Genomic DNA, 66,882 nt, shown 5'->3' on the forward strand with positions numbered 1-66,882 from the left:
TTACAAAGATAACAATTTCAGGGCTCTAAAAATTGATTAAAGGTTAATAATAATTTGTGAAATATTTACATTGGAAATAATCCTAGATATTCCAAGTAAGCAGAAGCACATTTGTCCTCTTGTTGGCGAGGACAACTCCCATGTCTCCCACCATTCATCCTAGCTCAGTGATCAAGAAGAATTGTAGTTTTTACAACTGGAGAAGATGCAAAAAACAATGGTGCTGTTGCCATAAGGAAGACATGATTAGCAGTAGGGAAGGGGGTGAAATAGCTCATTCACTCAGCTCAAATTGCTGATTTTGCTTGGCAATGAATGAGAAAAACCCTTATGTTGACAAGTCAGAAGTTGTGGTGCTTGTATCAAGCTCTGTGACTTCCATAAATAAAATGGGAAGATACTGTAATGGAAAGAATGAACAAAAAATTGACATGAGTTCTCTACATGCTCTTGGCTGACGGAAAAAAAAAATACTTGTGCATAGAGAGACGAGACCAAGAAGAAACCAATAGAAAGTGAAAGCAGAAGGAGGCTTGAGAACTGCTAGTGAAATTATAAGCATTCCCCTCCTACACTCACACACTCACACACACAGAGATATACATACATATTCATCACAGGCAAAGGGTAGAAGCTCTACTGAACTGCAATATTTAAATGCAATATTTTGAAAAAAAAATAGGAGTTGACATCTAAGCTACAAAACCACAAGGGCAATCAATAGGAATGTATAGGCCAAAAAATAAAAAATAAACAATAAGAGTTTTGGAATAACTGGGCATACAGATCAGCAGGTAGACTTAGAATATTCTGCAGCAAAATTTATGAAAATTTCAAAAATAGTAAATCAAAGAAAAATGAAATAGTGTTCATGCTTACTAAACTGTATTATCAAAAATTCTACCTAAAAAAATTAAGAAAAAACATGAAAAGGAACTGGAAGGGGCTCCTGGGTGGCTTAGTCCATTCAGTGCCTGATTCCTGGTTTTGGCTAGGATCATGATCTTATAGTTGTGGAATGAGCCACTCTTGGGCTTCAGATTCTTTTTCCCTCCACTTCTGCCCATACCTGCTCACAGGCACTCACTCATGCTTTCACTTTCTAAATAGTTAAACAAAACCCTAAAAAAAAATTGCAATGGAACTGAACAATGTTTTAGTATGGAAATGTCTTCCATACTAAGGGAAAATATGGTCTATAGAAACTATTACAGTGGTAAGATTTTTTTGAAAAAAATATTTTAAAGTAATACTTAAAAAATCAATGTAAATTGTAAATAAAACCACATTCAAATAATTAAATGAAAACATTATGGTAGCAATAGATCAAATAGGAATTATCAATGGAGAAATAAAATTATGCAAATAGACCACAGAAATTCTGAGTTTATAACTACATAGCTCAAATGAAAAATTCACTCTATTGGTACTACAGAAAACTTGTGATGCAGTAGGAAAAATTGATGAAATTGCCAAAGGATTTACAGAATTTATTCATTCCATAGAATGAGAGAGAAAAGAGAAAAATTACCAATGTTCAGAGACATTCGAAACAGTATTAAGGAAAACCAGTATAGGTCTAAATACAAACTTAGAAGAACAGCAGAGGTGGGAAAAACAAACAAACAAACAAAAAACAGAAAAACAATCCTAAGGTACAATGAATGAATGGTTTCTTAACATTCCTTTAAAATATATTTACAGACCCCAGAGGCTTAGCAAACTACTAATAGAGCACATAGAAATCCACAACAAAGACATCGTAATGAAATGACTGAAGAACACTTCCAAACACAGACAAAAATTACTTCTGAGAGAACAAGGTGGATCATAAGGTGACCTAAATCAGTTTGAACATCAAGGAATTGGTGATAATATCATCCACCTTCAGCAGCCTTAGACCATTATCTACCACAGAATCCACATCTGCCCTGGACACTATTTCAGATTGTAGGGGGTGGGTAATATGAGCAAGATGAAGACATAGGAATCCCTGGGGCCCTCAATCCTCCATGGAAACAATAACTGAAAAATGCATCCAGACACAAGCCCATGTAAATTTGGTCTAATCATTTTTGATGAGCGTGCCAAGACCATTCAATAGGGAAGGGACAGTACCTTTCACAAACAGTGTTGGGAAACTGACTATCCATATACAAAATAATGTAATTGGATGCCAATATTTACACTATATATTAATGTTAACAAAATTCCTTGAAGAAAACATGGGGGAAAGTAAAAAACATTGTATTTGGCAATGATTTCTTGGAATTGACACCAAAAACAAAGAACACAAAGGAAGAGCCCCTTGTAGATAAATGGGCCACATCAAACTAAAATGTTTCTGATGCTCAAAAGGCATGATCAGCAGAATGAAATGACAGAGTAGGAAGAAACACTTGAAATTATATATGAAACAAAACTTCATATCCAAAATATATAGGAGTCCTATGAGTTAGTAACAACAACAACAAAAACCAAATAACCCTCTTTAAAAATGGGCAAAAGGGTGAAATGGAGATTTTTCCCAAGAAAATATACAAATGGTCAAAAGCATATGAAAGGACTAATCCTTCAATATCACTAATTATCGGAGAGATTCAAATCAAAAACACTATGAGATATCACCTCAAGCTCCTTGAGATGGATAAAAACAAAAGTGTTGCCGAGGGGTAGGAAACAGGGGATACGTGTATGCTGTTTTTGGGATGTGAATTAGTCAACCATCATGAAAATATGAGGTGACTTCTGGGTGGCTCGGTGGTTGAGCATCTGCCTTAGGCTCAGTGTGTGATCCCAGCATCTGGGGATGGAGTCCCATGTCGGGATCCTTGCAGGGAGCCTGCTTCTCCCCCTCCTGTGTCTCTGCCTCTCTCTCTCTCTCTCTCTCTCTCTCTCTCTCTATATATATATATATATATATATATATATATCATAAATAAATTAAATAAATAAATAAATAGAATTTTAAAAAATATGAAAAGCAGTATAGAGCTTCTTTAAAAATTGAAAATAGAATAACCATATGAATTTACAACTTCACATATTGGAAAATATATTAAAGAATTGAAAGCAAGATATCAAATAGATATCTGTACACCGAAGCTCACTGCAGCATTATTCACAAGAGCCAAGTGGTAGAAGCAGCCCATATGTTCAATGATGGGTAAATGGATCAAGAAAACGTAATATACACATAACGATATAATATTATTCAAACTAGCACTGGATCATGCTGCTGCTATTTTGTGACTGCCCTTTGGGACAAAATTGAAATTTTGACTCACTATCCTCACACTATGCTACTACCACACCCTATACCCCCTCTCCCCGGGCTTAAGTGTCTACCGAACTCTGTCATCCCAGATCCTGTGTCACTGATACATTCCACCAGCCAGCCAGAGTCACTCACAGTGATGAGCTCCTGAGGCCCAAGTACAGTTTCTAGGGAATGAGTCTCTACCTTAGACACCAGTGCCACAGCCTCAGCAAGTGAACCAGTCATTTATGGTAGCTCTATTTGTGCCTGATCTTGGATGACAGCTCCAATATACTTGAGGCTCTGAGGTCAGCATGCCACCCCAGACACCAAAAAGGATTCTCTCAGCAAGAACTTCTTCCCAGGGCAAAATAGGAGAGAGTGGGATGATATATGTAATGTGATCAAAGAGAAAATGACCTGTCAACTAAGAATACCTGATTCAGCAAAGTCGTCATTCAGAAATAAAAAACAGATAAAGATTTTCTTGCATCCCAGGAGATGGTGTGTCAAATTTTCAACTTTTACCCCAGATGGCAGTCAGAGGAGAACAGTAGCATGACTTCAGTGTGGTTGGTTAAAGCCACAGTCAGAAGAAATTTTAACCTGCCTACAGAGAGGCTAAAGGCAAGTAAGTCTTCAAGCTGAAATAAAAAGACAAAAAAAAAAAAGTAACAGAAAAACACATACAGATATAAAATAACTAGTAGAGGCAAAAGGAAATAGATCCTGGATGTTGGTAAAGACAATGAATTTGGATAAGTGACCAAAAGTACAGGCAACAAAAACTAAAACAGAAATGGGATTGCATTAAACCAAGGAACTCTGAACAACAAAGGAAAATTTTTAAAAAATATATTGAAAGAATAATGCACAGAACAAGAGCAAATATTTGTTAACCATATATCAGATAAGGGACTAGTATTCAAAATATATAAGGAACCCATACAGTGCAGTTAAAACAAAGAAAATAATCCAATTTTAAAAATGAGCAAAGGACCTGCAAAGATACTGTTCTGAAGACATAGAAAAGGCCAAAAAGGGGGATCTCTCGGTGACTCAGAGGTTTGGCACCTGCCTTTGGCCTAGGGCGTGATTCTGGAGTCCTGGGATCGAGTCCCATATTGGGCATCCTGCATGGAGCCTGCTTCTCCCTCTGCCTGTGTCTCTGCCTCTCTCTCTCTCTCTCTCTCTCTCTCTCTGTCTGTGTGTCTCTTATGAATAAATAAATAAGTAAAATCTTTAAAAAAAAAGAAAAGGCCAAAATATGTGAAAGGTGCTCAAAAATCACTAATCATCAGGGAAATGCAAATCAAAACCACTATATAGTATCACCTCATACCTGTTCGAATGGCTTTTTCCAAAAGATAAGAGATAACTAACTTTGGTGAGCATGTGAAGAAAAGGAAATCCTTTGAAGGAAATGTAAATTGGTGCTGCCACAATGGAAAATAGTATGGTGGTTTTTTAGGAAATTAAAAACAAAGGTACCATATGAATCAATAATGTTACTCATGTACATATTTAATAGAACTGGAATTGTTATCTCGAAGTTATATCTGCATGCCCAAGCTCATTGCAATGTTATTCACAATAGCCAATATATGAAAAGAACTGCCAACAGATAAACAGTTAAAAAACATATGACACACACACACACATACAGAAGAACACACACATATTTATACATATTGAAATATTATTCAGCCATGAGAAAGAAGAAAATCTTGCCGTTTGTGACAAATGGATAGATCTTAAAGACATTATGTTAAGTGGCAATAGGCAGAGATAGAAAGTACTGTATGGTGTCACTTACATGTAGAATCTAAAACGTTGAACTTGTAAAAGCAAAGAGTAGAATGTGGTTTACCAGGGGCTTTAAGGGGCAGGGGGGAGATGTTTAAGAATACAGAGTTATAATTAGTAGATAAGTTCTGGAGGTCTAATGTACAACATAGTGATTATGGTCAGCATTACATATTATAAACTTCAAAGTTGGTAAGGGTAAATCTTAGCTGTTCTCAATAAATATAGAAATGTTAAATAAATGACATGAGAAAAATGTTATCTAACATTACCTTAGTAATTACATTCCAATACGTAAGTGTATCAAATGAACACGTTGTATGCTTAAAGATATACAATGTTATATGTCAATTACCTCTCAATAAAAATGAACAAATGATATATTTGTAATACCTACAGCTGCCACTAAGGAAATAAGGATATATCTAGGACCTCAACAGAGGAATTCAGATACTAACTGCATTATTCCAAATCAAAAACCTATCATCTCACAGCGTGGCAAGCAGAGCATCGCAAAAAACAAATTCCCAATGGGCCATAAACCCAATTTAAGAGATAAATAAATAAGTAAGTAAGTAAATAAATAAATATAAATCCTAGAAAATAACAGGGAATTATACTCATGAACTAAGACTAATTTCTTTTTTTTTTCAACATGCTATGATTTTAATTGGGATGTCATTTGAATAACTGCATGAAGTTGGGAAGAAGGGACATCCTAACAATATTGAGTATTTCTAACTGCAAACACAGAATAGCTTTCTATTTATTTAGACCTTCATCAGAACTTCATAGTTTTTCACAACTACGTCCTTTTTTTATAAATTTATTTTTATTGGTGTTCAATTTGCCAACATATAGAATAACACCCAGTGCTCATCCCATCAAGTGCCCTCCTCAGTGCCCGTCAACCAGTCACCCCCACCCTCTGCCCACCTCCCTTTCTACCCACCCCTAGTTTGTTTCCCAGAGTTAGGAGTAAGGCTAATTTCTGAAATAGGCCCAAAATAATCACTAATACCCAAAATGATAAATTGGCTTTAGTTATAATAAAGATTTTTGAAAATGATGTACCTTTCTGGATCCTTGTTTCCAAGGATGTTTTGTTTTGCTCCAGTATGTCAGTAGCAAGAAAAATAAAGTAATCCCCATACAAACTTATTATTAAACTAAATAAATAATAATTATCTGAGTTTCTTAGTTTGAAATTTAATGTATTACAGAAAACTGTAATAAAATTTATTTTACCAGTTAAGAGTTAATAAAGTGATGAACATGTAGGGGAAAATAATTCAAAAGCCTGAAGAACAAACCTCACCACTTCTTACAGTATTTGGTTTAACTAATTCCAAGAATTAATTTGTATATCTCAATAAGGTCTCTCCCCTCTAACTTGCCCTTGAGGTATTGAAGCCTGAATATATTAGTAATACTCTCTACAATTATTTCTAATTTTGACAAATTCAGAGTAACCATTCCGCACTTAGAGCATACATGCATTAAAATGAGATAACACAATTCCATAATATTGTGCAACATTTCGAGGCACTGATGGTAATTAAACTGAAAAATTCCCTTGTAACCATTCAAACACTTACAGAGAATACCAGCTATTGCGAACATAGTGGACATCAAGACAAAGCAGATGATTCCCAGGATCCCAGTAATGAACTTCCCTGGACATGATGGTAAATAGTAGGAAGAGAAATGAAAACACTGACAAAAGATAGATGGAAATAATCATTTAAGAAATGTACATATAAGAGAGCCAATGATGCACAGAGAGTCACATATAAAAATATGGACTCCAACCCCTATCGATCATTGTAATCTTCTCTCAGAATATACCATTGCATTTGCAGTAAATATACTACTCCGTGAAATGTTGATAAAGATGACCAATTACAGCAATGCCTGAATACAGTTAGTGCTCAGATTTCAATTACAAGACCACATTCCAGCTCCAAGCTCTGATTGTCACAAATAAAAAATATGGGAGATCATTCCCTACTCATTCTCTACACCCCTGCACCCCAGAACACATCCTACAACAGTTATACTGAGTATTAAGTGCTTTACCTTTGCAATTGTAGTTCTTGTCCCCTTGATCCTGAGAAGTATTTTGAAGATTTAATTCTGCATAGCTTATTTTCTGCTCAGTTACTAAAATGGAACATTTAGCACCTTTAGCTTTCATTTGCTATCTTTTTGAGTCCTTAGCCTGATTGAGTTCTGCATAGGTACCTTCTTGGTTATTCATCTCTGTAGCTGCGTAGTGGCAAGCAAAGTGCTAAGTGGAACTGTACTGAAGGACTTGATGAAGAGTGAATATAGTGACAAGACAGGACAGTCGCACTGTGTGGAATGTGTGGTGAACAACTTCATTTGTAGTTTAAAAGCTGGCACTAATTTCCTTAGAGCTTTAAAGTAGCATTTTATGATGAAATAAGTGTTTTTTTTTTTACAATGATACTCTATGCTTGACACAACAGTAGTGACTGGAAAACTGTAAAGCAATAAAATTGTGAAGAAAAAAGGGAATTCAGGAATAATCTTGCCCTTATCAATGTTAGGTCAGATTCCACAGTATATTACAATGTTAGTAGAATAACTGTGTTAAAATTAAAATGTTGTATTAGAAAAAAATGCTATATCAACTTTTTTGACAACTTTTAAGTCCATATTGGTTAAAAATTGAGTGCTCTAAGATTGGAGATACTAGTTTTAGCATATTTAGGAGTTTCCTGTAGTATATGACTTTTGGGGGGAATTTACATTTCTTTGCTGAAAGAATTCACTATCAAGTGAATTTTTATTTTGAATAATTGTTGAGTTCTAGAAATTGTTAAGTTTTGAAAGAATGATTCCATATGCTAAAAAATGTTACATGACACAGTAAAATTGTCTGAAACCTGAACAAAATTGAAAACAATAAGCAGAAAATATTTTTAAAAAGTATTTCTAAACCACCAGAACTTGACAATTGATTTAGTGGTGAAGATACAATAAATAAAAATATAGATCATTTATGGAAGAATATTGTTGGTACAACTACAGAAAGATTTGTGAATATTCAAGGCTTTAATTGAATGAAGAATTCTAATAAATTAAAGAAATATAATTTCAGAATTCAATGGATGAACTCAGGAGTCAATGAAATCTGAAATTACTCCTGGCTCTCAATTATAGAGTTATAACCTTTAAAAAGTTCATGTCTAGCTGCCTAGTTTTTATCAATCTAAAATGAGAATAAAAATAACGTATAATGCATATAAAGCATTTATATCTTTAGATTATGCATAATTCATTATACAGGAGTTTCAGTATTGAATTTTTTTTGCCAAGTTTTGATCAATTTTTCAAAAAAGTCTTTGAATGCTTATAATTAAAATTAGCATTTTACAGAAGCTATTATCCTGCTTTTTATAAAAAATCAAATTGCTTTCATTCATCTAGGCAAATATATGCATGAATTATGTTTGACCATTATGATTTGATGCACTAATTTTAAGAATCTTTTTTTAAGATTGGGCTAAATATCAAATAATATATATAATTATATCTATAGCTGATGACAAATCTAAATTAAGTGTTCCCTGACATGATGCTTATAGGTTTCACTTAAAATAATATTGATTTGCAAACACAATTATGCACAGATGTATATTATTAATTACTTCTCTGCAGGCAAGAATTTGAATATTTTAAGTTCTCCAACATATTTCACACTCATTCCTGTCTGTTACCCTGAATTGTTGAAATAAAGATACCAATGTTCTCTGGGATTAATTGTATATTATTTGTACATCAGGTGCATCCCATCCAGCATTTGTAATCTCCCCTAAATGAGGTGACTAGGAGAGAGACAGGGCAGTAGTGACACATACCTTCTGTTGGCCAGACAGTTGTGCATCTTCCAGTAGGAGGTCAGGTTACTCTTGTAAGCACACAATATCTGTGGCATTCACAAACTGCTGGTCCTGTGGGAACTCAGAGTGAGGCAATAGTGGAAAAAGTCAATTTCTCATCAATGTGTCACTTAAAATTTGATCAGGAAATTCTTACACTTGGGCTATTTTGAAGAGAGTGTATTTCATACACTCCAGGATGTAGAGTCTTTCAAAAAGCTTATAATGTGTCATTTAGTTTGTCCCTTGAGAAGTGCCTCTGAGAAATTTTTATGTTCCAGAAGACATTGGGGCCAAATTTTGGCATAATATATTTCTTTCTTGTCATTTCGATTACTGAGAATATTCTAAAATCATCATCCCAATAACAGGCATTTCATGATATTTGACACTAATTCTGAAGACTTACTATATTTTCAACTTTATTGTCACTGTCACAAAGACATCAATTTCCCAACTTACCTCTTTTGTTTTTTAAGATTTTATTTACTTCAGAGAGAGAGAGAGAAAGAGAGAGAACACATCTGCAGGGGGAGGGGCAGATGGAGAAGGAAAAGCAGACTCTCCACTGAGCAGGGTGCCCAAAGGGAGGCTAGACCTCAGGAATCAGGGATCATGACCTGAGCTGAAGGCAGATGCTTAACCACCCAGAGTGAGCTACCCAGGTGCCCTTCCAAACTTATCTTCTCAATTTTTCTGTCTTAGGCTTTAATATACCTGCAATCAATTTTATTATTTATAAATAAGTTATTTAGATTTGTGCTGAAACAACTAAATACCTGCAGGAATGATACAATATTGAACAATACTGAACAATAGCATCTTGCCAGAGATTTGAATATTAAAGTTATTCATATTACTCATTTAGTCACCTTCCAATGATAATAAATTGTCTCTTCTCTAATAGGAATATTTGTTATGAATGATAAATGCCAAGTCTAAGTATATAGGAGGAGAATGAATTGTAATTTTTGAAAATTTCACTTAACTGAAAAAATTGGGAGATAGCAGAGAAATTACTTTTAAAACACAATAAATGATATATGAACATCAAAAGATAAAACATTAGATTTAAATTATTTAATGCAACAATTGAATTCTTTTCCTTTTTTTTTCATTGTTGGAATTGATTTGCCAATGATTTTTGAGGATATTTGCACATATATTTCTATTGGTCTGTAGTTTTGGGGTTTTATTGCCAAAAAAATGTCACTGGATGACAATTTTAATTTTATTTTTATATATTTATTAATCATGGTGTATAGGTTGCATACAATATTATTTTAGTTTTAGGTGTAGACATAGTGGATCAATAGTTATATGTATTATGATATGATCATCATGATAAAATTCATTACTATCAACATTCTAAATTAATAAAATTTTGACTTTATTCCCTATATTGTCATTTACACCCCTGTGACTTATTTATTTTATAACTGAAATTTTGTACCATTTACTTCCTTTCACCTATTTCAGTCATTTTGTCCCTGGTCTCCTCTGGCAATCACATTTGGACTTTTTGTATAGACTTTTCTGTTTTGTTTCATTGTTTTTAGATTCCACATGATCAGTTAAATTGTGCATTATTTGCTTTTCTCTAATTTCATTTAGCATAAAACCTCTAGATCCATCGATATTGGCAAAAATGTCATTCTTTTTCATTGCTGAGTAATATTCCTGTGTGTGTGTGTTTTTTTTTTTGTGTGTGTGTGTCTGCTATTTATTCATTTTTTTTATAGTTGGACACATGGTTTGCTTCCATATCCTGGCTATTGTAAGTAATGATGCAATAAACAGGGTGGATACATCTCCTCAAATGAATGATTTAATTTTCTTCAAATAGATACCCTAAATGAGTTTTTGGATATTATGTTATTTCCTTTTTTAATTTTTTGAGAAACCATCATACTCTTATCTATTATGACTACACCAGTTTAAATTCCCAGCAATAGTGGACAAGCTCCTGGGCCCATTTTTTAGTCACTTGCTTGTGTTTTTTTGGTATGGAGATGTTGGACTTTATATATTTTGAATGTTGACCCCTTGTTGGATATATCATTTGCAATTATCATCTTCCATTCAGTAGGCTACCTTTTTGATTTGTTTCCCAGTTTCCCTGGGTAGGCAAAAGATTTGTAGTTTGATGTGTTGTTTATTTTTCATTTTGTTACCCTTTCTTAAGGAGACACATCCAAAATAATACAGTTAAAACCAACCTCCAAGAGTTTGCTGCCTATGCTTTCCTTTAGGAGTTTTATGATTTCTGGTCTTATACCTAGGTCTTTAGTTCATTTTAGAGTTTGTTTTTGTTTTTGTCTGTGTATGATGTAAAAAGTGGCCTGTTTTCCTTCTTTATCACATAGTATTCCAGTTTTTTAAACACCATTTACTAAAGCCTCTTCTTTCTCCATTCACTATTCTTGCCTTTTTTGTTATATATTAATTGGCCATATAAACAGAGGTTTATTTCTGGGATTTGTATTCCATTCCTTTGATCTATATGTGTGTTGTTGTGCCATTCTGTTTTGATTGCTACAGCTTTGTAGTATAGTTTGAAATCTAAGAGCATGTTACGTATAGTTTTGTTTTTCTTTCAAAAGTTTGCTTTGGTATTAAAGTCTAGTTTGTCTAATATAAATAATACTACTCCTGATGTCCATTTACATGATTGTGTTTCTCAACTCCTTCACCATCAATCTGCAGGTGATTTTAGGTAAAAAATGAGTCTCTTGTAGGAACATATAGATTGGTCCCTTTTTAAATTAATTTTAACACCCTATATCTTTTAATTGGAGAATCTTGTCTATTGAAATTCAAAATAAGTATTGATAGTTAGGATTTATTACCATTTTATTACTTGTTTTGTCATTGTGTCTGAGGATTTTCTCTGTCTTTCTTTGTTATTTTGATCTTTCTTTCCCACTGAAAAAGTCCCCTTTAATATTTCTTGCAGGGCTGGTTTAGTGGTCACAAACTTTTAGTTTTTGTTTGTCTGAAAAATCTTTTATCGCTCCTTCTATTCTGAATGATAACCTTGCTGGATAGAGTATTCTTGGCTGCAGATTTTTCTCACCAACACTTTGAATATATCATGCCACTCTCTTCTGCTTACCAAGTTTCTGCTGAGAAATATGCAGCTAGCCTTATGGGTTTTCTGTCATAAGTTAAGGACTTTTGTCTTTCTGTGTTTAAGATTTTTTATCACTATAATTTGCAAAATTAATTACAGTATGTCTTTTGGGGTTGGCTTGCTTTTGTTAATTTTAATAGGGGTTCTCTGGGCCTCCTGGATCTGGACTGTAAAAAGAGACAAAGAAGTGCATTATACAATAACAAAGAGGACAACCCAGCAAGAAGATCTAATAGTTGTAAATATATATGCTTTCATCTTGGGAGTTCCTAAATATATAACTCAATTAATAAGCACAAAGGAACTCATCAATAATAACTCAATAATAGTAGGGGCCTTACACACCCCTCTTTTCATCAGGGGACAGATCATCAAAAAGAAAAAGAAAACAAGGAAACAATGGCTTTGAATGATACACTGGATCAGATAGACTTAACATATATTCAAAACATTACATACTAAAAATAGCATAATACACATTCTTTTCAAGTGCACATGGGACATTCTCTGGAATAGATCACATATTGTATCACAAATTGGCCTCAACAAATACAAAAAGATTGAAGTCATACCATGCACCTTTTCTACTACAACTATGAACCTTGAAATCAACCATAAAAAACTTGTAGTCTAAACAATGCTAATACATAACAAATAAGTCAACCAGGAAATCAAAGAAGAAATTTAAAAAAATATATGGAAACAAATGAAAATGAAAACAAAATGATCCAAAGCCTTTGGGATGTAGCAAATGAAATCCTAAGAAAGAAGTATAGAGCAATACAAGTATACCTCAAGAAGCAAGAAAAATCTCAAATAAACAACCCCTGACTCAGGCATGGATAAAGAAGAGGTGTTATATAAATACAATGAAATATTATTCAGCCACAAAAAAGAATGGAATCTTGCCATTTGCAACAAAATAGATGGAGGTAGATAGTGTCATGCTAAGCGAAATAAGTCAGTTGAAGAGAGACAAATATCATATGATTTCACTCATATGTGGAATTTAAGAAAAGAAACAAAAAAGGGAAAAAAAGAGAGGGGGTGGCAAAGCATAAAGCAGACTCTTAACTATATAGAACAAAGTGATGGTTGCCAGAGGGAATGTGAGGGGGGAATAAGTGAAATAGATAATGAGGATTAAGTAGTGCACTTGCTGTGATGAGCACTGGGTGTTCTATGGAAGTGTTAAATCGGTACATTGTACACTTGTAACTAAGATTGCACTGTAGTTTAACTAATTGTAATTTAAACTAATACTAAGAAAAAATAAAGATTGCTTGGGATATTCAGAGTCTTTTGTAGCTCCATACCAACTTTAAGATAATTTATTCTAGTTCTGCAAACAATGCTATTGGTATTTTCATAGGAATTACATGGAATTAATAGATTGTTTTGCATAATATGGATATTTTCACAATATTAATTCTTCAAGGACATTAGCACAGTCTACCTTTCCATTTATTGATTTGTGTCATCTTTGAATTTCTTTTATCAATGTCTTATAGGTTTCAGAGTTAGGGTTTACTCGTCCTTGGGTAAATTTATCCCTAAGTATTTTATTCTTATAAATGCAACTATAAGTAGAATTGTTTTCTTAACTTCCATTTCTCCTCGTTTTTTACTGGGTTATATAAATACAGCAGATTTCTACATATTAATTTTGTATCTTGCAACTTATCTGATTTCATTTATTAGTTCTAATAGTGTTTTCTGTGGAGTCTTTAAACTCTTAAAATTCCCCTTTAAGAAGAAGTTCAGTGGAACAATCCACAAAAACAAGGACTGAATAGATATCATGATGACACTAAACTCATACCTTTCAATAGTAACTCTGAACGTGAACGGGCTTAATAACCCCAACAAAAGGTGCAGGGTTTCAGACTGGATAAAAAAGCAGGACCCATCTATTTGCTGTCTACAAGAGACTCATCTTAGAGAGAAGGACACCTACAACCTGGAAATAAAAGGTTGGAGAACCATTTACCATTCAAATGGTCCTCAAAGGAAAGCAGGGGTAGCCATCCTTATATCAGAAAACTAAAATTTACCCCGAAGACTATAGTGAGAGATGAAGAGGTATTTATGAGAGATGAAGAGGATGATAAGCATTTATCATACTTAAAGGATTTATCCAACAAGAGGACTTAACAATCCTCAATATATATGCCCCAAATGTGGGAGCTGCCAAATATATCAATCAATTAATAACCAAAGCGAAGAAATAGTTAGATAATAATACACTTATTCTTGGTGACTTCAATCTAGTTCTTTCTACCCTCGATAGGTCTTCTAAGCACAACATCTCCAAAGAAACGAGAGCTTTAAATGATACACTGGACCAGATGGATTTCACAGATATCTACAGAACTTTACATCCAAACTCAACTCAATACACATTCTTCTCAAGTGAACATGGAACTTTCTCCAGAATAGACCACATACTGGGTCACAAATCGGGTCTGAACTGATACCAAAAGATTGGGGTCGTCCCCTGCATATTCTCAGACCATAACGCCTTGAAATTAGAACTAAATCACAAGAAGAACTTTGGAAGAACCTCAAACATGTGGAGGTTAAGGACCATCCTGCTAAAAGATGAAAGGGTCAACCAGGAAATTAAGGAACAATTAAAAAGATTCATGGAAACTAATGAGAATGAAGATACAACTGTTCAAAATCTTTGGGATGCAGCAAAAGCAGTCCTGAGGGGGAAATACATCGCAATACAAGCATCCATTCAAAAACTGGAAAGAACTCAAATACCAAAGCTAACCTTACACTTAAAGGAGCTAGAGAAAAAACAGGAAATAGATCCTACACCCAGGAGAAGAAGAGAGTTAATAAAGATTCGAGCGGAACTCAACGAAATCGAGACCAGAAGAACTGTGGAACAGATCAACAGAACCAGGAGTTGGTTCTTTGAAAGAATTAATAAGATAGATAAACCATTAGCCAGCCTTATTAAAAAGAAGAGAGAGAAGACTCAAGTTAATAAAATCATGAATGAGAAAGGAGAGATCACTACTGACACCAAGGAAATACAAACGATTTTAAAGACATATTATGAACAGCTCTACGCCAATAAATTAGGCAATCTAGAAGAAATGGACACATTCCTGGAAAGCCACAAACTACCAAAACTGGAGCAGGAAGAAATAGAAAACCTGAACAGGCCAATAACCAGGGAGGAAATTGAAGCAGTCATCAAAAACCTCCCAAGACACAAAAGTCCAGGGCCAGATGGCTTCCCAGGGGAATTCTATCAAACGTTTAAAGAAGAGACCATACCTATTCTCCTAAAACTGTTTGGAAAGATAGAAAGAGCTGGAGTACTTCCAAATTCGTTCTATGAGGTCAGCATCACCTTAATTCCAAAACCAGACAAAGACCCCACCAAAAAGGAGAATTACAGACCAATATCCCTGATGAACATGGATGCAAAAATTCTCAACACGATACTAGCCAATAGGATTCAACAATACATTAAGAAAATTATTCACCATGACCAAGTAGGATTTATCCCGGGGACACAAGGCTGGTTCAACACTCGTAAAACAATCAATGTGATTCATCATATCAGCAAGAGAAAAACCAAGAACCATGTGATCCTCTCATTAGATGCAGAGAAAGAATTTGACAAAATACAGCATCCATTCCTGATCAAAACTCTTCAGAGTGTAGGGATAGAGGGAACTTTCCTCGACATCTTAAAAGCCATCTACGAAAAGCCCACAGCAAATATCATTCTCAATGGGGAAGCACTGGGAGCCTTTTCCCTAAGATCAGGAACAAGATAGGGATGTCCACTCTCACCACTGCTATTCAACATAGTATTGGAAGTCCTAGCCTCAGCAATCAGACAACAAAAAGACATTAAAGGCATTCAAATTGGCAAAGAAGAAGTCAAACTCTCCCTCTTCGCTGATGACATGATACTCTACATAGAAAACCCAAAATTGGGGATCTCTGGGTGGCTCAGCAGTTTAGCGCCTGCCTTTGGCCCAGGGCGCGATCCTGGAGTCTCGGGATCGAGTCCCACGTCGGGCTCCCTGCGTGGGGCCTGCTTCTCCCTCTGCCTGTGTCTCTGCCTCTCTCTCTATGTCTATCATGAATGAATGAATGAATGAATAAATAAATAAAATCTTTTAAAAAAAAGAAAACCCAACAGTCTCCACCCCAAGATTGCTAGAACTCATACAGCAATTTGGTAGCGTGGCAGGATACAACATCAATGCCCAGAAATCAGTGGCATTTCTATACACTAACAATGAGACTGAAAAAGAGAAATTATGGAGTCAATCCCATTTGCAATTGCACACAAAAGCATAAGATACCTAGGAATAAACCTAACCAAAGAGGTAAAGGTTTTAAGATACCTTAAAACCTATAGAACACTTCTGAAAGAAATTGAGGAAGACACAAAGAGATGGAAAAATATTCCATGCTCACAGATTGGAAGAATTAATATTGTGAAAATGTCAATGTTACCCAGGGCAATTTACACGTTTATTGCAATCCCTATCAAAATACCATGGACTTTCTTCAGAGAGTTAGAACAAATTATTTTAAGATTTGTGTGGAATCAGAAAAGACCCCGAATAGCCAGGGGAATTTTAGAAAGGAAAACCATATCTGGGGGCATCACAATGCCAGATTTCAGGTTGTACTACAAAGCTGTGGTCATCAAGACAGTGTGGTACTGGCACAAAAGCAGACACATAGATCAATGGAACAGAATAGAGAACTCAGAAGTGGACCCTGAACTTTATGGTCAACTAATATTCGATAAAGGAGGAAAGACTATCCATTGGAAAAAAATCTCTTCAATAAATGGTGCTGGGAAAATTGGACATCCACATGCAGAAGAATGAAACTAGACCACTCTCTTTCCCCATACACAAAGATAAACTCCAAATGGATGAAAGATCTAAATGTGAGACAAGATTCCATCAAAATCCTAGAGGAGAACACAGGCAACACCCATTTTGAACTTGGCCACAGTAACTTCTTGCAAGATACATCCACGAAGGCAAAAGAAACAATAGCAAAAATGAACTATTGGGACTTCATCAAGATAAGAAGCTTTTGCACAGCAAAGGATACAGTCAACAAAACTAAAAGACAGAATGGGAGAAGATATTTGCTAATGACGTATCACATAGAGGGCTAGTTTCCAAGATCTATAAAGAATTTATTAAACTCAACAGCAAAGAAACAAACAATCCAATCATGAAATGGACAAAAGACATGAACAGAAATCTCACAGAGGAAGACATAGACATGGCCAACATGCACATGAGAAAATGCTCTGAATCACTTGCCATCAGGGAAATACAAATCAGAACCACAATGAGATACCACCTCACACCAGTGAGAATGGGGAAAATTAACAAGGCAGGAAACCACAAATGTTGGAGAGGATGAGGAGAAAAGGGAACCCTCTTACACTGTTGGTGGGAATGTGAACTGGTGCAGCTACTCTGGAAAACTGTGTGGACGTTCCTCAAAGAGTAATATCAACGTAAAATAATAGTAACACAAATTGAGTCGCACCTGGGGGGGGGGCTCAGTTGGTTAAGCACCCACCTTCAGCTCAGGTTATGTTTCTGGGGTCCTTGGAGGAGGCCCACATCAGGGTTTCTGCTGAGCAGTGAAACTGCTTCTCCCTCTCCCTCTGCATCTCCCCCCAATTCATATTCTCTCTGGCTCACTCTCTCTCCCTCTCTCAAATAAATAAATAAATAAATAATCTTTTAAAAAATGAATAAATTGACAGGAATACAATAATAGTAGGGGCCTTTAACACCCTACTTATGTTGATGGATACATCATCAAAACACAATATCAGTAAAGAAATAGTGGCACATTGGAACAAATGAATTTAGTAGACATGTATGGAATATTGTATCTAAAGCCAAAGGAACATACATTCATTGTTAAGGCACATGGAACATTTTCCATAATAGATTACATGGAAGGTCACAGAACAAATCTCATTAAATATAAAATTGAAATCATCTCAAGCATCTCTTCTGACCACAATACTGTACGCCTCTAGAAATCAATTACAAGGAAAAAAAACTCAATAAAAAAATAAACATGTGGAGGCTAAGCTGCATGCTGCTAAACAATCAATGGGTCAATGAAGACATCAAGGAGAAAATCTAAATTCCCTGGAGAATAATGAAAAGGAAATCCCAAATTCTAAATCCCAATTCTAAATCTAAGGGGCATAGAAAAATCACTGCAAAGAGAAAAGAGTTTAGAGATATAGGCTTACAATAGAAAAACAAGAAAAATTTCAAATAAACAATTCATCCTTCACCTATAGGAACTGGAAAAAGAAAAAAAAATCCAAACCCAAACAAATTAGAAGGAAGAATAAAGATGAGGGTAGAAATAATAGAAAACAAGATTATAAAGACAATACAAAAGACCAATGAAACTAAGGGCTGCTTCTTTGAAAAAATATAGAAAATTGATAAAACCTTAATGAAAATTGTCAAGAAAAAAAAAGGTGAGGGCCCAAATAAATACATTCATAATTAATAGTAGTTATAAGACACACCTCCGAAATAGCAGAAGATCACAAGAAACATACTGTGAATAAGTATATGACAACAAACTGGACATTTTAGAAGAAATGAACCAATTCCTAGAAATATACAAATTTTCAAGATTGAATAAGGAGTAAAGAGAAAATCTAAACAGACCAACTAATAGTAAAGAAATTGAATGAGTAATCAAAACACTCCCAACAAACACATATCCAGGACCATGGCTTCACAGGTGAATTCTACCAAACTTTTAAAGTACAGTTATCACCAGACACATGAAAAAATGCTGATCACTTGACATCTGGGAAATACAAATCAAAAGCACAATGAGATACTACCACACCACTCAAAATGTCTTATGAGGAAATTAGGAGACAATAGATATTGGAGAGGCACTCTTGGGGTGCCTGTGTGGCTCATTCTGTTAAGCATCTGCCTTTGGCTCAGAGCATGATCCCAGAGTGCTGGGATTGAGCCCCACATCAGGCTTCCTGCTCAGTGAGGACTCTGCTTCTTCCTCTGCCCCTCCCCTCTGCTTCTGCTCTCTCTATGGCTCTTTCTTTCTATCTCTCAAATAAATAAAATCTTTTTAAAAATGAGGTGACCTTCTTACACTGGCGAGAATGCAAGTTGGTATGGCCACCCTGCAAAACAATATGGAGCTTCCTCAAAAAGTTAAAAATAGAGCTATCCCATGACCCAGCAATTGCACTTGAGGTACTTACCCAAAGGATACAAAAATAGTGATTTGAAGGGGCACATGCAACCCAATGTTTATAACAGCAATGTCCAAAAGAGCCAAGATATAGAAAGAGCCCAGATATCCATTGACAGATGAATGGATAAAGAAGAGGTAGTACAGGGGTGCCTGGGTGGGCTCAGTCAGTGAAATGTCTGCCTTTATCTCAGATCATAATCTCAGGGTCCTGGGATCAAGCCCTGCATCAGGTTCCCTGTCCAGGGAGGAGTCTGGTTTTCTCTCTCTCTCTCTCTCTCTCTCTCTCTCTCTCTCTGTCTCTTCCAAATAAATAAAATCTTAAAAGAAAAAGAAGAAGAGGTGGTACATATATTCATTGGATTATTACTCAGCCATGAGAAAGAATGAAATCTTGCCATTTGCAATGACACGGATGGAACTAGAGGGTATTATGCTAAGTAAAATAAGTCGATCAGAAAAAGACAAGTACAATATGATTTCACTTGTATGTGGAATTTAAAAAGCAAAAGAAATGAACATAGGGGAAGGGAAGGAAAAATAAAATAAGATTAAAACAGAGAGGGAGGCATACCATAAGCGCTTCTGGGTTGTCTGAGTTGTTCAGTCAGTTAAGTGTCTGCCTTTGGCTCAGGTCATGATACCAGGGTCCTGGGATCAAGCCCTGGGTCAGGCCCCCTACTCAGTGGGGAGCCTACTTCTCCCTCTCCCTCTGCCTGCCCCCCTGCCTAATTGTGCAAGCTCATTCTTGATCTCTCTCTAAATAAAATTGTATAAAAAAGAGAACTAAAATTTAAGACAAAGGAAAACTCCCCAAATATATTCTGTGTGGTCAGCATTACCTTGATCCAAACCAAAGATATAATACACACACAAAGGCTATTATAGGTCAATATTACTGAAGAACATGAAAAAATCTTCACCAAAATATTAGCAAACTGAATTCCACAATACAATAAAAGACTCATACACCATGATCAAGTGGAATTTATTCTACATATGTAAGAATGGTTCAATATCTGCAACTCAATTAATCTGATATATCATATTAAGTAATTGAAAGGTCATAATCCTATGGCAATCTCAAAAGATGAAGAAAAAGCACTTGACTAAATTCAAAATCCATTTATGATAAAAAAAGAAACTCCCAACAAAGTGTAGAGAGGGAACGTAGCTCACATTATAAAGGCCATATATTACAAGCCTATAGCCAGCATTATTCTCAAGAGTGAAAAGCCAAAAGCTTTCCTTTTACTATCATGATAAAGAAAAGAGGTCCACTTCTACTGCTTTTGCTCAAAACAGTACTGGAGATCCTAGCTATAGTAGTTGAAAAGAAAAAGAAATAAAAGACATCCAAATTGATAAGGAAAATACAGAACTGCATTTGTAAACAACAGTGTTTTTCTAGGTAGAAAAGTCCCCCTTAAAATTTCTTGCAGAGCTGGTTTGGAGGTCACATATTCTTTCAGTTCCTGCCTGTCTTGGAAGCTCTTTATCTCTCCTTCCATTCTGAATGAGAGCCTTGCTGGATAAAGTATTCTTGGTTGCATGTTCTTCTCATTTAGGACCCTGAATATATCCTGCCAGCCCTTCCTGGCCTGCCAGGTCTCTGTGGAGAGGTCTGCTATTACCTAATATTCCTCCCCATGAAAGTCAGGGACTTCTTGTCTCTTGCTGCTTTAAGGATCTTCTCTTTATCTCTGGAATTTGCAAGCTTAACTATCAAATGTCGAGGTGTTGAACGGTTTTTATTGATTTTAGGGGGGGATCTCTCTATTTCCTGGATCTGAATGCCTGTTTCCCTTCCCAGATTGGGAAAGTTTTCAGCTAGGATTTGTTCAAATACGTATCCTGGCCCTCTGTCTCTTTCAGCGTCCTGGGGAACCCCAATCAAACATAGATTTTTCTTCCTCAGGCTGTCGTTTATTTCCCTTAATCTGTCTTCATGGTCTTTAATTGTTTGTCTCTTTTTTCCTCAGTTTCCCTCTTTGCCATCAACTTGTCTCTATGTCACTCACTCGTTCTTCCACCTCGTTAACCCTCGTCGTTAGGACTTCTAGTTTGGATTGCATCTCATTCAATTGAGTTTTAATTTCTGCCTGATTGGATCTAATTCTGCAGTCATGAAGTCTCTTGAGTCCTTTATGCTTTTTTCTAGAGCCACCAGTAGCTGTATAATAGTGCTTCTGAACTGGCTTTCTGACATTGAATTGTAATCCAGATTTTGTAACTCTGTGGGAGAGAGGACTGTTTCTGATTCTTTCTTTTGAGGTGAGGTTTTCCTTCTAGTTATTTTGCTCAGTGCAGAGTGGCCAAAAACAAGTTGTATTGGGAAAAGGAGAGAAAGAGAGAGAAGGAAAGAAAAGAGAAAGAGAAAAAAGAAAAATGAAAAAAAAAAGGGAAAAAAGAGAAGAAAAAGAGAAAGAAAAAGAAAGAAAGGTGAAAAAAAGGGGGGTGGGGGAAGCAATCAGAAATCAAAAAGAAGGGATCCCTGGGTGGCGCAGCGGTTTGGCGCCTGCCTTTGGCCCAGGGCGCGATCCTGGAGACCCAGGATCGAATCCCACATCGGGCTCCCGGTGCATGGAGCCTGCTTCTCCCTCTGCCTATGTCTCTGCCTCTCTCTCTCTCTCTCTCTCTCTCTCTCTCTCTCTCTCTCCGTGTGTGACTATCATAAATAAATAAAAATTAAAAAAAAAAAAGAAATCAAAAAGAAAAGAAAAAAGAAAAAAAAAAAACAAAAAACACGGGGGAGTATCTTCTGATTCTGTAGACTTTAAATCCCTTGACTTCCCCTGGAACTGGTCCGTCCAGCTGGTCTTCTGGGGGAGGGGCCTGCTGTGCTGATTTTCAGGTGTTAGCACTTGGGGGAGCTGCTCTGCCCCTGCCTGCTGCAGGGCTCAGCGGGGGTTGTTTACCCCGTGAGGCCCCAGGAGGAACAGCCCCAGTGGTTAGGGCAGCTCTGGGAGCCTGGATTCAGCCCCCGCAGGAACTACTGGGCTCTCCGTCCGCAGGGCCTGGAGGCTCCAGGGCGGGGCCGCTGATCTGCTCAGCTCGGGGCAGGAGCGTCCTCGCTGTCCTGGGCCCTCCCGGCCTCTGCCTGTCCCGGGGGAGGCGGGATCCTGGGCTGTGTCCCGGCGCCCTGTGCTCCGGGGCCTGCGCTGTTGGATTCGCGCTCCCGCCCCGCAGCCCCCTCCGCGGAGCCGCCGCCCGAGCCCCTCCGAGCTGCTCCGGGTCCCGCCGTGCGCGCTGCAGCCCTTAGGGAGCTCGGCGCACTCTCCCGGGGCGCAGGTGTCTGTTAGTGTCCCCGGGAGCCCGAGGGCATCCCCGCCCTCCTGGGTCCTGCTCTAACTCCCTGCGGGCCCCTTTCCGCCCGGGAAGGTTGGTGCAGCTCCTGCTCCTCCGGGACGGGGCTCTCCTGTCCTGGGGACACTCGCCCTGGCCTCAGCCCGGCTCCTCGCGGGGCCCCTCCCCCTCGGAGGCCTTTTGTTTCTTTATTTCTTTTTCTCCGTCTTCCTACCTTGATAGAAGCGCGAACTCTTCTCACTGTAGCGTTCCAGCTGGTCTCTCTTTAAATCTCAGGCCTAATTCATAGATTTTCAGGATGATTTGAATGTTATCTAGGTAATTTGGTGGGGACAGGTGACTTGGGGACCCTGCTCTTTCACCATCTTGCCCCTCCTCCTTTTTTTTTTAATATCCACAAGTATTGAATATCTTTTCCCATCTTTTCACTGCCAGATTCTATGTCTTTCAGTCTAAGATGAGTCTCTTATAGGCAAGATATGGATGAGTCTTGGTTTTTATTTTCTTTTCCTTTTTTTTTTTTAATTTGGTTAGTCAGACTTTTGGACAGAGCTGACCACTGATACAACAGAATGGATGCCTGAGTAGAAATATTGAGGGTATGCTTTTGGACAGAACAAGTCTCTAGTGTTGCTGACTGTGTTGCTTGGCCACAAATGTTGCAGGTACACTGGTGGGCAAGGCCAACCACTACAGGAGTTCTTTGGAGGGTTTCTAGTCCTAGTGAGGCTACCCACTGGGTTGGGCAGGATGGGAACCTTTTGGGGGATATTGGTGCTAGCTAAGATGGCTCATTGGGTTTGGTGGTAAATAAGCAACTTCTCAGATATGCCAGATCCAGTCAAACTGCCTGGTCGGTGCAGAGGTGTGGGAGTCACATTGGCAGTGGCCCATACTTGTCAAGGCTTTCTTCCAGGTATGGTGGAGTAGGTGCCCCTTTGTGGCTCACTGGTCTCAGTGTAAGTTGCCCTTGAGGTGTGGCAGGGCGGCAGTCCCTTTTGGGAGGATCTGTCAAGACACACACATTGCCAGGTGGGTCTGCTGGGGAACACCAAGATGGGGTAAACAGTGCTAGAAAGGTGGATGAAGACTGTCAGAACTGGGACCCAATGCACCAGAGCAGCTAGGCAAAAGGTGGGTAGGAAAGATGGTGCCCACCAGCTCTTCCATTTCTGCCTCTAGGACACACCCTAAAATTAGTCATTAAATCTTCACATACGGGCCAAATACTTTTTACACTGCTGCCTCTTGCTGAGTCTCAGCATAAGTGAGTTTTTATGGGCCCTATAAGAGTAGAATCTTATATTTCTATAACCCTTCAGCTCTCCCAGAGTTAAACCCCACTGATTTTCAATGCTTCTGGAGATAAAGCCAGATAAATTTCAAAGCCAGATGTGATAGGGGCTCATCATCCCAGTGAAGATCCTCAGGATAGAAGGATGGCCAATGTGGAACTTGATCCCCCCACTTTTCACAGAGGACTCAGTGCCTGTGAGATTTCTGCCAGTTGTGGGTCACCACATTGGGAGGTCAGCTCAGAATCCTCCTACTCCACCATCTTAGTACTGACCTCAGAATTATTCTCCTCAGTTTTCATTTCATACCAAGGAAAGAGGAAATGTTTATTTATAATTTCTAAAGATACTCACTTATACCATAATCTCTAGGAGACAGAGATTGGATAAACAAACTTTACCTTTCTATAATCTAGAAAGTGGAATTTAAAACCACATTTATGTTATTGAAATTAAGACCAGTACTTTAATCTTTTTAACAATGGCTAAAGCAGGCTAACCATATAAGTTATTCAATCTATTATATTTCATTATATTTCCATAAACTAAACTAACAATCCATTTTTCTCGATTAGCCACATAATAGGATTATAACATTTAAGGCATTAAAGAATGATGCCAAAAATGTAAAATTCACTGATGTTGTCTTTTGAAATTGAGGTGCTTATATTTACTATTCTTGTGTTTATTCACATTTTAGTTTTTAATTAAATAATTATATATGTTATATATATGTATAAATAATATCATTTGTTTTATATATATATATACTCACTCTTTTGGCATTTAACTTCAATGAAATCTATGCCTGGCAGTAAAGAGTCACAGTAAAAATCACTCCAATTGTTTACTTCTCCTTGTAAGATCCCAATCACACATGTGTTATAACTTTTGATGCTATAACATTGATATATTTAAAAAGTTATATTTGCTCCTCATCTCAGATTGGACTATTACTCTATCCAATCCAGAACACTTAGGGGTAAACAAGCTGAATTTTTACCTGTTGACTTAAGAGGAGCCACAAAGTAATAATTGTAATTAAGGGAAGAGCCACATAAAATGTTGGATAAAACAACACTATTTAAATGCTAAGACTTCTTTTATCCATAAGTTACACTCATTAATTACCAGGAAACAAAATTACAAATATAGGAATTGAACAGGCTATCTTGTAAAACCTTGACAATTGATCTCAAATTTCTTCAATTCCAAAAGAGATAGCCTTTACATATGTCTATATAACAAACTGGGTGAGGAGATTGAGGTTCTTGGTCAGTAACAGAAAGAACAGTAAATGAAACTTGATTTCAAAACAGAAAATATGTCTCCAGAAAAAATTACTCCTATTTATAGTGCATATGTGACATGTATTGAATTTCTCAAAAACCTGTTTGAAAATGCAAACATTTTGATGTATATGGTCAAAGTGGTTAAGTCAGATTATATTTTTGATACCTTGCTATTTCACTGGGTGAAAGGAAAAAATACAGTTTTGGAGCATGGGTTTTCTAGGAAGATGACTTTTATTGAGTTTTGGTAAGGTAAAATATGAAGAGATCACATATAGCCAGAACATCGTTGATTAGGCTGTATTTTAAGGATCATTAGGCATTGTTATTGATTCCTCAGATCAACCTTATGAAGTGTCTACAATTATTATCATGTCACAGGTGACAGCACAAAAGGATCAAGTTCTTAAGTCAAAATGACTGATATCTGGTGAATATACCAGGTAGCCCGCTCTTCTAACAATGAAGAATTAAAAAAAAATCTGAACTGAATCTAGTCTGGAGTCAAATCCATACATGCTCAATGTCAATCAACTAAAACATAGCCAAACCACAGACTGGCAAATGAGAAATAAATGCTTATTTTTAATTGTTAATGCAATCTTGGGTTGTTTGTGACACAACTTTAGCAATTAGTTACAGCTACCATTTAAATAGTATATGAAATTGAGTTTGAATATTCACATAACTTCCCTATATGATCATAAGGAATAAGCACAGAGAATATAAAGAATATAAATATATCTTCAAAGATAAACATATATAAAATATGAATTATTTTGCAAATAATTATTGAGTTTATCTCTCTCTGCTATAATTGAATTAGGGTAAAAATATCTCTGAATCATTATCAAAGTACTAACATTTGTCCTGAATTCTGTCAATAACTAGCTGTGTGCTCTATGCAAATATCCTTATACTTTTAATTCTTGTTTTCTTCACTACTTTACATTTATTTTTAACTTCAAAGTATTTTTAACAGATTAGTAAAGAATGACAGAGGTAGCGATGTGGAGAATTTAATAAAACAAGAACTCTTCCAATATACCTGAATCCTGGTGAGGAAAATGCCATGAAAGAAAAAGTATCAAAGGACAGTGGTTCTCATTCAATGAAAATCTATCTCTATGGTATAATGAACCTAACCTTTCATAGTACTGCCCTACAACAGATTCTGAAGGTACACTTTGGTTCCATTCTCTGAGGAAGTGGGGCAGATGTGAAAAGCAAGAGCCTTATATAGCCACCCTGTGGTGGTTGCATGATCACCCTGAGTGTTTAACAATTGATTACTCCCAGCTCCAAATCAATCCCTTACTGCCTTATTCTCAGAAAATGGAGCTAGGTGCTGTACACTTTCTTTCTTGTGTCAGCTCATCTGAGGTTGGGTTTTGTCAGTAAGAGGTAATGGAGACACATTGAAGCAGAGAGGGCTCTTTTTCCTGGTTTCATGCTTTATCAGGGTGTTTGGCAACGATGGCTTGGTTGCAGTTGCATGCATGCAGGCAGTGCAGTGTATTCAGCCTCAAGCAAATTTTTGTGTCCTGTACCAGTCATAGTTCCTGCCATTTGCTCTATGCCTCTTAACAAACTGGCAAGGGTTCTTCCTGCTTGCCAGTCACAGCCTGAAATCCATCCTCACCAGCTTCAGCCCTGTGGACTGTGGAGCTGCTCTGTTCCAGGCCAATTCTGTGAGCACGTCTGCCATGAAGCTGTGGAGGCACGTTGTCTTCAATGACATGTAAATCCCACCTTCAGAGAGTAGATCTAGCTTCTTGGCCATCTGTCTTTTGGGAACTCTCTTTTAACCCTAAGGTGTTCTTACATTTTTATCTTAGTAGCCTTTCCTTTTAGTAGGCTTTCCCTTACAAATAGATAATTGTTTACTCAAACTTCCCTTGGTGTCTGTGTCCTGATTCAACTCTGACTGATAACCTTGACACCCTGGGCTGTTCAACTCTTATTTGCATCTCCTTTAAGGGCTAGGAAAAAATCAATTACTTTGAAATTTTAGTAGAATGGTTCTTTTTATTGAGGAATTTATAAAAAGAGTACTTGATATTTTAATTTTTAATTTAAGTGTAACTCATCTTAATCAATAGCAAAGGCTTAAGAAATATGTAGTATGTACCTGAGTATATATACTTTTATGTTAGTATAACATCAACACCAAGGGTGAAACCTCAGGTACACTTTTGACATTGGGTGATTATGATGCACCACTACAGATTCATCCTGGGTAACAAATGGATCATTCTAGTGAGGGATGATGATAATTGGAGAGGTCATCACATGTGTGGATAGGGGCAATAGAGTTAATCTCTGTACCTTCCTCTTAATTTTGTTGTGAATCTAAAATTGCTCTGAAAAATAACATCTTTAAAAAATTCTGAGAAAACAGTTGTATGGCTTTTGAAGAAATGAGAGATAATGTTCTTTAGATTGTGAGATAGCATTATACCAAATTTAGGTAACTAATGCCTGGTGTTTACAAATATATGGTTTTAAGTCTAAGCAGTCTTCATGAGAAGTTTTGTTTATGTCAAAGTTGAAATATGGACAATTCCCATCACTTTCTGAAGATAATGACAATCTGAAATACAGAGAATTATGTCTCATTAATCTTAGTAGTATACACCGTAATATTTATGAATAAACAATTTATTTGTTTATTGCCTAATAGTTATAGATCAAAATCTAAATATTTCCCTTATCATTTTCTATGAAAACACTGCAACATTTGTGTTTATATAATTTTTCACATATTAATGTTTTTCCTTGTAAGATAATTCTTTGAAGTCATAAAATGTAAACATTCTCAGGAAACTTACACTTTGGAGAAGAAAGTGAAGCTTTTTGACCACACAGATGAATTATTACTGATTGTCGAGGAGATTCTAATCCATGAAGAATGAGTAAAGAAGCTCAACCAATACTATGAGAAAACAGATTTTATGATAAATCAAATAGAAATTTTTACATTCATTTGAATTTTGTAGTAACAAATAAATTCTTTCTTACATTATAGTATCCATCTAATTATAATATAATGTATCACACTGGACACACTGGATGAGTGTCTTCATAGGACTAAGTAAGAGGAGAAACTGACAAAAGCAACAATTTTGGGCTCTGGTAGGTGACAAAAGGTTAAAAGTCCTTTGTGAAATATTCTTTGGAAAAAATCCTAGGTATTCAAGTAAAAAGAAGAACCCTGTAATTTTCCTGTGTATTAGGGCAGCTCCAATACCTCCTTACCTGTCATCCCAGATCAGTTACCAAGAAGAACAGTAGTCTTCACAATTGGAAAAACTGGCTGCAAAAAGCAATGCTGCTGGTGCCACAGAGACAAACTTAATTAGTTGATTTTTCAGCCCAAAGTTCTGATATTACTCAGTCATGATAAGGAAAACCCATATTTTTACTAGTCAGAGTTTGTGGTCTTTGTTCCAAGTGCTCTGATTCCCATAAATATAATGGGAAGATACTGTATGGGAAAGTACAACAGAAGAGTTGACATGAGCCCTCTATACACTCTTGGCAGATGGAAAAAATTATGCACACAGGGAGAGGAGACCAAGGTGAACCTAGCAGAAAGTAAAAGATGAAGGAAATTTGAGAACTGCTAGTAATATGATCACTTCCCTACCACACTCCCACATACATACAAACACACACACAAGCACACACATCACATGGCAGATGGTGGAAGCCCTACTGACTTGCAGTATTTGAATATAGACTTTTAAAAATATTAATGGTTGACATCTAAGCTACAAATCACAAGGATCATACCCAGTAAAATAGACAAAAAATAAAAATAAAAATAAATAATAAGATTTTGGAAAACTAAACAAAAATCTCAGAAAGTCAACTTCATAGGATAAGATTCTGCAGTAAAGTTTACACAACTTACAAAAAAATAATAAATCTATGAAATATGAAATAGAATGCATGTTTATTAAATAATATTATCAAGAACATCTCCAAAAGAAATGAAAAGAAACTGGAAAATGTCTTCCATATTAGAAGGCATAAAACAGATCCATAGGAACTTTTATGCAGATAAGATTTACATTATTAGAAAAAAGTACTTTGAAGTTATATTTATGTATATATGTAAATTTAAAAACTTAGTTCAAATAATTGGATGAAAATACGATGGCAACAACTTAGCAAGTAGGATTTATCAATAGAGGAAAAAAAATGAATAGACCACAGAGATATTCTTGCTTTATAAATACATATCTAAAATGAAAACTTCAATAAATTAACTCTGCAGAAAACTTGAGAGGCAGAGAAAATAATTGATGAAATTGAAAAAAGGAGTAAGAGTATTCATCCCACAGGATGAGAGAGAATCATTAATAGGGTTTAGAAACCTTCAAAACAATATCAGTAAAACTAACGTAGTTCTAAGTTCAACCTGAGAAGGACAAGAGAGGCAAAATAAACCAGAGAATCAATCTTACATCACAATGTATGAATAACTTTTAAATATATTTTAAAAATATTTATAGACCCCAGCGATTTAGCAAACTAAGAGAATGTGCACATAGAAATCCACATCTCAGGACATCATACTGAAATGACTGAAGATCATGTAAGAACACAAAGAAATACTCTTGAGGGAACAGGGTGAATTAAGAGGTGACAAGTCAGTATGAAAATCAGAAAATGGGTGATACATTTTCCATCTCCATCAGCCTTAGACCACGTATCCACCACACAATCCACCTCTACCATGGACACTATTTCAGACCGGAGAGGAGGTGACATCAGCAAGACATAGAAATAGGAATCCCCAAGCCCTAAATTGCCATAGAAACAACAATTTAAAGATATATCCATACCCAAACCCCTGTATTTTCCATATAATCATTTTTATAGGATTGCCGAAACCACTAAATAGGAAAAGGAGAGTATTTTTACAATTTATGATGGGAAACTATCCACACGCAAAAAGTGAAGCTGGATGCTTATATTTACATCATATATTAAGATTAACTCCAAATGGACTGAAGACCTAAACATACGATGTAAAATTATGAAACTCCTTGAAAAGACCATGGGTAAAATAAATAACATTGTATTTGGCAATGAATTCTTGGATATGACATCAAAAGCACAGACCACGAAGGAAGAGTCCACTCCAGACAAATGAGCTAACATCAAACTAAAATATTTCTGTGCATCAAAGGGATCGATCAACAGAATGAAAAGACAAATGGGAAAAAACACTTGCAAATCATATATCAGACAAAGGATTCATATCCAAAATATATAAGGAATCCCATGAATCAGTAACAACAATAAAAACCAAATAACCCAGTTAAAAAATGGGCATTTAATTAAAAATTTAAGTTAAAATTTTTTTTCCAAAGGAAATTTATAAATCATCAAAAACCATATGAAAAGATGCTAATTATCACCAATTATCAGAGAATTACAAGTCAAAACCTCAATGAAATATCACTTCAGGGATCCCTGGGTGGCGCAGCGGTTTGGCGCCTGCCTTTGGCCCAGGGCGCGATCCTGGAGACCCGGGACTGAATCCCACGTTGGGCTCCCGGTGCATGGAGCCTGATTCTCCTTCTGCCTGTGTCTCTGCCTCTCTCTCTCTGTGTGTGTGACTATCATAAATAAATAAAAATTAAAAAAAAAGAAATATCACTTCATATACCTTAGGATGGATATTATAAAAAAAAAAGTGTCGTTGAGAAGGTAGAAAAAAGAGGACTCTTGTACACTACTGTTGGGAATGTAAACTAGACTGCCCATATGAAAAACATTATGGAGCTTCTTCAGAAAACTAAAACTAAAATAATATTATTAATATTTTTTAAAGATTTTTATTTATTCATTCATGAGAGACACACAGAGAGAGAAGCAGAGACAGAAGCAGAGGGAGAAGCAGGCTCCCTGAAGGGAGCCCGACATGGGACTCAATTCTGGGACTCCAGGATCACGCCCTGGGCCGAAGGCAGTTGCTCAACCGCTGAGCCACCCAGGGATCCACATATAGAATAATATTATGAATCAGCACTCCGACATATAGGAAAATACATAAAATAATTGAGAACAAGATTTCAAAGAGGTATCTGTACACCCATGCTCACTGCAGCATTATTCACAACAGCCAAGTGGTAGAAGCAGCCCAAATGTCTACTGATAGATGAATGGATCAAGAAAACATAGTATACACAAAGCAATGCAATATTACTCAGCCTTGAAAAGGAAAGAAATTCTATCACATGCTTCAGCATGGATGAGAGTCTCAAGCAATATGGTTATAGAAATAAGCCACACACATACACACACACACACACACACACACACGATAGGAATACACATTCACATCAGTAGAGAAACTGATAGATCCAGAAGTAAATGGTGATTCTTAAGGGTTGAGGGGATGTAGGGGAGGGGAATTACTATATTACTATAGCTAGCAGTCTAAACTGTGTGCTTAAAGTTGTTGAAGATGCATGATATAGTTAGATGTAAGATGTGAGATAAGTATGATTCCCACTGTATGACAGTCTGGAGAAAAAGCTATAGCTACAGTGAAAAGATCAGTGGTTGACAAAGTTTAGTGGGGAAGAAAGGATGGATAGGTGGAGCACAGAGGATTTTTAAGGCACTGAAACTATTCTGCATAACTCCATAAAGGTTGATACATGTCATTACATATTTCTCCAAACTCATTCAATGCACAACATCAAGAGTAAACCTGATAGTACATTATAGTCTCTGGTTGATAAAAATGCGTCAATATAGGTTTATCAGATGAACCACGCCACTGAGGAATATTGACAGTGAGAGAGTCTGTGCCCTACAGGTGCATAGATATATGCAGTAGGGGGATACAGGAAATCTCTTTGTCTTGTCTTACTTTTGCTATAAACCTAAAGATGCTCTAGAAAACATTTTTTTAAGCATAAGTAATGTGAATATGGTAAATTTTATATTATGTGGCTTGGTTGCCAGAACTTAAAATATAAAATAAAGGCAAACAAAAAGAAGTGATCTTGACAGCAGGGAGAGAAAAACTGGCCATTATATTTAGGAAAATAAAATATGATTAATATATATGCTCTCACCAGAAACAGTGAAGAATAAAAAGACAGGGAGGGTCAGAGCTGAAAATACAAAAAAGAAGAAGAAAAGAAAGAAAAAGAAAGAAAAAAGAAAGAAAGAAAGAAAGAAAGAAAACACAAACCTATTTACCACACACCACACACACACACACACAAAGGTCCTCTCAAAGAAGTATAAACTCTGTAAAACAGTCTGACAATAAAGAAGATCTACAAGGACTCCATGATAGACCCAAAACCTAAGAGAATTTCTTCTTTATGGACCTGCTCTCCAAAAATATTCTTCAAGCTAATATTATAGGTCACTAAATTGTAATACAAATCTACAAGAATGAATAAAGAATAGCATTAATGGTTAAATATGTCAGTGAATTTAAAAATCTGTATGCATACTTTCCTCTTGCAATTGCTTGTACAGATATGATTGTTTAAAGTCACCAATACAATACCATATGATTGGACCTATACCATATATGAATACAATCTTGTGCTGTTATATGGCACATGGAGGGGAAAGAAAACATTTTTTAAGCATTTGTTAATTTTGGGGGTGCAATTTCACCAGTAATGGTTCATTTCATGTCACCAGTGTGAAATCATGAATATAGTGTAGGAAGATATACATAATTGGTATTCAGAAACCAGTGCCATCTGGCTTCAGTACAACTTTGTAAGAAGTACAGATTTCAGTGGCACCTGGGTAGATCAGCTAGTTAAGTATCTGCCTTTAGTTCAGGTTATGACACCAGTGTTCTGAAATTGAGAGCCCTGTGTTGGGCTCCTTGCTTGGCAGGGAGCCTACTTCTGCCTCTCCTTCTGCCTGCTGTGCTCTATCTCTCTGTGCCAAATAAATAAATAAAATATTTAAAAATAGAAATACAGGTTTTCCACTCTTCTGAAAATAGAGTGTTCCTATGAAACTTTTCCTAAGCTGAAATGGTGTAAATTGAAGAAGCAATTATGATTAATTTCCATGGAAAATTTGCTGAACATTCCATGGTCCTAAAAAGAATCTCTCTTAGACTTTTCTGATGCCTTAAAATACATATTGCTAATGGATGTAATTGCTAATGGATGCACAAAATAAATTGAGATCTTGAAGCACAGATCTTCCAAAATACAGTTGAAACCTACCCTTGATATCAAGATGCTAAGTGTAGTTTCTTTTTTTTTTAATATTTCTTTTTTTTAATTTTTTTTCTTTATTTATGATAGTCACACACAGAGAGACAGAGAGAGGCAGAGACATAGGCAGAGGGAGAAGCAGGCTCCATGCACCGGGAGCCTGACGTGGGACTCGATCCCGGGTCTCCAGGATCGTGCCCTGGGCCAAAGGCAGGCGCCAAACCACTGTGCCACCCAGGGATCCCCTAAGTGTAGTTTCTGAGGAACTTGACAAGGTCATTCCCACTGCTTGGCACATGTACTGCCTCTATAACAGCAAAACTAACACTGAACACTATTTTCACCTTTTTTTCACATAAAAGCAAAAATCCCCTTCAGATTTCTGTCATTCAGCAAAAATTGGCACTAGCATAGGCCTTTCATCAAAGCAAAATGATATGATGCAAATTTTTGTAAAATTTCTATAGGCATATCTGTAATAGGGGAAGAAAAGAGATATGTTAGTGATAACTTATTTACAGAATTTAGTCAGAATTAATTTGAATTTTATGGTGACCAGTTCATTGTATATATGTGAAGAGTGCCATCAGCAAGATGGGAGGCTAGGAGGTCCCAATGGTCATCAACCTAGCAAAAAATAGTAAAAAGAAAAACTAAACAACTTCAAACTAGAAATGGTTCAAGGAATGCTCTGGATAACAAAGAATCATCAGTATCCAAAATCTAAAAAGAACTTATCAGACTCAACACCCAAAAACCAAAAAAATCCAGCCAAGAAAGGGGAAAAGACATGAATAGACATTTCTCCAAAGAAGACATACAAATGGCCAAAAGATACATGAATAAAAGCTCCACATCAATTGTCATCAGGGAAATGCAAATCAAAACAACAATGAGAGAACACCTCACACTGATCAGAATTGCTAACATTAACAACAGAAAACAAGAAATGATGGCAAAGATGCAGAGAAAGGGAAACCTTCTTACACTGTTGATGGAAATGCAAACTGGTACAGTCATCCTGCAAAACAGTATGAAGGTTCCTCAAAAAGTTAAAAATAGAGCTACCCTATGACCCAGCAATTGCACTACATGATATTTATCCAAATGTTACAAACATAGTGATTCTAAGGGGCACATGTACTCCATATTCATAGCAGCAATCTTTATAGCACAATAGCCAAAAAATGGAAAGAGCCCAGATGGCTAGAATATCACACAGCCATCAAAAAGAATGAAATCTTACTATTTGCAATGACATGAATGGAACTAGAGGGTATTATGCTAAGTGAAATAAGTCAGTCAGAGAAAGACAAATACCATATGATTTCACTCAAATGTGGAATTTAAGAAACAAAACAGATGAATATAGATGAAGGGAAGGAAAAATGTAAGAAGACAAAAACAGGGATAGAGGGAAACCATAATGACTCTTAACTATGGAAACAGATTGAGGATTGCTTGAGGGGAGATGGTGGGGGGATAGGGTAACTGGGTGATGGGCACAAAGGAGGGCACATGAAATAATGAGAACTGGGTGCTATTTGCAACTAATGAATCACTGGATTCAACCTCTGACACTAATAATACTATATGTTAATTAAATTGAATTTAAATGAAAAATTTTTAAAAAAACAAAACAAAACAAAACAAAGAAGTATCAAAACCTGGAGCTCAAAAATCCAGGATTGCCAAATGGCAAGTAAGGAAATCATTTTACCAGCATAACTCAACCCTCCATTGAGAGCTGCTTTGCACTTTGAGGAATCTCCTCAGAGGGAGTCACCACATGGAGAGAAGTGGAACAGGAGAACTCAGCAAGCTTTACCTTGTGGACATCTGTAGTTTTTGCAACAGAGGTGGCCCACTGATGGTGACTCCACGTGATGGAGCAGAACAGAGTGCCCCCTCTACCCTGCAACTACTCCCAGAGCGGAAGCTGCTGCTATGGGGAGACTGGTCTTCAGGGGCCCCAATTGCTGCTTTTAGGGATTTGGCACCATTGCAAAACCACCCCACCCCCACCCCCATATACAAGATTAGGACTGCCTCTGATTTTTGTCTACTCCTAGTCCCAGGTTGGGGCTTTGTCTCAACATTACTTGGTGGTCTCTACTGACTTGAGCCCTGCCCCCACATCCTAAGACATGCCTTGGTTGCCATTAGGGGTGCATGCTGCTGCTGCCCTGAGTCCCATCTACTGGGTTCTTTGTCCTGACTCTGGGTCTTCACTGTAAAAGGTGCTTCTACTGCTTGAATCCCACTCCCAGGCGTGGACTCTGAACTGCCATTGCTAACAACACTAGTTTGTTGCTGCCTGGAATCTTTCCTCTACCTATGACAGTTCAAGCGTCTGACCCATCAATGCTAGGGCCACTCCTTGAACCCCTTCTCATAGGTTCCGTAGCAGTGCTCTGAGTCCTCATTGCTGGTAATATAGTATTGCATCACAAGACATACTTTCAGTTCCCACGTCATAGCATGAACTGCCACTTGGTGTTGGCTCCTAGAGCTCTATGCCCAGCTCCTGGGTCTTGACATATGGCTTGAACAAACTACCATTGGATCATGCTGCTGCTTTCTTGTGATTGCTACTTGGGGCAGAGTTGAAACTTTGAAACACCATCTTTATTCTATACCTTGCTCCCTGGGCCTAAGCCCCCACTGAACCTTTTCATCACAGAGCCCATGTCACTACTACATTCTTCTAGCCAGCCAGAGTCACAGTGGTGAGCCCCTGAGGCCCAAATACAATTTCCACGGAATGCCTGCACATGCCTCCATGCTAGACGCTAGTGCCACAGCCTTAGCAAATGAACCTGTACACCAACATGCAATCATTGTGGTAGTTCCATCTGTGCCTGAACCTGGATAATCAGTTCCAATACTGCTTTAAGGGCTCTGAGGTCAACATGCCACAGCAGACACCAAAAAGGATTCTCTCAGCAAGAACTTCTTCCCAGGTCAAGACAGGAGAGAGTGGGATGATATGTTTAATGTGATCAAAGAGAAAATGACCTGTCAACCAAGAATATCTGATTCAGAATTGAAGAAGAGATAAAGACTTTCTCAACATGCCATAGAATGATGTGTCAAAGTGTCAACTCTATCCGAGATGGCAGCCAGAGAATAGCAGCAGTATGACTCCAGTGCTGGTCTGTTAAATCATGTGTCAGAAGACATTTTAACTATTAGACCTGGCCTACAGAAATGCTAAAGTGAATTCTTTAAGTTTAAAAAAAGAGACATAAATATATCAAATGAGCACATTGTATACTTTAAATTTATATGAAGTCATATGTCAATTTCTTCTCAATTAAAAAAAAGGGATACATTGAATATATTTGTAAGGCCAATAGATCCTACTAAGGAAATAACTTAAGAATATAGCCAAGACATAATAGTGGAATTAAAATGGAATCCTAAAATATGTTTAATATAAAATATGTGAGGTAGGGTGGAAGAGAAACCAAGACATAAAAATAAATAGGAAAATGGTAGACCTAAATCCAATTACCCCAACAATGACATTCATATGAATTAAATAATTATTGTAATCAAAGGTAGAAATTATCATCCTGAATGAAAGATTATGATTCATCTATATGTTCTCTATAACACACACACGTTAGACTCAAATGCACAAATAGGTGTAAGTAAAAGGATAGCAAAAGATCGACTCTACAAACATTAACCCCATAAGTGAGCAGAAATGATTATTCTAATAACAAAGTAGCTGTTAAAACAAGAAGTATTAGAAATTAAAAGAAACGTTTCAACCTATTAAGGCTGTCAATATAAGAGGAATATAAAGTAATTATAAACATGTATTATTCACCTAACAACAGAACCCTCAAACACATGAAATATAAACTGACAGATGTGGAAGGTTAAATAAACAATGCAATGAGCATAGTTGGAGACTTAAGAGCTTTTCCATCAGTGAGTGAGAGAATAGTTAGCTAGTCACAGAATCAGGAGACCTATGGAAGACTGTCAAAGCACTAGGAACCATCTCGACATAACTGACATATATTGAAAGTGGTTAAGGTTATATATAAGGATCAAACATTTAAAGGATGGAAATAATAAAAATATATTCTCTGAAGACAAAGGAACAACAGAAAGAAATTTAAGGAATTTCCAAACATGTAAAAGATGACCCAACATTGAAAAATTTACAGTTCAAACATGAAATCTGTGAAAATGCCTTGTATTAGATGATACTAAATTGAGAATACATTAAAATTCTTAACATGGAACCAAAGTGGTGTTTAGAGACAATTCATGCTTCGTCACTGTTACTCAAAAGGAAGAATACTATGTATGCATGACCTGAGTAGCTTTCTTCTTAAGAAACTTGACAAAGGGATCCCTGGGTGGCGCAGCGGTTTAGCGCCTGCCTTTGGCCCAGGGCGCGATTCCTGGAGACACGGGATCGAGTCCCACGTCGGGCTCCTGGTGTATGGAGCCTGCTTCTCCCTCTGCCTGTGCCTCTGCCTCTCTCTCTGTGTGTGTGTGTGACTATCATAAATAAAAAAAAAAAAAAAGAAAGAAACTTTACAGAGAAGAGCCAATTAAAGATATAGAAGGTAGAAATGATAAACATATATTTAGGTGAAAGCTGATTGTGAAGTATCAATAGTTAACTCATGCAAGCCCCATATGAATCAATGCCCAAATATATCCAAAATCATCAGCAATAGAATGGATGAATACAACTGTAGTAGAATCAGACAGTAGAAGAGTAAGGAGTATGGACAAATTACAGCTTCATGCAACTATATTAATGAATTGCACAAGCATAGCTTCACTTGAAAGAGTCAAAAATAAAGTATGCATACCGTATGATTCCATTTATATAAATGATTGGTAAACAGAGGTGAGAACGCGAAGAGGCATTTTGCCTCTTGCTGGTAAAATTAATTTTCTTATTCTGTGTGATGATGAGACTTGAAAATTCAGCCATCTGTTGACATGCATTAAGTATGCATCCATCTGTATGTACATTATGCCACAGTAAAACTATCATAAGAGAATATTATGGGAGGAGGGGCAAGATGGCGGAAGAGCAGGGTCCCCAAATCACCTGTCCCCACCAAATTACCTAGATAACCTTCAAACCATCCTGAAAATCTACGAATTCGGCCTGAGATGTAAAGAGAGACCAGCTGGAATGCTACAGGGAGAAGAGTTCGCGCTTCTATCAAGGTAGGAAGACGGGGAAAAAGAAATAAAGAAACAAAAGGCCTCCGAGGGGGAGGGGCCCCGCGAGGAGCCGGGCTGAGGCCGGGGCGAGTGTCCCCAGGACAGGAGAGCCCCGTCCCGGAGGAGCAGGAGCTGCACCAACTTTCCCGGGCGGCAAGGGGCTCGCAGGGAGTTGGAGCAGGACCCAGGAGGGCGGGGATGCCCTCGGGCTCCCGGGGACACTCACAGACACCTGCGCCCCGGGAGAGTGCGCCGAGCTCCCTAAGGGCTGCAGCGCGCACGGCGGGGCCGGAGCAGCTCGGAGGGGCTCGGGCGGCGGCTCCGCGGAGGGGGCTGCGGGGCGGGAGCGCGAATCCCACAGCGCAGGCCCCGGAGCACAGGGCGCCGGGACACAGCCCAGGATCCGGCCTCCCCCGGGACAGGCAGGGGCCGAGAGGGCCCAGGACAGCAAGGACGCTCCTGCCCCGAGCTGAGCAGATCAGCGGCCCCGCCCCGGAGCCTCCAGGCCCTGCGGACGGAGAACCGAGAGCCCCGAGCCCCGTAGTTCCTGCGGAGGCTGAATCCAGGCTTCCAGAGTTGCCATAGCAACTGCTGCTGTTCCTCCTGGGGCCCCACGGGGTAAACAACCCCCGCTGAGCCCTGCAGCAGGCAGGGGCAGAGCAGCTCCCCCAAGTGCTAACACCTGAAAATCAGCACAGCAGGCCCCTCCCCCAGAAGACCAGCTGGACGGACCAGTGATACTCCCCCGTGTTCCAATACAACTTGTTTTTGGCCACTCTGCACTGAGCAAAATGACTAGAAGGAAAACCTCACCTCAAAAGAAAGAATCAGAAACAGCCCTCTCTCCCACAGAGTTACAAAATCTGGATTTTGTACAAAATCAATAAAAACCGTTCAACACCTCGACATCTAATAGTGAAGCTTGCAAATTCCAAAGATAAAGAGAAGATCCTTAAAGCAGCAAGAGACAAGAAGTCCCTGACTTTCATGGGGAGGAGTATTAGGGTAACAGCAGACCTCTCCACAGAGACGTGGCAGGCCAGAAAGGGCTGGCAGGATATATTCAGGGTCCTAAATGAGAAGAACATGCAACCAAGAATACTTTATCCAGCAAGGCTCTCATTCAAAATGGAAGGAGAGATAAAGAGCTTCCAAGACAGGCAGGAACTGAAAGAATATGTGACCTCCAAACCAGCTCTGCAAGAAATTTTAAGGGGGACTCTTAAAACTCCCCTTTAAGAAGAAGTTCAAGTAACTCTGAACGTGAATGGACTTAATGACCCCATCAAAAGGCGCAGAGTTTCAGACTGGATAAAAAAACAGGACCCATCTATTTGCTGTCTACAAGAGACTCATTTTAGACAGAAGGACACCTACAACCTGAAAATAAAAGGTTGGAGAACCATTTACCATTCAAATGGTTCTCAAAATATACCCTAAAAACTACAGAACACTTCTGAAAGAAATTGAGGAAGACACAAAGAGATGGAAAATATTCCATGCTCATGGATTGGCAGAATTAATATTGTGAAAATGTCAATGTTACCCAGGGCAATTTACACGTATAATGCAATCCCTATCAAAATACCATGGACTTTCTTCAGAGATTTAGAACAAATTATCTTAAGATTTGTGTGGAATCAGAAAAGACCCGAAACAGCCAGGGGAATTTTAAAAAAAGAAAACCATATCTGGGGGCATCACAATGCCAGATTTCAGGTTGTACTACAAAGCTGTGTTCATCAAGACAGTGTGGTACTGGCACAAAAACAGACATATAGATCAATGGAACAGAACAGAGAACCCAGAAGTGGACCCTGAACTTTATGCTCAACTAATATACGATAAAGGAGGAAAGACGATCCACTGGAAGAAAGACAGTCTCTTCAATAAATGGTGCTGGGAAAATTGGACATCCACATGCAGAAGAATGAAACTGGACCACTCTTGCACCATACACAAAGATAAACTCAAAATAGATGAAAGATCTAAATGTGAGACAAGATTCCATCAAAATCCCAGAGGAGAACTCAGGCAACACCCTTTTTGAACTTGGCCACAGTAACCGGAGAAGGACAAACAGTGTATGTTCTCATTCATTTGGGGAATATGAATAATAGCGAAAGGGAATATAAGGGAAGGGAGAAGAAATGTGTGAGAAATATCAGAAAGGGAGACAGAACATAAAGACTTCTAACTCTGGGAAATGAACTAGGGGTGGTGGAGGGGGAGGAGGGTGGGGGGTGGGGGTGAATGGGTGATGGGCACTGAGGGGTACACTTGACGGGATGAGCACTGGGTGTTATTCTGTATGTTGGTAAATTGAACACCAATAAAAATTAATTTATAAAAAAAATAAGAGAATTTAAGGAAAATATGCAAACATATTTAAAACTATACATAAAATTGGAAAAATCCTACCGAATACAACTTGTGAAAACCAAAACCAAAGGAAAAAACAATATCAGAAGTGTCTTACAACTTCTAGCACAATTTTATCTGCAAAGCAGAATACTTTTTACAATCATTTACCGAATGTTTAGATGCTTATGAATGAAGAAAATGTAATGCTGATCAAATACCAAAAAGAAATCCTTGTAGGGAAGAAAAAAGTTGCTAAAAAATATGTGTTATAAGCATTTTGATGGAAATACTTTTAAAAAAGGAAATTACATGTTAGTGGCAATAAAAAATAGATTTGGACAATATGTAAAATAAAGGACTATGACATAAGTAGATTTATTGAAGCAATACCATGTTGGATGGATTTCCATTTGAAATTCCATAATCTTAATCCATCACATGAACAGAGCAAAGAAGATCAAATCATGTGATTTCTCTGGTGCAGAGGCAATTGAAAAAACTAATATCCATTCTTAATTTAAAAATAAAATTTAGAAAGATAGAAACAAACAAGGAACATCTAGGCAAAGTTCTAAAATAGATACAATAACTGAAAAAGAACTGTTATGAAAGTACTGTTTACAAAATTAATGGTTTTTAAAGTGTGAAATTAACATAAAAATACATAACAAGATTAATGAAACAGATTGGAGAGTACAAATTTATATATGCATATACATGGGATGGAGATTTCAACAAAGATGCAAAGTCAGTCAGTGGAAGAAGTATAATCTTTTTCAACAAATGTTGTGGATGGGCACTGGGTGTTATATGTAAGTGATGAATCACTAAATTCTATACCTGAAACTAACATTGTACTGTATGTTAACTAAAACTAAAATGAAAACTTGAAAGAGGAAAAAAAACCCAAATGGTTGTTGAAACAATTCAGTATCAAATCATATTAATGTTTATATACATTATACTATAAAAATGTTAAAAATTGCTCATACATAAATGTAAACTATACAATTTCAAGGAGATGTATTAGGAAAAAACACACCACTTAAAGAGGGACAAAAGATTTCTTAGAACACTAAAAACATAATCCATAAAAGAACAAACTGATCAAGTGTAGTCCATCAGGATAATTTTCTCTTTGAAGAGAAAAGAAAGATAAGTCATAGACTTCAGAGAAAATACTTACAAATCATACATCTAATAAAAAAAGCCTTGCTACCAGGATACCTAAAGAATTCTCAAAATACAATAATAAAAATTAAATATATAACCAAAATATTTTAGTAGTTAACTTCATCAAAAAAACATAAATGGATGGCTAATGAGTACGGGAACAGATACTCAACACTGTCAGTCTTAGGAACATTCATATTAAGACCACTACAAATCAGGCTTCCTGTTCTGGAAAGATAGAGAAGATAAGTTTTTCACTATTCCTCCCATCAAATAGAGCTAAACCCCCTGGATAGTATATATATGACAACATGAGAAGATTTAGACAAGTGATGAGAAAGCTGACAGAACTGGGCACTCCAGATGCAAAGAATGACATGGTGGTGAGCACCCTGGAATTTCTCTTTACCTCATATGTTCCAGACTGGTGCCAGAGAGGCTGGCAACCCAAAGGCACCTGTAGGTACAGAAAAAGTTCCCAAAATGTTTTTTTGTCTCCAGTCAAAATAACAGAAAAAAGTCATGCTAGAAGGACAGATAATTTTTAGATGCTATGTGCAGTATTCCAAATGAAAACAATTGACTATTCAGCAAAAATATCACTTAGGAATGTAGGGGAAATCAAGACATTCTCTGATAAAGAAAACTAAGAAAATGTGTCACTCCAGTCCTACTCTGAAAGAGCTGCTAAGGGAATTATCTAAACAGGAATTAAATGATAGTGGAAGGAATCTAAGATCATCAGGAAAAGGAACAAAAGACAGAGTAAAACTATCCTTAGGTCTAATGGACTTTCTTTCCTTCACCTCTTGTGTTTTCTAAATTGTTTGCTATTTGAAGCAAAATTATAACATCCATGTGACTCTCAATATAAGTAGAGAAATATTTAGGAAAATTATAAATAGAGCACAGTAAAGGAATGTAAAGGAAGGTATGGCTCTATATTTAAATCAAAATGCTGTGGGTTGTGAAAGACTGTGGGTTGTGATAGACTGTATAGACTGATATATGTATATATAATTATCTAAGGATATCTAGTATCTTTATTATTTATATAAAGCAGATTAGATCATATATGGACATATATGCAGGTTTATATATATAAAGTTATTTATGAAGAAAATATCTACTTTGCTATAAATTATACTCCACAAATTAGGTCATGAGGTAATAAAGTGTAACCTTTTATTTTGTCTCACAGCATCACAAAAAATAAATTCCCAATAGGTCATGAACCCTATTTAAGAGTTAAAAAATAAAGAAATAAAGATAGATAAATCCTGGAGAGTAACATAGGAAATTATATTCATGTCTGTTGACTGACTTCTGAAATCAGTCGAAAGTAACTACTAAAACCCAAAATGATAAATTGGACCAGAGTAACAGTAATAAATTTTTGTCATTAAAAGACCCCAATTTCAGAGTAAAAATGCAAGTCACAGAGTCAAAAATCTATTTGCATCTTATAAACTCAGAAAAGAGCTCATATCTAAAATATTACAGGAACTTTTTTTTTTAAGATTTTGTTTATTTGACACAGAGAGAGCACAAGTATGGGGAGTAGGAGAGGGAGAAGCAGACTCACTGTGGAGCAGGGAGCCCAATGAGGGGCTGTATCCCAGGATCCTAAGATCATGACCTGAGCCAAAGAAAGGCAGACACTTAACCAACTGAGCCACACAGGCGCCCCTAGAAGAAGGACGTCTAAGAAGGGAAAAGAAGACACCATCTCATAGAAATGGGCAAGAGACATATTCAAGCACTTCTCATCTCACAAAAGAGAATATCCTAATGATTCACAGCCCATAAAAATGGTGTTATAGAATCACCAGAAGTTATTATATTAAGTTTTTTGAGGCTACTGAGTTTTAGAACAAGGGACTATTTTGTATAACGTGTATTTACACAATAAACTAGAGAAATATAGAGATAATTTCATATACTGAAATATATACATATATGTGACCATGTAATTTCATACTAATGCTTAGAGGAAAATAATCCTCATGTAATTATTAATTAAATTAAATTAAATATAATATTAACTTTTAAGTTTTTAATAAAATCTGGAAACATTTGAAATCTTACCATGTCCTCTTCATCATCTATGCAGAGCAGGTTAGAGTTGTTAGAAGCACAGGACAACAGACTCTCATTCCATGGTTTTCTTTCAGTGCTAATGTAATAGCAATTGTTGGAATATGTAAACCACTCTTTTGGACAATGACCACAGTGATAAACTAAAGAAAGATTATAAAATATCATCCAAAAGAAGTTTGAATATTAAGAAATTCAAATTAAGTTACACACTTGCATATGTATACACATGTGTGCATAACATACCCATACATGCTCACAGGATGGTATAAATAGAACAAAATTGGCTCATACACTCAGCAAAGAATGGCCAGTCTAGCATTCCCTAATGTATATGTTCATATAAAGCAAACACACAAAAATATCCATTTCTACATGACCTGAGAGTTTACTGAATGAAATTACTATTTAAAAATAGTAAAATTATTCATTTCTTACCATGTTATTGCAGGAGTGAAATTAAGGTAACAATGGATATGGAGATTTAAATGAGTATTTATTCAGATTGTTCCATTAAAAGTAATACCCTCCTATAATCATTATTTCTGTTTATTACATGATTTTCTAATTTATTTTTCCATAAATAATCCATTGTCATCTTTTCCTAGGCTAAGATTGAGATAAAATAGAAATTATACTAACAACAGTATTTTGAAAATGATGTTGTACCTCTCTGGTTCCTTGTTTCCAGATATGTCTTATTTTGCTTCAGTCCTTTAGTAGCTAGAAAAATTAAAGCAATCCTCTTAAAACTTAATATTAAACTAAATAAATCATGTGATTTGAGTTTCTTAGTTTGAAATTTAGTGTATTGTTTAGAATGAGAAAACTCTGTAATAAAATTGATCTTACCAGTTAAAAGTTAATAAAATGATGAACACATGGGAAAAAGTATTTCAAGTCTGAAGAACAAACCTCACCACTTCCTACAGTATTTGATTTAACTAATCTCAAGAATTAATTTGTATATCTCAATAAGGCCTCTTCTGTAACTTGTTGAGGTATGAAATCTGAACATATTCATAATAATCTTTACATTATTATTTCTAATGTGACAAATCCAAAATAACCATTCCACACTTAGGCATTAAAATGGGCATTAAAATGACATAATGCAATTCAATAATGTTATGCAATATTTCAAGGTATAATGGGTACTGATGATGATCATTAAAGTGAAAAATTCCTTTGTAGTCATTCAAACACTTACAGGGAATACCAGCTATTGTGACCACAGTGGACATCAAGACAAGGCAGATGATTCCCAGGATCCCAGCAATGAGCTTCTCTGGACATAATGGTAAATATTAGGAAGAGAAATGAAAACACTGAAAAAGGATGGATGGAAATAATCATTTAGGAAATTTACATACAAGAGAACCAATGATGCACAAGGAGTCACATATAAGAACATGGCCCCCAAACTGTATCGACCATTGTAATCTTCTCTCAGAATATACTGTTGAAGTTGCAGTAAATATATTACCCCATGAGATGTGATAAAGACCACAAATTACAATTCCTGAACACAGTCCTCCGTTTCAATTATAGTACCATAGTCCTACTCCACATTCTGATCCTCACAAATGAAAAATATAGATCATTCCCTACTTGTTCACCTATGCCCCTGCACCCCAAGAGTATATCCTAGAACAATTATACTGTGTGTGTAGTGAATGTTTTACCTTTGCAGTGGTAGTTCTTTCCATTCTCTTGAAGATCCCAAGAAGCATTTTGAAGATTTAATTCTGCATAGGTTATTTCCTGCTCAGTTACTGAAGTGGAACACTTAGTGCCCTTAGCTTTCATTTGCTGTCTTTTTGAGTTTTTCATGATATTAAGTTCTGCATAGGTAACCCCTTGGTTATTCATCTCTTCAGGTGAGTAGTGGCAGGCACAGTGCTGAGCGGAACTGAACTGAAGGACTTGATGAAGAGTATATGTAGTGACAAGACTGCTAGGACAGTCACACTGGGTGGAGCGTAGGGTGAGTGAGTTCATTTGCAGTTGAACAATGTAAAATCTGGTACTAATTTCCTTACAGCTTTGAAGAACTGTTTTATGATAGAATAAGTATCTCTACAATGACATTCTATGTTTGACACAACAGTATTGACTGAAAAATGTAAAGCAATAAGGTTGTCAAGAAGAAAGCAATTCAGGAATAATATTGTCCTTATAATATAAGGTCAGATTGCACAGAAACACTTCAATGGTAGTAGAACAACTGGATTAAAATTAAAATGCTGTATCAGAAAAAATGCTATACCAACTTTTTGGACAATTTTTAAATCCATACTGGTTAAAAATTGAGTGCTCTAAGATTGAGGAATACTAGTTTTAGCACAAGTAGGAATTTCCTGTAGCAAATGACTTTCATTTGGGACTTATATTTCTTTACTAAAGTCTAATGCAGTGCTATCAATGAATTTTTACTTTGAATAATAGTTGAGTTATGAGAAATCATTAAATTTTAAAAGAAAGATTTTATATTTTGAAAAATGTCACAACACGTAAACTTCTTAAACCTGAACCATATTGCAAACAAAAAAACAATAAATATTTTTTAAAGTACTTATTTAACACCAGAAATTGACATTGATTTGATAGCAAAGACATGAAACCATGAAATGATAAATACAAGTGTAGATCTTTTGGAACAGATCTTTTGGAACAAAAGTGTAGATATTTTGGAACAGATGGAACAACACTGTTGGTACAAACTTCTAGAAACATCTATGAATGTCAAAAGCTGTGAGGGTAGTTTAATTGTATACAGAATTCCAATGAATTAAATCAATATATTTTCATAATTCAGTCAATGAACTCTCCAGTCAGGGAGATCTGGAATTCCTCGTAGCTCTCAAACTTACAAAGTATGACCTTTAACAAATAACTTCCTGTCTAGCTATCTAGTTTTTACTAATCTAAAATGGTAATTAAAATATGTATAAAATAATATATATAAAACACTTAATACTCCACCTGGGTTTCTAAGCTGTCAGTTATACATCATTTATTTTGATTATTTATAGCAGAATAGTCACATTATCAGTACTCATTCATATCCTTTAAACCATGTAACATAATTCACTAGATAGATGTGTCTTTCAGTATTAAATAACTTCTTTTACCAAAATTTATTCAACTTTTTAAAAAGTCTTGATTGTTTATACTTAAATTCAAATTAGCATTTCATAGAACGTGCCTCATTTTGCTTTTTATGAAAAATCAAAGCACTTCATCTAAGCAAATTTATGAAGAGTTACATTTGATTGTGATTTGATGGATTCATTTTAAGAATCAATTTTTAAAGGCTCAACTAAATATAAAAAATATATCTGATTATATCTATAACTAATGAAAGTCCAAACTGAGTTCCTTGTCTTGATGCTTATGGGATCTCATTTGAGTTATCTTGATTTGCAAACAGTTTGTGCCTGTGTATATGCATTTACTTCTCCTCAGGCAAGAATTTGAATATTTTAAGAAGTTCTCCAATGTATTTCAAATTTACTTTTGTTTGTTACTCTGAATTGCTGGAATAAAGATACCAATGTTCTCTGTGATTTAATATATTAATTGTACCTCAGTTGCACCCCAACCAGCATTTGTATCTCCCACTAAATGAGGTGTCTAGGAGAGAGACAGGGCAGTAGTGACACATACCTTCTGTTGGCCAATCTTGCATCTTCCAGTGGGAGGTCAGACAATATCTGTGGTCTTCACAGACTGCCGGCCCTGTGAGAACCCAGAGTAAGGCAATAGTGGAAAAAGTTGATTTCTCATCAATGTGTCACTTAAAATTTGAACAGGAAATTCTTACATTTTGAAGACACTTTATCTCATCACACACGTTCAGAATGTCTGAGACTTTCAGCTTGTAGTGTGTCATTTAGTTTGTCCCTTGGTAAGTACCTCTGAGAAATTGTTATGTTCCACAAGATATTGAGGTCAGAGACTTGGCCACCCAGGCTGTCACTCACTTCCATCTGATTCACAAACACGGAGGCCTTAGGCCTTGTGAGAAATGTCCTAGATGTTTAAGTTTTGCTTTTAAACAAGGTTGCTAAATCTTGGCATTACATTCTTCTTTCTTATGCTCTTGCCATGTCACATTTATTAGACTGAAAATATTTTAAAATCATCATCCAGTGACAGATATTTAATGATACTTGACACAAATTTTGAAGACTTGCTATAATCAATTTTATCTCTGTTGCAATGACATCAATTTCCATACTTCTGAATTTTTGACTTTGTTAATATACCTGCAATTAATTTTTTTATTATTTGTAAGTTATTTATGTTTCTGCTTAAAAACAACTAAATTTCTGTGGGAAGGAATCAAATTGAACAAAATTGAACAATAGCATCATACCAGAGATTTGAATATTAAATAATTATTTATATTATTATTTATTCATCCTTCAATGATAATTGTTGCTTGTATTTTGATAGGAATATTTGTTGTAAATTAAGAAAACCCTAAGACTAACTATGTAGAGAGAAAAACAAATGTAATTTTTGAAAATTTCACCTCACTAAAAAAATTGAGGGATCCCTGGGTGGCGCAGCAGTTTAGCACCTGCCTTTGGCCCAGGGCGTGATCCTGGAGACTCGGGATCGAATCCCACGTCGGGCTCCCGGTGCATGGAGCCTGCTTCTCCCTCTGTCTGTGTCTCTGCCTCTCTCTCTCTCTCTCTGTGACTATCATAAATAAATAAAAATTAAAAAAAAATTGGGAGAGGCCAGAGAAAGTACTTTTAAAACACAATTAAATGACACATGAACATCAAAAGAAATAAAACATTAAATCTAAATTGCTTAATTTGCAGTAATGGAAATCTTTTCCTGTTTTTTACACTATTGGAGTTCACTTGCAAATAATTTTTAAGGAAATTTACATGTGTATTTGCCTGGTCTGTAGTTCTGTGTTTTGTTTTATTCTGTTTTATTTTTGCAAAACTGAATGACAATTATATTTTCATGTATTTATTTTTAATGATGGACAATTGACAAACAATATTATATAGTTGTAGTATAAACATAGTGATCAAAATTTATATAGCTTCTGATACAACCATTATGATAAAGCTCACTACTATTTATCACCATAAAAATTCATCCAACGTTATCTACTGTATTCTGTATGCTGTGATTTACATTCCTGTGGCTTATTTATTTTATAACTGAAAGATACCACATACTTCCTTTCAACTGTTCAGAATTTCCACCCCACTCATGGCAATCACAACTTTTATTTCTTTACATATGAGTATGTTTCAGTTGTTTTTTTGTTTGTTTGTTTTTAGATTTCAGATTACTAGTTAAATCATGAATTATTTTTCTTTTTATGTCTAATTTAATTTAGCATAAAACCCTGTAGGTCTATCAATATTGTCAAAATGACAAAAAAAATTCATTCTTTTTTCATTGCCAAGTAATTGTCCAGTGTGTGTGTGTGTGTGTGTGTGTGTGTGTGTGTGTGTGTGTGTAGCTGCTACTTATGCATTTATCTATAGTTGGACACATGGGTTGCTTCCATATCTTGGCTATTGCATGTAATGCTGTAATAAACATATGGTAGTTATATCTCCTCAAGTGAATGTTTTCATTTTCTTCAAATGGATACCCTGAAGTGGATTTTCTGCAAATTATGGTATTTTGATTTTTAATTTTTTGAGGAACCTTCATATTGCTATCCATTGTGACTACACCAATTTAAATTAACACCAACAGTGCATAAAAGTTTTCTTTCTCCACATCCTGTCTAATATTTTTTATTTCCTGTTTTTTTTGGTTCTGACATGTGTGAGGTGATATCTCTTTGTAGTTTTGATTTACATTTTCCTAATGATCAGTGATGTTGAGCATCTGTTCATGTGTCTTTTGGCCTTCTGTATATCTTCTTTCAAAGGATATCTATTCAGGTCCTCAGCCCATTTTTTTTAAATCTCTTGTTTTTGTTCTTTTGGTGTTGAGATGTAGGACTTCTTTTTATATATTGGATATTAACCCCTTGTCGATATATCATTTGCATTATATATTATATGAATTTGTTCCATTCATTAGGCTGCTTTTTTGTTTTGTTGAAGCTTTTCTTGATCAGCATAAGCTTTATAGCTTGATGTTATTTATTTTTCATTTTGTTGCCCTTACCGAAGGAGATATATCCAAAAGAATAATATTAAGATTTATTTCTAAGATTTTGTCACCTATCCTGTCTTTAGAATATTTATGGTTTGGGACCTTATCTCTAAATCTTTAACTTATTTTAGGTTTATTTTTGTGTGTGATGTAAACAGTGGTCCAGTTTTATTCTCTATCACATAGTCCTCCATTTTTAATACACCATTTACTGAAGACTCTTTACCCTATTTTCTATTATTGCCTCCTTTGTTATATACTTATTGACCATATAAATTACAGGGTTGTTTCTAGACTTTGTATTCCATTTCTTTTATCTATATGTGTATTGTTGTGCCATACTGCACAAATTTCTACAGCTTTGTAGTATAGTTTGACATTTTTTAAATTTGTTTTTATTTAAGTTCAATTTACCAACATATAGTATAACACCCAGTGCTCATCCCATCAAGTGCCCTACTCAGTGCCCCACATCACAGTTACCCCCACCCCCTGACTGGGTCCCCTTCCATAACCCTTCGTTTGTTTCCCAGAGTTAAGAATCCCTCATGGTTTGTCTTCCTCTCTAATTTTTCAGATACCTTCCTTTCCCTTATAATCCCTTTCACTATTTCTTATATTCCCCGTATGAGTGAAACCATATGATGATTGTCCTTCTCTGATTGACTTATTTCACTCAGCATAATACCCTCCGGTTCCATCCACGTCAAAGGAAATGGTGGGTATTCATCTTTTCCAAAGGCTAAGTAAAATTCCATTCTCTCTGTATATATCACATCCTATTTATCCACTCATCTGTCAAAGGACACTGTGGCTCCTTCCACAACTTGGCTATTGGGGACATTGCTGTTATGAAATATTGGGTTGCAGGTGTCTTGTTTCACTATGTCTGTATCTTTGGGGTAAATCCTCAGCCGGTGCAATTGCTGGGTCATAGGGTAGCTCTATTTTTAACTCTTTGAGGAACCTCCATACTCTTTTCCAGAGTGGCTGTACCGGTTTGCATTCCCACCAACAATGCAAGAGGGTTCCCCCTTCTCCACATCCTCTTCAACATTTGTTGTTTCCTGTCTTGTTGATTTTCACCACTCTCACTGGTATGAAGTGGTATCTCATTGTGGTTTTGATTTATACTTCACTGATGGCAAGTGATGTGGAACATTATCTAATATGCTTTTTGGCCGTGTGTATGTCTTCTTTGGTGAAATTTCTGTTCATGTTTTCTGCCCATTTCATGACTGGATTTTTTGTTTGTTGGATGTTGAGTTTAATAAGTTCTTTATACATATTGGATACTAGCCCTTTACTGATATGTCATTTGCAAATATCTTCTCCCATTCTGTAGGTTGTCTTTAGTTTTGATGACCATTTTTTTTTTCTGCACAGAAGCTTTTTATCCTGATTAAGTCCCAATAGTTCATTTTTGCTTTCATTTCCCTTGCCCTTTAGATGTACCTTGTAAGAAGTTATGGTGGCCAAGTTCAAAAAAGGTTGTTGCCTGTGTTCTCCCCTAGGATTTTGATGGATTCTTGTCCTACATTTAGATCTTTCAACCATTTTGAGTTTGTCTTTGTGTGTTGTGTAAGAGAATGGTCCAGTTTTATTCTTTTGCATATAGCTGTCCAATTTTTCTAACATGATATATTGAAGAGACTGCCCTTGTTCCGGTGGATATGCTTTCCTGCTTTGTCGAATATTAGTTTACCATAAAGTTGAGGGCCCATTTCTGGGTTCTCTATTCTGTTCCATTGATCTATGTGTCTACTTTTGTACCAGTACCACACTGTCTTGATGATCACAGCTGTGTACACAGCTTGAAATCTGGCTTTGTGATGCCCCCGGCTCTGGTTTTCTTTTTCAATATTCCTCTAGCTATTCAGGGTCTTTTCTGATTCCATACAAATCTTAAAATTATTTGTTCCAAATTTCTGAAGAAAGTTCATGGTATTTTGATAGGGATTGAATTGAATGTGTAAATTGCCCTGGGTAGCATAGACATCTTCACAATATTTATTCTTCCAATCCATGAGCATGGAATGTTTTTCCATCTCTTTGTGTCTTCCTCGATTTCATTCAGAAGTGTTCTGTAGTTTTTAGGGTATAGATCCTTTACCACTTTGGTTAGGTTTATTTCTAGGTATTTTATACTTTGGGGTGCAATTGTAAATAAAATTGATTCCTTAATTTCTCTTTTTTCAGTCTCATTGTTAGTGTATAGAAATGTCACTGATTTCTGGGCATTGAATTTGTATTGTGCCACATTGCTGAATTGTTGTATGAGTTCTAGCAATCTAGAGGTGGAATCTTGTGGGTTTTCTATGTACAGTATCATGTCATCTGTGAAGAGGGAGAGTTTGACTTCTTCTTTGTCAATTTGAATGCCTTTTATTTCCTTGTATTGTCTGATTTCTGAGACTAGGACTTCTAGTACTATGTTGAATAACAGTGGTGAGAGTAGACATCCCTGTTGTGTTCCTGATCTTAGCGGAAAGGCTTTCAGTTTTTCCCCGTTGAGAATGATATTTGCTGTGGGCTTTTCATAGATGGAAAAGGAATGTTTCTTCTATCCCTACACTTTGAAGAGTTTTAATAAAGAATGGATGCTGTATTTTGTCAAATGCTTCCTCTGCATCTATTCAGAGGATCCTATAGTTCTTGTCTTTTCTCTTATTGATGTGATCTAATATGTTGATTGTTTTACAAGTGTTGAACCAGCCTTGCATCCTGGGGATAAATCCCACTTTGTCATGATGAATAATCCTCTTAATGTACTCTTGGACCCGGTTGGCTAGCAGCTTGGTGAGAATTTTTGCATCCATGTTCATCAGGGATATTGGTCTATTATTCTCCTTCTTGGTGGGGTCTTTGTCTGATTTTAGAATCAAGGTAATGCTGACCTCATAAAATGAGTTTGGAAGCATTTCCTCCCTTTTTATCCTTTGAAACATCTTTAGTAGAATAGATATTATTTCTTTTTTAAACGTTTGATAGAATTCCCCTTGGAAGCCATCTGGCCCTGGACTTTTGTGTCTTGGGAGGTTTTTGATGACTGCTTCAATTTCCTCCCTGGTTATTGGCCTGTTCAGGTGTTCTATTTCTTCCTGTTCTAGTTTTGGTAATTTGTGGTTTCCCAAAAATGCATCCATTTCTTCTAGATTGCCTAATTTTTGTCATATAGCTGCTCATAATGTGTTTTTAAAACCATTTGTATTTCCTTGGTATTGATTGTGATCTCTCCTCTTTCATTCATGATTTTATTAATTTGAGTCTTTTTTCTTTTTAATAAGGCTGGCTAGGGGTTTATCTATCTTATTAATTCTTTCAAATAACTAGTTCCTGGTTTTGTTTATCTGTTTCACAGTTATTCTGGTCTCTATTTCATTGAGTTCTGCTCAAATCTTTATTATCTCTCTTCTTCTTCTCGATGTAGGCTTTACTTGCTGTTCTTTCTTCAATTCTTTTAGGTGCGAGGTTAGCTTGTATACTTGAGTTTTTTCCAATATTTTGAGAGTTGTTTGTATTGTGATATATTTCCCTCTTAGGACTGCTTTTGCTGTATCCTAAAGATTTTGAACAGTTGTACTTTCATTTTCATTAGTTTCCATGAATCTTTTTAATTCTCTAATTTCCAGGTTGACCCATTCATCTTTAGTAGGATGCTCTTTAACCTCCATGTTTTTAAGTTTTTTCCATATTTCTTCTTGTGATTGAGTTCTATTTTCAAAGCATTGTGGTCTGAAAATATGCAAGGGACAATCCCAATCTTTTGGTATTGTTTGAAACCTGATTTGTGATCCAGTATGTGGTCTATTATGGAGAAAGTACATGTGCACTTGAGAAGAATGTGTATTCAGTTGCGTTTGGATGGAAAGTTCTGTATATATCTGTGAAATCTACTTGGTCCAGTGTATCATTTAAGGCCCTTGTTTCTTTGGTGATGTTCTGCTTAGAAAACCTGTCCTTTGCTGAAAGTGGCATGTTGAAGTCTCCTACTATTAGTGTATTATTATCTAAGTATCTCATTACTTTGGTTATTAATTGATTGATTTTCTTGACTGTTCCCACATTAGGAGCATAAATATTCATGATTGTGAGGTCTTCTTCTTTGATAGACCCTTTAAGTATGACAGTGTCTCTCTTCATATTTTACTACAGTCTTTGGTATAAACTTTAATTTATATGATATGAGTATTGCTACCAAAGCTTCCTTTTGAGGACCATTTGAATGGCAATTAGGTCTTCATTTTCAGTCTAGAGGTGTCCTTAGGTCTAAAATGAATCTCTTGTAGAAAATATATAGATGGGTCTTGCTTTTTTATCCAGGCTGATACCCTGAGTCTTTTGATGGGATCGTTTAGCCCATTCATGTTCAGAGTAACTATTGAAAGATATGAATTTAGTGTCATCGTATTATTTATTCAATCCCTGTTTTTGTAGATTGTTTCTTTGGGCTCCCTCTTTCTTTTACAGGATTCCCCTTAATATTTCTTGCAGATCCAGTTTGGTGGTCACATATTCTTTCAGCTTCTGCCTATCATGGAAGCTCTTTATCTCTCTTTCTATTCTGAATGACAGCCTTGCTGGATAAAGTATTCTTGACTGCATGTTCTTCTTATTTAGTACCTTGAGTATATCCTGCCAGCCCTTTCTGGCCTGCCAGGGCTCTGTGGAGAGGTCTGCTGTTTTCTGATATTTCTCTCCATATAAGTTAAGAATATCTTATCTCGAGCTGCTTTAAGAATTTTTCTCTTTATCTTTGAAATTTGCAAGTTTCACTATTAAATGTCAAGGTGTTGAACGGTTTTTATTGATTTGGGGGGGGGTCCTATCTCCTGGATCTGAAAGTCTGTTTCCCTCCCCAAATTAGGGAAGTTCTCAGCTGTGTTTTGTTCAAATATACTTTTGGTCCTTTCTCTCTCTCTCTCGACCTCTTCTGGAATCTCAATTAGACATATATTCTTCCTTCTCAAGCTATCATTTATTTCCCTAAGCTTTTCCTTGTGGGCTCTTAATTGTTTTCTTCTCTTTTGTCCTCAGATTCAGTCCTTTACATCAACTTGTCTTCTAGGTCACTCGCTCTCTCTTCCACCTCATTAACCCTAGCAGTTAGGACATTTAGTTTGGATTGCATCTCATTTTATCTATTTTTAATTTCTGCCTGATTAGATCTCAATTCTGCAGTAACAAAGTCTCTAGAATCCTTTATGTTTTTTTTCCAGAGCCCAGTCATTTTATAGTTGTACTTCTGAATTGAATTTCTGACATCATATTTAAATCCATATTCTGTAACTCTGTGGCAGAGAGTATTGTTTCTGGTTCTTTCTTTTGTGTGAAAGCTTCCTTCTCATCCTTTTGTCTACTGCAGAGGGGCTGTATGAGTGGGCTGAGTCAAAAATATCAACCATGACCTAAGTAAAATACACCCTAGATGATTCTGAAGAGGTCAAAGATCAGAAAATAAAAGAAAAAAAAACCAGACTAAATAAAACAATAGAACCATTAAAGTGAAAAACAAATTTTAAAATAAAGTAGTAAAAATAAAAAGCCAAAAAACAAAAACAAAGAAGAAAAAATAAAAAGAAAAAAAGGGGGGGGGTGGTGGTGGTGGTGAGGAAGTGGTAGTGAAGAGAGAATGCAGTCTACCTGAGGGGTCCTAGAGGGTGATCCTCTTGGTTCTGAGTGTATTTTGTTTGTATGTTAGAAGATGCTCAATCCCAAATTTATATAAACCAACAATACTTATATAAAGACCCAACATTTACCACCAAAACATAAACAAAATAAAAGATGGGGACAGAATGGGAAGGGAGATTATAATCTCATAGAACGAACCAACACGGTGTTCCACTTGTTCTGGGTATATTTTGTTTGTGTTTTAGAAGGTACTAACTACCCCCATTGTAAAACAAAATGAGGCAGAAAAAACAAAAAACAAATAGCCATATCTTGTATATCTCCCAAAATTAAATTGAATATGTTGAAGGGAATCCAGAAGTGAAAAATATATCTAAGACATGTAATTGTAGAAATATGAAAGTCAAAAAGGAAAAGAAAACTTAAAAATGAAGAGCTGGTAAAATATTGTATTTAAACTGGGAAAAATAAATATTGGACATTTTTAGTCTGATATAAAAATGAGTCGTAATAGAAAAAGAAAGAAAAAAAACCCATCTAGTTCTATTTACTATTTTCCCACAGTCCTAGAGCTTTCCAGTGCTGCTTGGTCAATAAACTTGCTCTTCCCTTGTTCTTCCAGCAGATCTTCTGGGGGAGAGGTCAGCTGTGCTGATTCTCAGGTGTCTGTCCCTGGGTAGAGATGCCCCACCCCTTGCCATGTGCTGGGCTCAGCGAAGCTGTTTATCCTGTGAGGCCTTTGTTCACAGGATAGTGGCCCCTCCTCAAGGTGAAACAAAGAGGAAAAACAAAAATGGAGGCAGCTAGATTTCCCACTCTGGAGTCAAGCTCCTCACAAGTAACTAATACAGTCTCCTAGTCCATACTAACCTAGATGCTCCTGGTGGCAGGTGCAGGTGCACTGATCTGCACAGCTTGTGGGGCACCCAGCATCAGAAGAGTTCTCGCTTTCCTGTTACCTCCCCACCTCCGTCTGTCCCAGGGGGAATGAAGGATCGCTGGCTTTGTCCGCTTGAGTGCCCTGGGATCTGGGGGCCCTTTGCCACTAGACCCAAGCTCCCAGGGACCGCCTCTCCCAAAGGGAATGGTGTACTGCCACCTCCATCCATTGCCAGCCTCTAGGGTAATGGCAGCTCTGGAGTCGGCCCACTTAACCAATTGGCTTCTTCCAGATGCCCCCAGAGGGCTGTGGCACTCCAGCCCTTTACTGATATTAGTTTGTAGTGAGTTTCTCCTGAGCACCCCTCCTCTTATAGTGACTTCAGGAATCTTGAGGCTTCACTGTCTCTCCTGCAATTCTGCCCAATTTTCCTGCTAAGCATTTTTCTGTCAGGGAAAACTCAGGTGTGGATTTTTAAAGTTCCCACTTCTCTAGGTCAGGGCTTTCCTACCCCGGAGGCTTTCACCACTCTGTCAGCTCTGCTAGTCGCAGTTCTCCTCCCCTAGTTTATTCTTTTTTATTTATTTTTTCACCTTCCTACCTTGTTAGAAGTAAAAACTTTTCTCCCTGTAGCATTTTGGCTATTCTCTCTTTAAATCTCAGGTCAAAATTTTAGGTGTTCAGGATGTTTTGAAAGTTATCTAGGTAAATTTGTGGGGCCCAGTGAGTTGAGGACCCCCACTCTTCCACCATCTTGCCCCTCCCTACTATAGTTTGAAATTTAAGAGCATGTTACTTCCAGTTTTCTTCTTTCAAAAGATTGCTTTGGTATTCAAATCTGGTTTGTCTGATATAAGTATTGCTGCTCCTGCTTTCTTTTGATCTCCATTTGCATGATAAATGTTTCTCAACTCCCTCACCATCAATCTGTAGGTGTCTTTAGGTAAAAAAAAAAAAACAAAAAACAAAACAAAAAAAAGTCTCTTTTAGGGAACATATAGGTGGATTTTGTTTTCTTTCTTTTTTCTTTTTTAAAAGATTTTATTTATTTATTCATGAGAGACAGAGAGAGAGAGACAGAGAGAGAGAGACAGAGAGAAGGGCAGAGACACAGGCACAGGGAGAAGCAGAAGCAGGCTCCATGTGGGGAGCCCGGCGTGGGACTCGATCCTATGTGGAGGATCCAGACCTACGACGACGACGTGGGTCTCCAGGATCACTCCCTGGGCTGAAGGCAGAGCTAAACCACTGAGCCACCCAGGCTTCTCAGGATTTTGTTTTCTTAATTAATCCTGACACCGTATATCTTTTATATGGAGCATTTCATCCATTGAAATTCAAAGTAATTCTTGACAGAAATGATTTATTACCATTTAGTTACTTGTTTTGTCATTGTTTCTGGGGATTTTCTCTGATTCTTTCTTGTCTTTGTCACATTTGTTTCCTCCTTTTCACTTAAGAGTCCTCTTTAATATTTCTTGTAGGGCTGGTTTAGTGATCACAAACTTTTAGTTTTTGTTTTTCTGAGAAACCTTTTCTGAGAGAACCTCTCTCTTTCCATTCTGAATGATATCCTTGCTGGATAGAGTATTCTTGGCTGTGGATTTTTCTTATTCAGCACTTTGAATACATCTTGCCACTGCCCTCTGGCTTACCATGTTTCTGCAGAGAAATCTGCAGCTAGCCTTATGGGTTTTCCATCAGAAGTTAAAGACTTCTTTTGTCTTTCTGTGTTTAAGATTTTTTCATTATCACCATATTTTGCAAAATTAATTACAACGTGTTGTGGTGTTGGCCTGCTTTTGTTGATTTTGCTGGGTGTTCTTTGTGCCCTCAGGATCTAGAGTGTAAAGAGAGACAAAGAAGGCATTATATAATCATAAAGAGGACAATCCAATTAGAAGGACTAACTATTGTAAATATTTGTGTATTCAACATGGGTGCACCCAAATATGTAAAACAATAACAAACATAAAGGAACTTACTGATAATAGCGCCATAATATAGAGGATTTTAACACTCCATTTACATGAATGGACAGATTATTTAAATAGAGAAAGCAAGGAAACAGTGGCTTTGAATAACACACTGGATAGATGGACTTACAGATATATTCAGAACATTCCACCATAAAACAGCATATTATATATTCTTTCAGGGGCACCATGGAGCATTTTCCAGAATAGATCACATATTAGATTATAAAATAGGTCTCAACAAATACAAAAAGAGGGACGCCTGGGTGGCTCAGTGGTTGAGCATCTGCCTTCAGCTCAGGGCTTGAACTTGGGGTCCTGAGATTGAGTACCACATCAAGCTCCCCACAGGGAGCCTGCTTCTTCATCTGTCTATGTCTCTGCCTCTCTCTTTGTGTTTCTCATGAATAAATAAATAAAATCTTAAAAAATGAAAAAAAATACAAAAAGTTTAGTCATATCATGTGTCTTTTCTGAACACAACTCTATGAAACTTGAAGTCAACCTCAAAAAATTTTTGGAAAAAACACAAATACATGGAGGCTAAACAACATTCTAATAAACAATGAGTGGGACACCCAGGAAATGAAAGAAGAATTTAAAAAAAAAATACGTGGGAAGAAATTATAATGAAAACAAAATGGTCCAAAACATTTGGGATGCAGCAAAAGCAGTCCTAAGAGGGAAGTATAGAGCAATACAGGTATAACTCAAGAAGCAAGAAAAATTTCTAACAAGCACCAACTGAGAAATAGATAAAGAAGAAGCAATATATATAGTATATAGAAATAGATAAAGAAGAAGAAATATGGGATCCCTGGGTGGCGCAGCGGTTTAGCGCCTGCCTTTGGCCCAGGGCGCGATCCTGGAGACCCGAGATCGAGTCCCACGTCGGGCTCCCGGTGCATGGAGCCTGCTTCTCCCTCTGCCTATGTCTCTGCCTCTCTCTCTCTCTGTGTGACTATCATAAATAAATAAAAAAAAGAAGAAATATCTTCTTCTCTATCATCTATCATCTATCTATCTATCTATCTATCTATCTATCTATCTATCATCTATCTATAGAGAGAGATTATTCAGCCACAAAAAAATGAATGAAATCTTGTAATTTGCAACAATGTGAATGGAGGTAGAAGAGTATTATGCTCATCAAAATAGGTCAATTGGAGAAAGACAAACATAATATGATTTCACTCATGTAGAATAAGAAATAAGGGGAGCAAACCAACAGAAAAAAGAGAGAGGTAACGCAAGAAATAAATTCTTAACTATATAAAACAAAATGATGTTTGCCAGAGGAAATGTGGGTGGGGCAATGAGTGAAACAGGTGATAGTGATTAAGGAGTGCATTTGCTGTGTGAGCACTGGGTATAATGTGGAATTATTGAATCAGTACACTGTATACTTATACATAATATTACAGTATATTTTTGATACTGGAATTTAAACAATTTAAAAAAAATGAAGATTGGATATTTAGAGTCTTTTGTAGTTTCGTACCAACCTTAAAGTAATTTATTCTAGTTTTGCAAAAAATGCTATTAGTATTTTCATAGGGATCACATTTAATCCATTGGTCATTTTGTGTAATATGGATATTTTCACAATGTTAATACTTTAGTCGACAGCCATGATATATCTTCCCATTTACTATTTGTAACTTTGATTTTCTTTTATCAGTGTCTTATAGTTTTCAGAGTATAGGACTTGTACCTCCTTGGCTAAATTTATTGTTAAGTAATTTATTTCTATAAATGAAATTATAAATGGGATTATTTTCTTAATTTAATTGTCTCCTAGTTTTTTCCTATTGTATAGAAATATAATGGATTTCTGCATACTCATTTTGTACTGTGAAACTTAGTTGATTTTATTAATTAGTTCCAGTAGGGTTTTTTGTTTGTTTTGTTTTTTTTTGTTTTTTTTTTTTTTTTTTTTTGTGGAGTCTTTAGGTTTTTCTATTTAGATAATTGTGTTATCTGCAAATGGTGACAACTTTGCTTTGGATCATGACCCCAACCAAAAATCAAGAGTCAACCAACTGTGCCACTCAGGTGCCCCCAATGGCTATTTTTAAATGGAGTAATTTAGTGACCAACTGACTCTGGCTGAAGAAAATATTTAAAGATATTCTAATGATGAAACGTGTTCTTGGTGAAATCTTACATATGCTGAAAGGAAAGAAAAGTTGGTGAAAATAAGTTATGTGAATATATCAAAATGCTTATCAAGTGGATAAAATATTGATGATGATTTTTCAAATTATAAGTCTGTATTGGTATTAATATTCAAGTGAGCAAATACAGCATATTCAGTAAACAAAAGTGAGGCTGGTTAGGTCTTGTCACTGTCTGAGAAGAGATAAAGGTACTAATTTGTTAGACTTTAGTGAGTAAAGACCATATGCTGTAAAATATAGGGTACAGTAAAAGGATATTTACAGCATATTAAATTAACAATTTCTTACAGAGGAAAGTTAAAATAAAATATGTATTGTAAAAGATAAAATAAAGAAAAAACGGGGTTCAAAGACATGGTAGTGTTTATCCCTAATTAAAGGATAAGTATATTATACTTAATAACGAATTATATCTATATACTTGCACATGGAAATAAAATATATCAATAAGACAAATGATAATTTAAAATATTAATATAAATAGAATAATTTTAATTTCAGTTCCAACAATTTTTATATTTAAATAACTGTTTGCAGATTTAATGAGATGCTCCTTCAACAGAAGCAAACAGAACAATGAAAGTATAAAGATTGAAAACATCATGCATCACAAACCAAGAGAAAAATTCTCTAGTTAATGTACTATCACAAAACGAGGCAAAAATCATTGTTGGAAATGATGAAGCACATTTTGCTATAAAAGGCTGAGTATCCAAATCCAATGTTTCATAAAACCCACATGTACTTAGTAATTCAAGTTGAACCTAAATTTGAAATAAAGGGAAGGAAACAATCATAACTGGAGATTCAAACAACTCTACCTCCCTGCTTATCAAACAAGTAGATATATAAGTACACTATAGAAGGACTTGAACTAGACAATTTAGAAATACATATATGCACAGACATACATACACTATATAGTAGTATAGAATACTCATAGTTTTAAGTTCACTTTAAAATTTTCCAAAAATATACTATACTCATATTTTCAAGTATATTAATATAAAACATATAGAACTGTGATGTCACTGCATTAGCCACTAGCCAACCTTGGCAATTGAGCACATGTATATGAATATTTACAATTAATTTCTAGTAATTAAACATAAATATAAGCTTAATATTGGTACTGTGTTCATATTAGCCATGTTTAACACAAATGTAAACCATATCCAGCTTCCTAGAAAATTCTCTAACTACAGTTCACCTAAAATAGAAGTTAGTAGCCAACAATTTGAAAATCTTATATGATTTTAACTTACATATGAGCCAAATATATAATCACAATGAATGTTTAAAATTTTTATATGAATTACAAAAAATAATATTTTTGAGAAATATTAATTGCCTTAAGTGCATACATTACAAAAAAAGAGCAACAGCAGAAATCTGAGCATACTTGACAAGACACTAAAACCATGAAAGCAAAAATTAGGTGATATTAATTCCAAACAAAGTAGATAAAAGAAACAATAAATAGTACAAAATCATGACAAAGAACAAAAGTGCAGTAGAGAGGATCTTAAAGGACAAAGATATTCTTGAAAAAACTTACTAAAATGGATAAGACTGTCAACAAAATAATAAAGACAAGTTTTTTTTAATCTAGATTAAACTTGGGAATATATTATTGTTTTTATAAATATTAAAAGGTAATAAAGCCATATTATAAATAAACTTTGACAACTCTTTGAAATATAAAATTCTTAGAAAATTACCAAAATTACCAAAGTGGAATACAACAAAAAGGAAACCTGGGTAAACCTACTGTGTGTTACAGAAATTGAGTTCATGATATAAACCTTCCTGCAGAAACATTCTACTCGGAAGCTGGGATAGCATCAGAAGTGAATAACAACACTAAAAAAATATTGATCACATCTCCCAACCATTATGGCAATGTAGTTGCATGTATTACATCCTACAGGCATTATAAACCCTGGAAGTCACTGTTACAAATTTTGCTTTCAATGGTCTTGCATACTGCAAAGAAATTAACAAAAGATTGTCTTTCATATTTTTTCATATATTCATGACTTTTCATGCCCTTCTCACCTTCCCAAATACCCAGTTTTCTGTCTGGTACTATGTTACCCATAAGCCTGACAAATTACTTTCTTTTATCACTTTTTGTTGCACGGCAGACCTCTGGTGATGGTGGTTCCAAGTCCTTGTTGGAACACAGCTTCATGTACTTTCATTCTGGAAGACTATCAATGACATCAAGTTCTGGGTCTGCAGGTTTTCTTTCTTGAGGTGAATGTACTATTAAATTATAAATTTCATTATTTCTAATAAATTTCTGGGCATATGAAGTGTTGTTATTCCTTCATTGCTCTCAAAATGTTCTTACTTCTTTCAAAAGCATGACTTCAATGTACTCCTTTGTGATTTAATATATATTGATCTTATTTGGGTTTTGCAGACCTTCCTGGATTTCACTTGTTTTTCAACAAATTTGAAATAGTTCTGGCCATTATTTGTTCAAATAATTTTCTACAAAATGTTTCCTTCTTCTTGTAAGATCTTAATTACACGTGTTTCATAACTTTGATGTTATCACATTGATCTATTGAACAAATTATTTTTATTCCCCTCTTAGACTGGATTATTCTTATCACATCCATACATTTGGGTATATGCAAGCTAAATTTTTGCATGTTGCCTTAGGAGGACCCACAAAAAACAGTGATTGTATTTAAGGGAAAAACCTCATAAAATGTATTGTAGAGCAACACTTTTTAGTGCTAATCTCTGATTTTTATCCCCAACTTTACATTCATTTATTACCAGGAAACAAAATTTTCAGATTAACAAGTTTGGTACATGAGATTAGACAGACACAAACCGGTTCTTCTTGCATTCTCCTTGGAACTGGCTGCCTGCAAAGAATACTCTTTCTGCTCTGCTGCAACAAAAGTAAATTTTAAAAGGGCAACACCTCCTGAATTTAGTACTGAGGACCCAAAATAACAAGCTCTTTATGTTCAGTACCTAATGTATAATCTCAGAAAGTTAGACACGGAGAAAACTACCATTTTGATCTTTGTATCCCTGACTTCTGCATTGATCTTTCTATTCTGGATTCACTCTTGATTAACACCCTCCTAATATTGTTCCCTACATATATATATCTTCAGTGCTTTTGGTGGATCTCCTAACACAAGGTCTTTTTACCAAATAATTCATATGGTTTCTCAGGAGTACATATAAGACTTAGGCACCTTTTTGTGAATGTGTTTAGATATGTAAAAAAATACTTTGGGAGAAAATTGGGAGGTGTTCCACATTAGAATGTATTAAGCAAATTCTCTCTTAATTTTCCCCATTTTCAGTGGTAAGAGATGCATATGTGTGGATGTGATTCTCCAACATTGGAAGGAAGAGGACATTTCAGTATCTTCTTCCCCTTGGACATGGTAGGTTCCCCAAATCTGAGAATCAACAAGCTATCTTGTCATACAATGACAATCCCTTTCAAATTCTTCAAACCCAAAAGAAACAGCATTTATATATGTCCACATAACACATTGGGTGAGGAGACTGGGGTTCTTAACCAAGAAGAGAAAGAAGAGTAATTACAACTTGATTTCAAAAAAAGGAAATAAATATCCAGAATTAGTTACTTTACTGTCCATATATGAGGTGTATTAAATTTCTCAAATGACTTTTTAAATGCAAACATCTTTAAGGGCACTTGAATGGCTCCATTGGTTAAGCATCTGATTTCAGCTCTGGTCATGACCCCAAGGTGCCAGAATCCAGTCCCACATCAGGCTCCCTACTTCTCCCTCTCTATTTGATCTTCTCCCCAGCTCATGCTCTCTCTCTCTCTCTCTCTCTCTCTCTCATACACACACACACACAAATAAATAAATAAATAAATAAATAAATAAATAAAATCTTAAAAAAATAAATGCAAACATCTTTTTTTAAAATTTTTATTTATTTATGATAGTCACACACACACAGAGAGAGAGAGAGGCAGAGACATAGGCAGAGGGAGAAGCAGGCTCCATGCACCGGGAGCCCGACGTGGGATTTGATCCCAGGTCTCCAGGATCGTGCCCTGGGCCAAAGGCAGGCGCCAAACCGCTGCGCCACCCAGGGATCCCAAATGCAAACATCTTTTTTTTTTTTTTAAATTTTTATTTATTTATGATAGTCACAGAGAGAGAGAGAGGCAGAGACATAGGCAGAGGGAGAAGCAGGCTCATGCACCGGGAGCCTGACGTGGGATTCGATCCCGAGTCTCCAGGATCGTGCCCTGGGCCAAAGGCAGGCGCTAAACCGCTGCACCACCCAGGGATCCCCCCCCCTTTTTTTTTTTTTTAAAAGAATGTCATTTTTTTTTTCAATTTTTATTCATTTACAATAGTCACACACACAGAGAGAGAGAGAGAGAGAGAGAGAGAGAGAGAGAGAGGCAGAGACACAGGCAGAGGGAGAAGCAGGCTCCATGCCGGGAGCCCGACGTGGGACTCGATCCCGGGTCTCCAGGATCTCGCCCTGGGCCAAAGGCAGGCGCCAAACCGCTGCGCCACCCAGGGATCCCAATGCAAACATCTTTGATGGTCAATGTGGTTCAGTCAGATTAGATTTCTGCTATCTGGTTATTTCATTGGGTGAAGGAAGAAGACAGTTGTAGAACATAGGTTTTCTTGGAAAACAGCTTTTAATAAACATTTGGAAAAGCAAAATATGAAGAGATCACATATAGCAAGAATATAATGTGGTTAGGATTTATTTTCACGAACTTTAGACATATTATTGATTCCTCAGATCAGCCCTATGAGGTGGCTACAATTAGGGTCATCATGTCATAGGTGATTGGTGTAGAAGTGTCAAGTTCTTTGGTCAAAATGACTGAGATCTAGTAAATATCTGTATGCTGAGAAGGTAATTTTCAAATAATCTTCAAGTAACTCTGGAATAAGATATCATTTCTATCATGTTTTCCAGGACAGGAAACTGAGCCAGAGCAGTTATATAATTGAGTCACAGGGCAGCCGGGGTGGCTCAGCGATTTAGCGCCGCTTTCAGCTCAGGGCCTGATCCTGGAGACCCGGGATCCAGTCCTATGTCAGGCTCTCTGCATAGAGCCTGCTTCTCCTGCCTGTGTCTCTGCCTCTCTGTGTGTGTGTGTCTCTCATGAACAAATAAATAAAATTAAAAAAAAAAATGAGTCACAGGGCTAAGAGTATGCATTTAGAAAATATGTTGAAGTGACTTGGTTTCATTGCCAGTGCCTTTAAACTTTATACCATACTGCTTATTCTCCTTTTGTAAATTGATCAAAGACTCTGGTGAAACCATCTATAAGATGATGTTTACCACTACACAAAAGACACAAAGAACTAGGTGGGAAGTTAGACAGTATTCTTTTTTTTCGTCTATTTCCCACTATTTTTCTTTTGCAGACTAATCTATCTCTTGAAATACAGTGAGAATATTATTCCTAGAGCTATTGTGATACATTAGGTTATTTTTCAGTGAGTCTACATTTCTTCCACCTGAGCACCTTGAAAAGATATAGTTTGCAGGCAGTCAATAATAAGTTTGGCCACTTGTCTTGTTTTCACAATATAGTATAAGTGGGAACGTGATAGTTTGTGAGTTCAGAGTCTAGGCATTAAAAAGTAGTTTCTGCTTGCTGCTAATCTCTGCCATAAAAGATTGTATACCAGGTAGCCTGCTCCTCTAGGAATAAAATAC

At 36.3% G+C, this 66,882-nt stretch overlaps 1 protein-coding gene across 1 annotated transcript; it reads right to left on the reverse strand.

Annotated features, from left to right (window-relative positions):
* Positions 1-26,860: 26,860 nt before the first annotated feature.
* On the reverse strand, positions 26,861-46,216 carry LOC129517102 (NKG2-A/NKG2-B type II integral membrane protein-like). Its single transcript, XM_055336730.1, has 6 exons — positions 46,030-46,216; positions 45,555-45,650; positions 44,336-44,487; positions 28,109-28,212; positions 27,770-27,870; positions 26,861-27,006 (listed from the first exon to the last, which is right to left on the reverse strand). The coding sequence occupies exons 1-6, from the start codon at positions 46,214-46,216 to the stop codon at positions 26,861-26,863; spliced, it is 786 nt and encodes a 261-aa protein (XP_055192705.1).
* Between the last annotated feature and the right edge of the window lie 20,666 nt (positions 46,217-66,882).

Source organism: Nyctereutes procyonoides, unplaced genomic scaffold, assembly GCF_905146905.1.
Source record: "Nyctereutes procyonoides isolate TBG_1078 unplaced genomic scaffold, NYPRO_anot_genome, whole genome shotgun sequence".
Classification (NCBI taxonomy): Eukaryota; Metazoa; Chordata; class Mammalia; order Carnivora; family Canidae; genus Nyctereutes; species Nyctereutes procyonoides.

Coding starts and splice junctions, on each gene's coding strand:
- LOC129517102 (XM_055336730.1), bottom strand. CDS start 46,216: ATGAATAACCAAGGGGTTACCTATGCAGAACTTAATATCATGAAAAAC. Junction 28,213..44,335: donor TAGATGATGAAGAGGACATG/GTAAGATTTCAA, acceptor GTTTTCTCATAG/TATTGGTTGAGCTTCTTTAC. Junction 27,871..28,108: donor TTCACTTTCTTCTCCAAAGT/GTAAGTTTCCTG, acceptor TCTGTATTTCAG/ATTGTCATTATCTTCAGAAA.